This window comes from Benincasa hispida, chromosome 9 (genome assembly GCF_027475165.1).
Source record: "Benincasa hispida cultivar pf3 chromosome 9, pf3_genome.v1.1, whole genome shotgun sequence".
Classification (NCBI taxonomy): domain Eukaryota; kingdom Viridiplantae; phylum Streptophyta; class Magnoliopsida; order Cucurbitales; family Cucurbitaceae; genus Benincasa; species Benincasa hispida.
The window spans coordinates 86,665,163-86,737,251 of NC_143486.1; the positions used below are offsets into that span (position 1 = coordinate 86,665,163).

Genomic DNA, 72,089 nt, shown 5'->3' on the forward strand with positions numbered 1-72,089 from the left:
AGCAGAGAAGATAAGAAGAAATTTGTTGTCATGTGAAAATGTGAAGGAACTCTACTTAATTTATAGGCTGTGGAGGCCAACGACTGCACAAAACTGATGGGGAGAGGAACGCACGCTACCACAGAACGTGCACGAAAGCCACGCATAATAAGCACACGGGAAGGAGACTGAAGACAGAAGACAGTTTTTTTATTTTTAAATAATAAAAAAATAAAAATATTTTTTAAAAAATATTTCCCACACACACGCCTTGCTCGATCAAACATGGGTACCTTCTCTAAAACCCACCTTTGCCTATGTACTCATCCCTCTAAAACCTGAGTACACCCTGGGGCTCAAACCCATAACTAAAGGTGAGAAAGGATACTCCAATTCATAAATCTAGCAATGTTAGCTTTCTCAAAACCTTATGTTTCTTTCATTTAATTTTTTTCACTAACAAAAATCATTCTAAAACACGGTTTTAATAATTTAAAATTGATTTCGATAATGCAAAAAATATATTTAACAGTATAAAATTAAATATTAAATTAATTCAAGTAATTAAATACGTGTTTTAAGAAAATTAAAAATACGACAAAATAGATTTTAACAATTTCGAAAATCAATACCAAACATGCACTCAACATTATAGACGAGTCAAAATTTTATGCACTAAAACATTCATCTATATCTAACGAGCCATTTGTCACGAGATCAAGCTGACATGTTATGATTGTTCAATTGTTTTAGCAATTATATACATAACACCATTGTCACTCCTATCAATACAACACACTATATTATATTTTTCTTCCTACTCTTCCTTCAAAGGGATTATGCACTAATATTGCACGAAAAGCACATCCATATCCAATGAACTCTTTCATTTAGACTTCAACTAATTCTCACTTAAAAATGTTAATTAAAAAATGAGAAATAAGAATAATACGTCATGAAATTTAAAAGGAAATAGGAGGGTAAAGAGAGAGAATATTAGAAAAAAAAAAAAGAAAAAAAATATATTTGTGATGTATGAGGATATGATAAGTATTTATATATGATATTCAATTGGAAGTATATGTAAATATATATTTAAAAACAAAAGGAAGGGGAAAATAGTGAGAGGACAAAAGTGGGAATAAAAGTAGGGCATGGCTGCAGCATTTGGGTGGAAAATGCCACATACAAAAGATGAGAGAACAGCCAAAACTAGTATTTCCATGTCCACTTGTGTTGTTTTTACCAACATATCCTTTCATTTCTTCTTTTTTTTTTCTTCCTTTTCCCCCCTACTTTTTATTAATTTTTATTTCTTTTTTTGCAACATAACCCCAATCCCACGTAAGAATCCGAGGCATGCATTACACCTTTATAAAAGTTGCCAAAACATTAAAAATAAATTTTAAAATAACTTTTTTTCTTTTTTTAAAAAATATATTCTCTCTCTCTCTCTCTCGTTAACTTTTTCTCTCAAACAGTTAAAAAGGTAATTTATACCTAATAAATTAGTAATCTCACATCAAGAAAGTAGTAAAAAAAAAAAAATTATAAAAAGGAAAATCTTTTTAGGTTGACAGCTCTCCCTTTAACACCTTATTTGCTTTTCATGCAAAAGGGGAGAAAAAAAAAAAAAGGAATATCACGGATTTCTCAAAAAATAGAATAAATAAATAAACAACTTTCACTCAAATACCAATAAAACTTGCATATTAAGTTAATTCCCCTTCCTAGGGGCGAAATCATAAAATTACTAAAAACAAAGGTTACCCCACATATTCAATGTGGATGACGAATAAGAGAAATAAAATATAAAATACAAAATACAAGAGAATGACCCACGTCTTGAATGTAGATCCATCCTTATTAACTAGCATGACATTACATGAGTTGCATTATTAATTAAAAGCGTGCCCTTTTGAATAGGACTTGAAAAGGACGTACTACATATGTGTGTGTATTATGTATACATATTCTCGTAATAATAAGACATTGAAGAAGATTGCAAAGAAAGAAAAAAAAAAGTAAAAAAGAGCTACGTGTAACATATAATGTTGAAGGTGGCCCGATGCAAGGTCTAAAGTCTACACATAGGCTCGGACTCAAAGGCAATCAAAAGGAGACGTGGGAGAATATGCATTCCAAGAGGAAAAAAAGAATCAAAGCCTTGGCATTTAGGTCAACCGATCAAGTCGATAAATATATACCAATTATGAAATAACCGAATGCAATTCTAGTGTCATACACAACCTTGACATTTCTAAAGTTACACGTACCCATATACAATTATCATATTCATAGGAAAAACATTATAAATAGCTTTATTCGACTACCTCAATAGGGGATTAAATAATCTTTAAATGAGAGTCATGATCTTACTTCTTGTATGTTTACTTGAACTATACACTTTATGTACTAATTTAGGCATCAAAGTGTGGTACGCTCGATGTCATACTGGAGCAAGGATCTCTTATGTAGGTCAACTCGAAAAGCGAGACCAGACCATGATAAGCGAGCTAGAAACCAAGCCACGACGAATTCGTGATGACAACGAATACGTACGAGATCCGAACACCAGAGAAAAATGAGTGTAGGAATGAAAAAAGGGAAATTAAAAGAGATAGGTCAAGAGAAACTTTGATTTATAGGTTAGATTTGTATGGGGGAGGGGTGTACAAAGTCGGTACAACTACAATACATCGAACTATTTGAAAAGATTGTCTATTCCTGCTTGTGTTGTATATTAATATATGTGCGTAACTACTTTTATTTTTATTTTTATGAGTTGGTAGATGTGACTTTGGGTCATTACCCCTATTATACAATCTAAGATTTTTTATTATAAATATGTACGTAGATTTAGCTAGTTGAGTTATGTCTCATGATTAAAGGGTCAAAAATTCAAATTTTTATTTTTACGAGTTGTCGAACTAAAAAACATAATAAATTATTATTATTATTATTATTATTATTATTATTATTATTATTATTATTATTATTATTATTATTATCATTATCATCATCATCATTATTATCATTATAACTTTTTGAATAGTGCGTTAAGATTTTTTCTTCGACTATTCAATGTTAATGTCAATAAGACCAACAATTTAATTTGCAAAGTCTAAGTGTTAGGTCATTTCATCTTCTCTTTTTTAATTTTCAACATATCAACCTTTGACATGGCTTTAAAAAAAAAAAAATCTACATTTGACATTTTAGTAAAAGAATATATTTTGATTAATTGAGTTATACTTAAATGGGCTAAAACAACATTTTTAGTGGCTAAAAAGGTAATTCCAAATTTAGAAATTCCATTTAACTTTGGACATTAAAACATTTTGTTAGGGTCAAACTATATTTTTTTTCTTAGTATAATTACAGAATTGGGAATCAAACCTCAAACTTTTAGAGAGGAAAATCATGCTAATCTTCAGTTAAATTGAATTTGGTCAGTTAAATTATACTTATGTTGACAATTTCCGTAACACTTTCTACCGTAAAGATATTCTAAAAAGAATAATAAAAAAAAATAAAAAGTAGTTTGGAATTTCCATTTTGTAAGGAATATTAAATGCACGTGACCATATAAAAATGTTCATCATGAAGATTAGAGAATAATAAGATCACGTTTCCTTTTCCCAACATTGTATCTAAACTTTATGTCCCAAAAAAAAAAAAAAAAAACCCATTATATCTACACTTACCAAATTCGAATTCTTTTATTTATTTATTTATTTATTTATTTATTTATTATTATTTGTTTTCTAAATCGAATTCCGATCATAATTATTGATCTCATTTTTCATGTTATTTTAATTAAAAAATAAAAAGACAAAACTCATCCGATTCTTTCTGCCTAATCCTCTTTTCTCCCTAAAAATCTTATTCTTATTCTACGATTTGCTTAAGATTCTTTCAATTTTGCTCACTCTTATTCCAACCCCTTTTGTTAGTGTTTTAGATCAAAACTAACCTTATACTAAAATTTTAATTAAAATTAAAAAGAAGTACGGAATTCAAAGGCAACGAATAAAACAAAAATATTCCAATTGAAACTCTAATTACACTATTTATTTTTATTTTTTATATATATATTATTAATTAGTGGATGATATTTGAAGAAAATTTTGTTTGAAATTTGGTGTAATAAAGAAGGATATGGTTTGATCCAAGAGAGATATGGTCCATTTGATTGTGTAAAGTTTGGTCAGTTCCATTGGAATTTTACCATATGATGGGTTTCTTATCAATCAAATTAGCAATTGATTATTAGGATTGCATGGGACCCATGATTGATTTGTGATCTCAATTTGTTTTTCTAAGTAAAATGGATGGGAGTTGCCTTTGACTATTATTAATAGAAGTCATTATGAATAAAAGGAATAAATCAAATGATTAGTACCTCTCGAGATTCATTAGGTGTCATTCTATTACATGTTGTTTCGATATTTTGTCACATTAATATTTCTATTTCAATATTCTATTATTCAAATATATTTTTTTAATGATTCGGACAAAATCTAAGTTTAACATATTCAAAAAGAATAACCCTTCGTAAATACGAATATTTATAAGAATTGATTTTTCTTTTATATTTGTATTTAACTCTATAATTGTGTAGAAAAAAAACATATTATTTTGCGTTAGTTGGTTAGGTTTCTATTTCTTTGATTAGAAGTTAATAATTTAAAAATAAGCGATTCGGTTGAAATTAGGTATTTAAAAATCAAAGTAAAATCAATCAAATTTGACTAATTTGCCTCTCCATAAACAAAAACCACCTATTTTGCAGCAGATTTCAAACAATATCAATGCCCTGTTCCTTTTAAGATTCAAAATGGGAATTGAACAATAGGCTAAAATGATTACTTTGGAGGAGGCATTATATCAATCTTAGACTTTTTTTCCCTTTAATAATATTATAAGATTTTTGCATAATATTTTCAAAGGATGTTACATTTTAATTCTTTTTATTTTTGGACTATATGGGCCCAATCATTAGCTCAAATTTGGCCCAACATCCACTTGTCAACACACCACAAGTTTACCTTCATTTCACTTTTTAACTTTTAACAGATCAACGGAAACAAAGGTATCTTTTTACAGTTTCTTTTTAATCAATTTATTCAAAAGAAAAGAAAAAAAGTCTCAATTTTGTGTCGCGAAATGGGTGCTCCACGTGTCGATAAACAATAATTGTCAAAATGTTTACCTCGAATCTAAAAGCTTAAGTTGATAAATTGAAGTATATTTAGGAAGCGATTGGGACGTTGAGTTAGTTATTATGATGAATGAGTTATAATAGTTTGTATTTGAATGTAGACTATCTTAATGTGAGTTATAATAGTATCTGTTTGAAGTGTATACTATTTACTCGGAGCAGCAAATTGTAAACAATGTAATAGCTCACTCCACTTGCTTGAAGTTAGGGGTTCAAACAACCACTTAATTTTTTTATGTGCATTTTAAACACCCAAGCAAAACGACGCATTAGAAACTCAATCAGTCAATTGACATTTTCAACCAAGTACTGTGAATGATGATGAAGAGTAATCAATGATGAGGTAAGCGATCATTATTGATATAACAAAATACAAAAAGTAAAGATCAAGTTATATATATTTATATTTATAACTCATGAATTATGTCATAATGTCAAAAGTACACTTATTCTTTCAAAAGTTATGGTACACTACTATTCTTATTTTTCATAAACATTCCCAAGATTACTATTTGAGTATAAATTCTTTAGAAATTCAAATGAAATTAAAATCTGAAACAATGCATAGTGATTTATAATGAAGTTTTGAATTACCACATAATTTTAGATCACCATCACATTATTCTAAGTTCCAAATTCGGTGTGAAACCGGCATTTATTATTTGTTTTAATGAGTTTAGGCAAAAAGTAAAATGGTAAGAAAGAGAGATGGAGAAATGATAATTGAAAATGCAATTCACATGTTAAATAGAGAGAGAAAAAAAGAAAAGTGGAGTAATACTAGAAATGGTAGAGACATGTTGTGTGGAGCCTGAGGCATTGAAGAAGACAGCTAACCTTAAACCAGGTAAGTAAAAAAAACTATGATAGGTTGGAAGAACTTACACACACACTTGTTCTGTCTCAACTTAGAAGATTCTTTTTCCATCTTCAAACCCACTAACCAACACCTCTACAAACCCTTCTGTGAATATCACTTTTAATATTCATATTTTTAAATCTCGAAAATGTGACCAAACTCCTATATTTATCGATCGTATATATATAGACATTTAAGATTATCTCTATTGGTATGAAACATTTAAGTAAAATCAAAAGCAAAGTCATATGAACTTATTCTCCAAATGGACAATATTTAGACTTTGTGATCGTTAAATATCATGGTTTATTATTTTCTTTTTAAAGAATTTGTGATTCATGGGCTAAAAACGTATTTTCACTATTTGAAAAATCATATCAAACTGATTCTTATAATTGAATTAGTTTGGAATTAAAACAAATAGTACTATTCCAAATGTTTGAGTTTTCGTTGTTTGACCTTACTGTATTAGTAAACAACTTTAGCAACGATGTAACTGGTAAAAGAAACGATTGAGATCAATTGTAATGACGAATAGTAAGAGGAAGGAATTTTGATGAACTCTATTTTTCTCCCTAATTCTTTAGTCTCAAACAATGTTCAAAGTTGATAATTCAAAGTGGTTGTTTTTTATTATTTTTTGAGACAAGAGAACATAATAAGTTAAACAAACAACAGCCACAAACCACTGCTCTCGACATTCCTTATTGAGAATAAGGGGGAGAATACTATTTGAAACAATCTCTTTCCAAATTAAAGAACAATCTCTAGAGGAAGCCAAAACTGTAGTAGCATGAACAATTTTATTTTCCACTCAAAGCGAGGAGTTATGATCGGACCACTCCATCCAGATCGCCTCAAACCTTCCAAGAAAGCTTGAGTTTCAAGGTTTTGCTCACAAGGCCATGCAACTAATTATCGAGTAAGCCAGTTTAAGACAAGTTGGAGTTTAAATCGAAGTCAAAGAGAAGGTTACTTAAAGGTCGAGTGAAGAATCACTAGGCTCGTACAAAAACGACACATATTAGTTCTACCATAGCAACCACTTGACATGTCAAGGAGAGATCATTCCAACTATGTATACCAATAATCATTATGATTATTTGTAATAAATCTTTAGCTTAACGAGTAAAATATATATAAATAAATGTCTATCACTTCAAATTATGACACCCTCGCAATGTCAAGTAAACATAGAAAAAGAAAATGTTACATTCATAATTATAGTAAAAATGAAGCAACAAATCCCAAATTTCCTTTACTTTTATCCGAAACTACAGTAGTAAGTAATCATCGACACAGAAGGATTCATCAAGAAACAACTATTTATATAAAATCATTTTTCCAAAGAGTATCTATGGATAAGAAACATTATGGGCTAGAAATTTGGGCTCCACGTGGACAAATGTAACTTACAGTTCAGAAGGCCCATCTTATAAAGGCCCACATTAAAGGGCCCAAATTCCGATTTCCTTCAAATAATTGGCGGGCTGGGCTCTTCATTCTCGTGTTCTTTCTTCTCAAGGCAAAGCTCTCTTCTTAATTTACAGACGCCTTTAATGGCGATTTCTAGAGATTCAGAGCAATAGACAACACGGCGGACAGAACGAACCACCCCAAGAAGAAGTAACCCACCAATCTCGTCGGTCCTTCGTCTTCTGGTTCCTGCTAATCCAACATCAATGTTGTTTTTACAAATTCCCTACGGTGATATTGTGGAAAAAAATGGGGCAAATGGAGATTACCTTCGGCGGCGGCAATTGAGTTTGAATCTGAGTTATATCCGCCTCGAAAGGCCATGAATATTTGTCTGGCTCTCCGATTCTGGCCAAGCTCCAATCGTACATTCTTCTCTCTTCAACAGATGATAATATCATGTACGATTCCTGTAATTATTCTTCAAAATTACTTACAAATTACAATCCAATCTCGTAACATAATTTAGGGCTTTTTTGTTTTGGTTTCTACTGACTTTTAGGAGTTCGAGTTTTTGGTTGAGTTCTTCTTCCTCTAATCCCTGACTCTTTAGTTCTTCAACCTTGATGTTATACGCAATCGGAACCTGTAACGAATTAGGGCTGATGAAGATCAAGGATGACTGTCGCGGAATTAGGGTTTCTATTTTAGCAAATTGATTAAATTCAATTAAATTACCTGATCATATGGACATCCTCTTCGGAGTCCGAGTCTTCCGTAGTGATTCACATCTGTAATTGCTGCATTACCAGAACGAAGTTTCATAGAAATTTAAGCGAACTTGAAAAATCTGGAAAAATGGGCAGAGAGATTAGGGATGATAACATTACGAATTCCACGGAGGGCTCGTTCGACGTTGAGAGCCGAAATCAGAGACGGCGATTCATCGGAGGCTTTGAGTGAGCTTTCTGCCTCCGGTTCAGTCGTCGTCTCCGTTGTGGCGGTCTCCGCTGATGATTCGTTGTAGTTTCTGATGATGAACTTGAGCGGCTTTGGGTGGGAAGTGATGGGGTTGAAGGATATGGCGGTGGTTTTTGCAGTCGGAGATAGGAAGTTGCTCCGACGAATGTGGATGGTGGTGGTGGTGGTGGTAGACGGTACTGCAGCCGCCGCCATGGTGGTTTTTGTTACTCTTCCGGTGACGGTGTAGGTGGCCTTCTGAATCTTCAGCTTCCAGTGTCTTGGGTGTGGTAGATAAGAAGATGTTTTTCCACCAAACGAATGCTATCGCAGAATATTTGCATTGTTACGAGCTTATAAAATTATGGGGGCTATAGAATTTTCGTAATTTCTATTTAATATGTACCTAAAACATTAGGCTACATAAAAAATTTCCAAGACATGAAAAATATCAAATTTCAATGATTATGTGGTTAAGAAATAATTCAAAGGAAAGAGTGTTCGTCAAATTATAATTAAACACGAGTTTATTAAAAATTCTAAAAACAATATTTTTAGGGTTAACTTTTAAAATAATTAAACGCGAATTGTAAGTTTGTTTTTATCACTAAATTTATTGATGAGATTTAAAATAATTTGAGTGGATTTTGTCGTTGAATTCATAGATAAAAAGAAAATTGTATATGTGTATATGTAAAAAAAAATCTAATGTAACAAAAATTCATGACACATCTGTGAATTATAATCATACATGTTGTCACCTTCTTCCTTTCAATCTATACCTATATTTTTTTCATTTTATTTATGATTTTTTTTTCTAACTCTATTCTCCAAATTTTACTTATGTTTAAATTTGTTTATTTAACCAACACATTAATAGTCAAACAATTTTCTATATTCAAATTTAGTGGCAAAAGCTTTTGAAGGTTATTTTGAGGGGAAAAGAGAACCAAACTTGGAGAGTAAAAACAGATCTTGCATGGAGCGACATAAGAGGGTGATCTCTATACGCTTAGCACACACTCCACATGCTATGTTCGATGATGATGATTCCATACCTTGAATGTCATAATCTTTTAGAAGTGAGGTGCTCTCACTCAAACAAGGACTTCTAACAAGGGAATATATATATATATATATATATAATTTGAACATTAAAAGTAAGTGAGAATATTTTAACGGTCTAAACTATATACTATACCATTAATGATCTTGAATTTGTTCAATTTCTTTTTATTCAATTGTGTTAATTTATCTAAAGAGTTTAGATGAAACATCTTATCTTTTTATACCTAAATATATGTTTCTTTTTATATATATTTTATTTATTTGATAAAACAAGATTCAACAAATCTCCTGGATGCTAACACAGTTGAATATTACTCATTTTGGCATATATCTTTTATACTGAATATAAATGTTGATATGTATTAATTTAATATACCTAGTTTGTATATTAATAAAGGAATCAATAACATTGACATAATTAAAAAATCAAATTTAATAAATCACGTCAACAATTTTATATACAATTCATAGGTCAAAACACAAGCGGAAAACATTATCTTTCAGAATTATTCATACAAAACATACTAATATAATAATAGTATTCCTGCCTGTCACGCGGGTGACCCGGGTTCGATCCCCGGCAACGGCGTTTTTTATCTTTTCTTTCCTATTTTTATTAAGGAAACGACGTCGTTACAGAACTGGCTTCCGTTTTGTATTGAATTCGCAGGTTCGAAACCTGCATGGCCATTACTTTTTTCCCTTCGATTTATTTACAATTGCTTAATTTCTATTCTCTATTCTCTAATTTTTTTTTTTTTTTAAAAAAACCTTCAATCGGCGGTCTTAACTTTAAGCCGCCCTTCACCACCGGCGGCATCTTCTTCTTCTTCCCAAATCGACATTTCAGGTTTGCTCATGTTTTCCAGTTTTTCATCCATCGATTTCTTTGTGTGTTCCTTCTGCAATTATAAAATCAACTTAGTAGAATACAACAATGGCGATTCTCGTTGTTCCCTTTAAGGGTTAGGGACCGACTATTGTCATTTATTAATAATCTTCCCAACCCGACTTAAAAAATTCATTCAACCCATGCTTTGACTACTTCTTGCTCTTCCGTTTCAGTGCCTCTCTCGGGAAGAGGGAGCTGGAATCATGATCTTGTAGAACGCCATTTACGAGTCCAGTTACTGGCTATGGCTACAGAAATGGAGGCTTCTCTATCAGGGGACTCAGGTCCCAGCTCAGAAGCAGGTCCCTCCCATTCCCACCCGCCCGGACCTCACCGCTTTCCTCTTGCCGCTCAGCCGGAGATTATGCGAGCAGCAGAAAAGGACGATCAGTACGCCTCGTTTGTCTATGATGCTTGTCGCGACGCTTTCCGCCACCTCTTTGGTCTGTTACGCACACTCTAGCTCTCGCCAGTTCAACCTTTACCTCCGTTGTTTCCTTTCCAATTTGATTGTTAAGTTTTCTCGGTAATTGGATATCAAAATCGAAATTGAAACTTCTGCTTTCTATTTGTTGTTTAGCTTAGCCAATTATTAATTATGTGTTTTCGGATTCTCGGTTATCTTTTGTTTATTCTACTTTCTAATTGATAACCTTTTTTTTTTTTTTTTTGGGTTGTTGTTGTAGTAGAGATAAGTTAGGTGTAGTTTCTTTGGAATTAAGGACTGGCATTTAGTTTAATAGTGTGAAGTAATATATATTAATTTTTTATGCATAGTTAAGTTCTATGTTATAAATTAAGGACGAGTTTAGTTTGGTTTTAATTTGTTTTACCTTTGTTTTCTCTTCATTATAGGCGCTCGGCTTGCCGTGGCATATCAGAGTGAGGTAAGTTCTAGATTTGTTTCCTTTCAATTTCTGTAGTATTGTATTTTCGAAAGTTAGCTTTGAAGGGTAAGACTTACTACTATCAACAGTAGTTACAATTATAAGATATATTTGGTGGTGAGTGATGCTGAAACAATGGAAAAGGAACTGGTGTTAGTTGTAGAGCACATTCAGTTTCTATGTTTGAAGAATTATCGAGGTCCTTCAGACCTGGTTGTTTTCCTTATTTCATTTTACTGCAGAAGAGTTCAGGAAATTTTGGGAATTTTTCTTGCTCCTGCATTACGATAAAATAACTTTATCGGCAATTTTAAAAGGATGTTGAAATCCCTATTTCCTTTTTCCTTTGCAGACAAAGCTTCTAGGACAGATGTTGTATTATGTGTTAACAACTGGCTCGGGACAGCAAACACTTGGTGAAGAGTATTGTGATATCAATCAGGTGGATAAAGTTTTGACTCCTATAATTATGCATGGGTATTTGGTATAGCTTATCTCAAGCAAATTACAACTAGGATGTATATGTATATTTTAATAACATTTTTTCTGCATAGAGTTTCTGACTAAATTGTAGCTAACGATTTTATTTTATATCGATTTAAGTAAATTTACTACTTACCGGGTTTTTATATACATATATATTTGTTTTTTTGAATTATTTTTCTAGGTTTCTGGACCTTATGGACTTCCTCCAAATCCAGCAAGACGTGCTCTTTTCATTGTATACCAGACAGCAGTCCCGTATATTGCTGAAAGAATTAGGTTCATTACCTACCACAAATATCCCTGATTTTCCGTTGTAACTTGTAACTATGTTTGCCTTTAGTGATCTCTGATGCCGCAAGGTCCACTTGATGTACTTACAATAATTTTTTGCTTTTCAGCTCTAGAGTAGCTTCTCGTGGCATCATGCTTGCTGATTCACTGTCTGACGAGTTCTATGGAGAAAATGCATCAGGAGATGCATCTTCTCAGTCTTTAGTAACCATGGAATTTCAACCTTCTTCAACCCCAGGGTCTGCTTCTTACGTAATGAGATTGAGGGCAAAAATTAATCGATTATGGCTGCAGACAGTTCGATGCTGGCCTTCGGTACACTTTTCATCATATGTTGCTCATGGAGTCTGTAAATTTGAAGCTAGTATCTATTCGTTTCGATATTTTGGGGTTGTTGAAATTAATGTAGGATATGACAATTTAGTGTTTTTGTCAGTTTTGAGTTATATTCCGAAATATTTATTTGGATAGTATGTTAACTATATCATTGTTTATTTCTTGTTCTTTAGAATTAATTCTAGGAATGAAATCAAAGAATTTAAAGTTCATTGTTTAGATCTGGTTTATTTCCTTGACTTGACTTGCCTTTTCTTTTCTTTACTTGTTTGTCCCCTCACATCTTTTTATTTTAATTATAATAGTCTTATAATGCCTCACAGGTTTTGCCTCTAGTTCGTGAATTTTTGCAATTGGCTCTTCGTACAAACCTCATGTTTTTCTATTTTGAAGGTGATTCCTAGTTGTAGAGATTCAGATACTATTATTGATGTTCATGTAAACAGTTTTGAGGATTTTTTTGGGGCTAATATTGGAATTTTAATTTGCAGGATTGTATTATCATATATCCAAACGAGCTGCAGGCATTCGCTATGTGTTCATTGGAAAGCCATCTAATCAAAGACCCAGGTTTTGAACACAAACTGACTCATGCTTTCAAATTTATGTTTCTGAATTTCATTCGGAGTTTTCTTGAGTAGCAGTCTGTTATTATCTTGAGTTTGTTCACTAAAACTAGTTTTCTATCCCCAAAAAAAAGAGTTCATAGTAATTCTGAGATATTTGAGTCCAAATATTATGTTTAGATCTTAATTCTCTCTCATTTTTCTCCTTTCACCTTCTTTTAGCTGACAATGTTTGTTTGTTGCCCTTCCCTGCACTGGTGCTGATACGAAAACCTAGTGAATTGAAATTACAAACCCTTTTGCATGAAAGCCCCTAATTCTCAATCACTAAAACAACCTAATCGATTCGAATTCAATCCTAAGGATTGGGTTAGACATGGACCTCCCTAAGATCAAATATCGACAAAATACAAATTCCTTGGCCCAAGATTCGAACGCTCCACAAGATAGGATGATCAATCCCACTTGAATGTTCTTGACATGCAACTCAATGCATGAATTGCAAAATTGAAGCTCTTTTGGCTAAACTTGAAAGAAGCACAATGGCCAAAACTCAATTCATCATAAAACTCAAATGATTAGGACAACCTATAGGCAAGTCTTTAATAGACTCCCAAACAAACCCCTAATGGCCCATCATAGTTTGTTGAAATTAGGGTTTTTTACTCTAGGGGCATTTTTGTCTTTATACTTGTACCCTAGGGTTTCCCTTTTTTCTATTTAAACTGGTGGTCACTGTGTATTCTGTGTATCAGTCATATAATAAAATTCCTTCTTCCCGTGGTTTTTTCTCCCTGATTAGGGTTTTCCACGTAAACTTTGCGTGTGCTATTTTTCTTTCTCTACTTTGTATTTTTCATCATGGTATCAGAGCATGGAGACGAAACCCTGACCGCTATTGAGGAAAACCCAATAGGAGAATCCCAAACCAATAGCCCAAATATAACTAGTGTTATCCAAAACGCCATTGACAGATATTTTCAATCTATTCTTCCCCATCTTCAGCGTGACGATCATCCAACCCGCTCCGACCAGTCGATCTGAGCCGACCAGCCAGCAGACCTTCCAACTGCTTCGTTCGAAGTCGGGACGACCAACCGACTCGACCTACAGATCGGCGATCAGACCCAGCCGCCGAAGCCCATCGCGGCAGTCGCAGTCAGCGCGGCCCAACCCTCGCAACCCAACCGTAGCCAATCGACCCGCCCTTCAGCCGCAAAACAGTCGACCCGTCTGATCTTCCCCCCTCAGTCGCAGAACAGTCGCCTTCAGTCGAGCCCTCAAATCGACGGAAACTTTTTTGGGTTTTCTCAGCCACAACCAAACAAGGGAGCCACGATCGAAGGGATCAGCCGCTATGTGTTTTACCAGCCGATTCAGCCGAGAATAGATCAGATCAGTGGCTTTCGGGATTCTATACTTCAACCGGATATGAGCAATAGGTTGGGGTAGTCTTCGTCGGTCATGGGTGAGTTTGGAGGGGGAGAATCATCATCTTACTACCAAGACCAAGGGAGTATAATCCAAGGTCAGTTTACTCAGTTGCAGTTGCAGATTAAACAACAGAACGAGATGTTCCAGCAGCAGATAACTGCTATTGGGGAAGCCCTGGGATCGACATCCAATGTCCAACTAGATCTAAACCAAAATCAACCAATCTATCCTGGAAATTCGGTAACTTCGTTCCCTACTTCTCAAATTTATGTTATGGAGCTATAGACAACTCTTCTAGTAAAAAGTTGAATGGCGATATTTATTTCTCTTGGTCCCAATCCATTAAAATGACCCTTGAGGGTTGTCACAAATTTGGGTATCTGATAGGTGAAATACCAAAACGAAGGACGGGTGACCCCCAAGAACGAATTTGGAAAGGAGAGGATTCCTTGTTGAGATCGATTCTAATTGGAAGTATGGAACCTCAGGTTGGAAAACCTTTATTATATGTAGCCACAGCTTGTGATATTTGGGAGACAGTCCAAAAACTCTACTCCAGGAGACAGAATGCCTCTCGTTTATATACCCTACGTAAGCAAGTCCATGAGTGCAAACAAGGGACAATGGATGTTACAACTTACTTTAATAAACTCTCTCCTGTGGCAAGAGATGAATTTGTGCCGTGAAATGATTTGGAACTATTCATGTGAAGAATTTTACATTATCAGTCTGAGGAAACCGACCGCGTGTATGACTTTCTTGCCGGACTAAACTCTAAATTTGATGCTAGTCGTATATTGGGGACTGGGCCTATACCATCCTTAATGGAAGTCTGTTCTGAAGTTCGCCTAGAGGAAGATAGGTTGAGGGCCATGAACAATACACTTGTGACACCAACAAATTCCGCTGCTTTCAAAACATCAGGCCCTGTCCATGATAAACAGAACAGTAAGCCGACCCCAGTGTGTGAACATTGCAAGAAACCCTGACACACGAAAGATCAGTGCTGGAAGCTCCATGGTCGTCCGCCGAATGGTAAGAAACGACAGTCAAGTCGGGCACTAGTAGGTGAATCAGTAACTGGAGATACACAGCCTCAGAATCAGGAAACCACTCAGAGCACTTCCATTACAGTTGGAGTAAGTGCAATCGCCCAATCAGGTAATTTCCACTCCTTTCGCCTTGTGAGTATAACTGGTAATAAATAATGGATATTAAATTCAGGGGCCATAGACCACTTGACTGGTTCCTCCGATCAATTTCTCTCTTATCAACCTAGTGCTGGAAATGAAAGGATCAGGATTACCGATGGGTCCTTTGCCCCCGTTGCTGGAAAAGGACGGGTGTCGCCCTTTGTGGGCTTAATCCTCCCAGATGTGTTGCATGTGCCAAAAGTTTCTTACAATCTTTTATATATTAGTAAAAGTACGAGAGATTTGAAATGTCGTGTTATCTTCTCACCTGATGCTGATGTTTTTCAGGATTTGAACTCGGGGATGACGATTGGCACTGCCCGACATGACAGGGGACTCTATTTCCTCACTGAAGAAGCCTCATTTAGGATATGTTATAGGGCTAGTTTGTTTTCATCTCATTTTTCGGTTTTTGAAACTGACTATATGTTATGGCACTATCGCCTGGGTCATCTTAATTTTCAATATATGACTTATTTTTTTCCTCATTTTTTTCATAATATTAATATTTCTAAGTTAAAATGCGATGTATGTGTCCAAACCAAACAACCTCGTGTTTCTTTCAAGTCTCAGCCTTATAAGCCTTCTAAACCATTCACTTTATTCCATAGCGATGTCTGGGGTCTGTCACCTGTTACTACCATCACTAGGAAGCGTTGGTTTGTAACCTTCATTGACGATCATACTAGGCTAACCTGGGTTTTCCTTCTGACAGACAAATCTGAAGTTACATCGGTCTTTCAACAATTCTACAATTCTATAGAAACCTAGTTCAATGCCAAAATCGCTATTCTCCAGAGTGATAATGGTCGGGAATACCTTAATAATTCCTTAAGAGAGTTCCTAATCTCAAAAGGAATAGTCCATCAGAGTTCCTGTGCGTACAACCCTCAATAAAATGAAGTGGCCGAACGGAAAAACCGTCACCTAGTCGAAGTTGCTCGATCCCTTATGTTGTCAACTTCCCTTCTTATTTATGGGGTGATGCTATCTTGACAGCAGCCCATCTAATAAATTGAATGCCGTCCCAGGCTTTAAAATTCCAAACCCCCTTAGATTCCTTCAAAGAGTCCTACCCAAATACTCGACTTCTTTCTGATGTACCCCTCTGAGTTTTTGGTTGTGTTGTGTTTGTCTATACTCATGGCCCTAACCGAACCAAGTTTACCCCTAGGGCTCAGAAATGTGTCTTTGTGGGGTCCCACTTCATCAGTGTGGGTACAAGTGTTATCATCCCTCTTCAAGAAAATACTTTGTCTCCATGGATGTGACATTCTTTGAAGATCATTCATTCTTTCCCAATGACTCTTTAGGGGGAAAATACTAGTGAAGAAACCAATTGGGGTCCGAGTCTATCTGTCTTGCCTGAACCCATCCTTGATATCAGTACCAATGAATCCATTCTCCCGAAAGTCCCATGGATCACATACTATAGGAGGAATCTCAGGAAGGAAATAGCGCCGCCTGTTATTTCTCCGGCTCCAGTCCATGAGTCAGAACGGAGATCAGTTCCAGGTACTAATAGTCCTATCCTTGATCATGATAATAAATGTGATAAAATTGATGCTTGTGTTGAAAATGTTGAGAGCAACAACAGGGAAGACAATGACAGCAAAGATGTAATCGAGGTAGAAAATGATGATTGTTTGTTCCAGCAAAGAATGTTATTGAACCTGGAAAAGAAATGTCTCCCACTCCTGCTTTCAACACCGTTGAAAGTGGGAAAATGACAGAACATGAGACGTTTGAGCAGGAGGGTGAGTGCAGTATGAAGTCCGAAGAAAGTAAAGACAGAGATGCATCCCTTGACCTCCCGATTGTCCTAAGGAAAGGTACCAGATCATGTACAAAATATCCACTGCAGAGTTACTTGTCCTACAACAACCCGTCTCCTGAGTTCAAGGCTCTCACTACAAATCTAGACACAGTGGTGATACCAAACAGTATACACACAGTAGTAGAAAGCCCTGAATGGAAAGCCGCAGTCATGGAAGAAATGGGGGCTCTCGAGAAAAATCATACGTGGGCCCAAGTCACTCTTTCAAATGGTCATAAAGCAGTCAGATGTAAATGGGTGTTTACAATAAAGTATAGGCCCGATGGAACAGTTGATAGATACAAGGCCAGATTAGTTGCCAGGGGCTTTACTTAGACTTTCGGGGTTGATTATTCTGAGGCTTTTTCACCAGTCGCAAAGCTAAACATAGTATGGGTTCTGCTTTCAGTTGTGTTAATAAAGATTGGTCCATTCACCAGCTTGATGTGAAGAATGCCTTTCTCAACGGAGAGTTGGAGGAAGAAGTCTACTTGAGTCCTCTCCTAGGATTCGAGAAATAGTTTAACCACCGGGTTTGCAGACTAAGGAAGTCCTTGTATGGGTTAAAACAGTCCCCAAGGGCTTGGTTTGGTAGGTTTACTACGTTTGTAAAGTCACAAGGGTATAGTTAGGGTCATTTAGATCATACTCTCTTCATTAAAAGGTCAGTGTCCTGGAAGATTGCAATTTTGATTGTTTATGTTGCTGACATTGTCATTTCAGGAGATGATACCTCAGAGGTTGACTGATTAAAGGCGAAGATGGCTGAGGATTTGAAATCAAGGACCTTGGAAGACTAAGGTACTTCCTTGGAATGGAAGTAGCTCGATCGAAAGAAGGGATTTCAATTTTATACTCTGGACTTGTTTAAGGAAACAGGTATGACAGGTTGCAAACTAGTTGACACTCCTATAGAAGCGAATGCAAAGTTAAGTGATATGAGTGAAGATGTTCCAGTTAGCAAAGAAAGATATCAGCGGCTTATTGGAAAATTAATATATCTCTCCCATACTAGGCTCGACATTTTATATACTGTGAGTATGGTAAGTCAGTTTATGCAGTCTCCATACGAAGAACATACGAGGGCAGTGGAACGCATTTTTATATATCTGAAAACTTCTCCAGGGAAAGGCTTGATGTTCAGGAAAACTGAAAGGCGATGCATCGAGGCATACACAAATGTAGATTGGGCAGGGTCTGTAGTAGATAGAAAGTCGACATCAGGGTATTGTACCTTTGTGTGGGGTAACCTTGTTACATGGAGGAGCAAAAAAACAAGGTGTTGTTGCCAGAAGTAGTGCCGAGGCTGAGTATAGGGTCATGAGCCTGGGAATCTGTGAAGAAATTTGGCTTGAAAAAGTTTTAAGAGACCTTGACCAAGATCATACTGGTCCAGTGACACTTTATTGTGATAACAAAGCCGCAATAAGCATAGCAAATAACCCAGTTTAACATGATAGAACAAAGCATGTGGAGATTGATCGGCATTTCATCAAGGAAAGACTTGATAGTGGCAACATTTGTGTTCCTTATATTCCTTCCAACCAACAAATTGCAGATGTCCTAACAAAGGGACTGCCCAGACAGTTGTTTGACTCGTGTGTGAGCAAGTTGGGTCTTATTGACATTTACGCCCCAACTTGAGGGAGAGTGTTGAAATTAGGGTTTTTTACTCTAGAGGCATTTTTGTCTTTATACTTGTACCCTGGGGTTTCTCTTTTTCTATTTAAACTGGCAGTCAACTGTGTATTCTGTGTATCAGTCATATAATAAAAATTTCTTCTTCCCGTGGTTTTTTCTTCCTGATTAGGGTTTTCCACGTAAACCTTGCATGTGCTATTTTTCTTTCTCTACTCTGTATTTTTCCTCCTAATTCATAACAAAATTACAAAAATACCCCTACTTTATATGTCATAAAATGGATAAAATTGGAAAAATACTAAAATTACATCAAAATTATTAAATAAAACATAAATAACAATTTGATGCCCAGTACAGTTCATATCAGTTGCTTTGCTCTTCTTCATTAACTTTTCCATCTCTCCCCTTATTCATGACTTGTCATGTTTGTTACTTGTTTCAAAATGCAATTTGCGTTTAGCATCAAATATTTAAAATATGGATATGCATATGTCAGAAGCATTCACTTTCTCCCAATTGATTTTGACTTAGATACCAAATACTTGGAGTGTTTTTACTGATTCAACTTTGCATCATCGCTGCCGAAGGCTTAAGACGTAGTAGTTTATCATCTGTCTCCAGTTCAATCAACCCGACATCGTTTGGAGCAAATCCTAGTTCATCAGGTACCAGGCTCTTGACGTTATACAATTTATTATTGAAATATTCGTATGTTAATTTTCCATGGCACTATCTTGCTTATATTCTTTTGTCCCCTCTGTATGTGGGGATGGGTCACTGGAGAAATTCATGGTAGATGTCATATAATCTGGTTGGGGCTGAGCCTCGAGAGTAGTAGTATCTTATCAGGGTGGAGCTATAAAATTATATAAAGAGGGGCAAGAATGAAATTGGGAGATTAGAAGGAAAACTTTAAATTCTCGATCTTTTTAAAAAACATCACTAGCAGAGTGTAGCACCATATTGGCCATGGAGCCTCCACACTTCTGAATCGATCCATGGATCTCCAACCAACCATTGTCCATGCGTTACACCCAGCTATATAGATTAGTTCTAGACGAGAATCTGCCACTGCCAAAGATACTTGGATTGCAAGTTGGGGCTTTTGGAACCTCAATTTGGTGAGGCATTTGAAAGATGATGAGGCTTTGGAATGGGCTGAGATCAAAGCATGGTTTTGGGCCCAATCATTATCACTCAACTGGAAGATGCTTGGAAATGCCCTCTCAATCCTGATGGACACTTCTTCACCAAATCTCTCTTAGGCGTTATGGGTGATGGAACAAGTTTTTTGGAGTCTATTCTGGCTATAGGCATATGGAAAGACAAATTCCTCAAGAAGATCAAACATTCCTTTGGGAATTGGCTCACAAGGCCATAAACATTAAAGATGCCCTCCAAAAGCGTATGCCAAATATGGCCTTATCTCCTAGATAGTGTATAATGTGCAGGACTAATGATGAATCTCGTAACCACCTTTTTCTCCTTTGCACATTTGCCCGAAACTGATGGAGTAAACTTTGTGGAGCTTTCAAATGGACTTTGGTGCTTCCAAGAGATGTTACTACACACCTTAGCTCCATTCTCTTGGGTCACTCTTTCAAGAATGTCAAAGTTCTTTTGTGGCTCCATATAAGTTGTGCTTTCCTTAGCCACATTGTCCAATCAACCTATCTACTTTTTCTCTTTATCGAGCTCCCGGCAAAATAATTGATGGCATTGAAAGGAGGTTTAGAAATTTCTTGTGGTCCGGTCATAGAGAGAGCAAGCTTTCCCATTTTGAAGTGTAGCAAGCTTTCCCATATATTGAAGTGGAACAAATTGAAGAAACCCTTGGATGAAGGAGGGTTGGGGATCACAGACAATAAACAGCAAAACAAGGCTCTCATTGCAAAATGGATTTGGCATTTTCATTTAGAGAAAGAGGCTCTGTGGAGGATACTGATCAGAGCCAAGTATGGTTCGCAATATTATGACCTTATGGCAACTGAATATAAACACACTTTCGCTAGAAGTCCGTGGAAGTATGGTCTGCTACAAAAAGATCTTGTTTATGGGTATATTCACTGTGTCATCGGGAATGGATCATCTACAGGTTTTTGGCATGATTCTTGGATTGCAGACTACACTTTTTAACAGAAATTTCCCAAGCTCTTTCGGCTGGCGGGCTCGAAAAATGCTTCTATTGAGGAGGTTTGGAGTGCCGATCAATGCAATTAGTCCCTAAATTTTAGGAGACACCTCCAAGATGATGAGATCTTGGAATGGGCAGAATTTTCCCATCTCCTTCCTAATCTGAACCTCACTGACCGAAGGGACAAATGGAGAAGGAAGCTTGATTCTAATGGCTTCAATACAAAGTCTTTAAATACTTTCCTCTCCTCCAATAGACACACATTAGCGGCTGTTTTGTAACAAAAAACTTTGGAGTTGCCCCTGTCCAAAAAGAGTGAAATTCCTCATTTGGGAAATCTCAAATTCCTGTCTCAACACTATGGACAGGTTACAAACACTATGGACAGGTTATGAAAACGTTGGCCGTGGATCAACCAATCTCCCTTTTGGTGCAACCTTTGCCAATTCAACAATGAAACTATCCAACATGTCTTCTTTGATTGCCCCACATCTAGAGGGATTTGATCAGAATCTTTTTACGCCTTCAACTGGTCATTTGCTTGCCCAAATGATACTCAGAATTGGCTTCACTTATTGATTTGTTGGACACCTTTCAAAGCTGACAAAGAACATTTGTGGTATTGCATTATTTGTGATATAGGATGAAAGGACTTAAAGAATCTTCCAGGATAAGAACAAGACAACTAAGGACATTATTGATACTATCATTCATGATGCTTTTTTTTTTGTTTTTATATTGGCTATACATAGTCATAATTTTTCTTTTCTTACTTTTATTGGAAATACCTTTTGTATATCCTTCTATTGGGCTCCTTATGTACCTTTAGATATCTTTGGATATTTCATTCAATCAATGAAATTGTTTCTTATTAAAAAAAGGTTAAGCTGTGCTTTCCTTTAGGGTTTATGGAAGGAAAGAAACCAAAGAGTCTTCATGGACAAGAATCATCTGTTTGAGACATTTTTTACATTATCATTTATTATGCTATTTCCTGGTGTAAAAATTCTCATTTTTTTGCTTCATACTCATATGCTTCCTCTTAGGAGTGCAAACAAAATCCCACATTAGTTATGGAAGGGAATGATCATGGATATATAAGTAAGGACAATTATTTCTATTGATATCAGGCCTTTTGGGTAGTTCTAAAAGCAAGGCCATGAGGGTTTATGCCCAAAGTAGATAGTACCATTGTGGAGATATGTGGAGCTTCGTTTTTCTTATCAATTAGTTGATGGAAATAATACTATATCAATTCAAAATTAAGCTATCCAATTTAGACAATATATATTATCTAATGATCCCAAATCAGATTCGAATTCCAATATACAGCAAAATAAACAAACAATAGATAAAATAATTTAAGCTTCAAACAAGAAAACAATCCTAAATCGAGTTTAAGGGAAGAGAGATGACACCAATTTATACTAGTTCACCCAGTGGGTTACATCCAGTTCTCTGCTACCGTTGCAGGTTCCACAAAAGATGAATGAGAGAAGAACCCAAGAATTTACAATGCTCAAAGAATAATTTCTCTCCATTTTCTCTCTAATATAAATTACTCATGAACCACTCTTACAATAACATTCAAACTCTTCAATTGAAGAAAAAACAAACACACAAATATCACCTAAAAACACCTCAAAGGCTTGAGGTTTTCATCTTCTGCAACAAATAACACTCACGGCAGAGAAAACTTGCGCCTTCTGCTATTTTTCTTTTACTTACTGTGTTCTGCCAAAAGAAAAACCACCCACGAAAACAACCCACACAGCAGTTATTCATCTTTTACAGTTATTATGTATTGGGTCTTTGCCGATTTGGGCTCCAATTTTCTTAACTCTTCCCTTATAAACATCTGGAGATGCTTATTGTAATACCATGGATTGTACAACCATTTTTTGAATTTCATACATCAATGTTCATTCATTTCGTTTAGATTAGAATAACAAATGCATGAATATATTTGATCCAAGTTAAATTGTTCCTGTCTCCATTCCTATATTATTATTATTCGACTCGTTTTTCCCCCCAAACTTGTAATAATTTCATGGACATGGGTATTTAATTCTGTCTACTTATGATAGGTCGTGGTCTGCCTGTCTTAAATGAGGAAGGTAATTTAATATCGGTCGACGGTGACTCTGGAAACTGGGTCTCTGATCCTTCACACTCTGAGGTACTATGATTCAATTGCGCTGACATGGATATTCAATTTTTCTTCATTTTGCAGTACTTTGTACATAGAAAAACAGAGGGGATGAGAAATAAGTTACCGAAAAATAAAAGGTTAAATTAGAGTGAATCATTATGGGAAATAAATGCACGTCGAGATGCAAGGAGTACTGGAGTAGTGGAAGATAATGGGATTTATGGCAATAGTAAAAGTGTCTAATAGGTCTCCGAACATTTAAATTTATGTCTAATACCTTCTTAAACTTCAGAAAGTTTCTAATAAATCTAGAAACAATTGCTTTATTGTCTAAAAGTCACGAGTAATTTTGTGTCTAATAGATCATTGACATATTTATCATTTTAAAAATTTAAACTAATATGCTAAAGACCTATTAAACACAAAATGAAAAGTTGAAGGGTCTATTTGACATATTTAAAGTTCGGAAATTTTAGGAATATAATAGTTACATTTTAAAGTTGATCAAACCAACCTATTTCGTTTCAGATTAAAACTGAGTAGTTTGTATAGTTGAAACTCATACAAAAAGAAAAGAGAATATATTGAAAAGATATGCTGCTTTATTTTGCAGTCTAATACAGGCAGTGGAATAAGCAAATGCACCCTGTGTCTAAGTAATCGCCAACACCCAACTGCCACAACTTGTGGCCATGTATTCTGCTGGTACTTTCTCTTTCACCCTCACTAATTCCTTTTATTTATTTATTTATAAATAATAATAAAATATACAAAATTGATAATATGAACAGGAACTGCATCATGGAATGGTGCAATGAAAAACCTGAATGCCCACTCTGCAGAACTCCCATTAATCATTCAAGCTTAGTATGTCTATATCATTCAGATTTCTAATGGATGGATCGGATCTCAATTACCTTCCATTGTGATCGCATTAGAAAGCTAAGCTTCCCTTTAAATGATAACTTTATTCTTTATTCTCTTCTTCTAAATTACAAAATAAAAAAAAAAAATATATTTCACAAATGTAGTTTTTAGAGAGAGAATATTATAAATACCTAGATATTCCCCCGTTGTTTGTATCTTTTCCCATCTTAGGTCATGTTTACTCAACTTTAATAGAAAGTGGTGTAATCGTAATGAAATTTCATTGATGGATTAATCGTAATAAGTCTAAACCGCAAAACATAATTGGATTGTTTTTTATCTCGTTTATTTAGAATTATGAATTTGTTAAATTTATTTTTATTGTTATCGTTATTGTTACTATTATTGCTAGACATAATATGTCATATGTATAGTTATTGTTATTGTTATCGTTATTGTTACTACTAGGTCTAGTGCTAGGAGAAACGGTCATAGTAACAAAAACAATAAATATGACAAATTCATAATTTTAATATTGTAGTGGTAACGATATCTGTAACGGTAATATTAACACTAACGATAACAGTTGGTGGGTCCCACGTAAATTTCAAACGCAATTACATTTAATATCCTCAATTCCTCAATCTGATTGCGTTTTTAGATTATAAAATTCGAAGTGAATTTAACATTTCATTATTATTATGGATGATAGGTAAACAACAACAAACGTAAATAAATGGGACATACTTTTCATAAAGATAATTGGTTTACTACATTTACGGGTAGATAAACACTTAGGAAATGTAGGTGATATAATAAATGCGCATATTAAATATATACTAAATAAATAATAGTACGAAACATGTTTAGACTTACATTTCATTTAAGGCCAATGGACGGTATATATAAAATATGTAACACAAAAGAAATAATAGTGTGAAACACGTTTGGACTTGTATATTTCATTTCATTTAATGAGGCAGGAGCATGTCTTAAAATAATTGATAGAAATAATAAGCATACTTTTGCATTTCTGTTTTGTTGTATCGTGTATGCCAAAGATATTGTTTGCTACAGCCTTGGTGGGGATGTCATGTTTTCAACAAGAACATTAAATATCGATAGAATATAATTAAAAGAAATTTCCTGCTCCTAGGTTTAAAATTTTGGTACTTTAATTTGAGAATTTTTAACATTATTGTCTCATGAAATTTTGGTTGAAATATTTGGACTCGTAGATGCTTGAAAATGGACATACAAATAGGTTTGTCTTGCAAGAAAGCTTGCAAGGAAATTCAACAATATTTAAATAGCAACGTTTGTTTTTCTAAACTTTTGTATGAGAATATATTAGAATGATGCATTATTCCAATGTCACTTTCATATCGTCAAATCATTTATATATAAATTTAATGTAATTTAAATTATATAAGATTTAATATACTTAGGATGATCACCGTTGAAGAAAAAAATTTAATATAGATTTCAATTGAGGATAAATTAAATTATATATTAGAGGATTTAAATGGATTTTAGCCGTGAGAGCCTTTGTAAATGGATCAGCAACTTTATGCTCCGATGCGATCTTCGTGACTATCACATCACCGCGATGCACAATCTCCCTGATCAAATGATACTTCCGTTCGATATACTTGCCTCTTCAGTGACTCTCCTTAGAATTTTATTACTAAATGAATTTTGGTACTTCCGTTCGATAAATTGCATAATATTATTTATTACTAAATGAATATATGAGTTTATTTTAATTATAAAATGGAAACAAGAAAAAAGATGGTATCGTTCCAGCCTATCTTAAGCGAAATGTCTAAACGATCAATCTTAGAATTTCCAAATCTCCCTCCAACATCAATAAATGACTCTTTACTTGAGTGGCTATTTTAACCCTAACAAATTGTTAAAAATAACACGTTTAAGTTTTCATCTTATAAAATTAGTATGTTTTTTAAAAACTCGTAAAAATAGTTTTTCTCGATCCATTTTAGACAAAATAGACCACCACGAATTATTTAAAAAATCAATTTTTACTAACTTATCAATTGTTTTGAGCCTACATTTTGTCTGATTACGTTTGCTAATTTTTGTAACATTCCTAAAATCTTATATTATTATCAATTTTTTTTCTTCTAAATTTGGTTTTGTTTACTAAATATTATTTCAAATTATTACCTAATATTTTTCAAAATATTTAATATAATTATGTTTTTCTAATTATATGAATTTCTAAAATTTTAAATGAGTTTTTCAATTATCAAAATAGATTTTTCAAATTGATTCAACATTTTTAAATCTTAGAAAGATCAAATTTTTCAAAAAATTGGGTAAAATTTGGGATATATATAAAATCTCAGTGTTAATTCTGCCCGAGATTCTTTCGACAAAGCTCATATATATAAATTTCGGTGTTAATTATGTCTGAAATTTCATTGAGAAAGTTCAAATATATAAAATCTCGATGTTATTTTGTCCGAGATTAACATAAAAAAACACAGACTATCATAAAATCTCGTGGTTGATCTCACCTGAAATCGACCGAGAAAAATTATTTTTATGAATTTTAAAAAAGATACTAGTTTTGTAAGGTAAAAACTTAAACGTGCTATTTATGATCATTTTCTTTTAAACTTTTGAGTGAATTATATTATATATTTGATGATGATGGCAAGAATAAGTTGCTCCCCATCCTTCAATTTCTTCACCTATTTTCATCACTTTCTTCAAACCCTTTAAAATAATACTAATAATTTTTTTAGTTCAAATATTGCGTTGTAGAGATCAAATCATCGACTTTTGAGATGATAGTTTGTCTCTTATTCATTCTCTAAAATAACAATAATATGTTTTAGAAAAATATTTTCCCTTACCACAAACTATTTCTCAAATAATTAACAGAAAATATGTTCAGACTTTCTAATTATTATAAAGTTAAACAAAGTAACTTAATACCATGAGTTACCTTAAATGTGACAAATAACATTACCCTTTGTTGATAATTGAAATAGTAAATGCTCCAATGGCATTCTAGTTATTCTAAAGGAGATATTTCCCAGCAAAATTTGTGTTAACCAATTCCTTTCAATTAAAACAAATGAAAAAGATATTCCACATGATAAAATTATATATTTATTAATAACATGGCTAAATACTATTAATCACCAATTCTAAATATTATTACATGGCTAAATAAGATCAGTAGCTAAACCTACTACAACAGTTCTACAACTTATATCTTCCAATTCTAATGGACAGTGTTTCCCCATTAATAACCAGAAGTAGCTTGCCTAAACTGATACTAATATAGGATTCTTTTTAGTTAATATTACATAATGTCTCTAATTAAGTTAACAAAGCAGCTAACAAAAGCTAACCATCTCCTGTAGACTTCAGTGATGCCCCTCAACTTGGATGAGATGAACTGTTTGAGGCAGAAGATTGTAGTTGATCTTCAGTTCTTCAAAAATCCTCTTCAACTCCATCACGAGCTCGGTTCTTCGTCGGTTCTTCTCAGTCCAGTCTTGAAAATTCATGGTGTGGTTCGTATAAAGAGCGATCTTGATCTTATTCACGTTTTCGATCTCCTGCACCACCACACTATGATTTGGATACCAGTGTTGTGAATTCTTCTCCAAATACCTGAAGAAGCCATTGATAAGAATCACATATATTGCAAAACAATGATTTTTTGTTAGTTGCAAAATGATCTATATATTCGTAAAGAAGCATTCAAAATCTTCATTGTTTGTTTCACTTCCACCCACCTCTTTATTTTGTCCTTCATGACCCCAATCCTCTCCAATGGTGTTGTGAAACCGATTGAGAATTCGATGGTTTCACCCATGTCTGGACTTCTGTAGTAGTTAGTGATGGGTTTTGTTGCCAAAACTGAGTTGGGATAATACACCTTCTCATTGTTGAGTTTCAAGAAGACTGTTGTCAAGATGTTCATTTCTTCAACCAACAACTGCAGATTGCCACAAGTTAAACACAGAAAGATACATAAGACTTTACTGAGTGCAAGTTAAGAAGCTTACCTGGACGCCATCAACAACACAACGGTCCCCGACATCAAATGGATGCATAACAAACACAAAGATTAGAGCTTCAAATGCAGTCTTGCAAGTGTTTCCAAACATGAAAGCTGCCACTGCAAGCTGAGTTAGAAGGAAGACAAGTACTTTGGTAGTAGCAATTTCCATCAACAGAAGCCAAATAACAGCTGTTACGATTATAATAAGCGCCGTTACTAAATTATTCAATTGCTTCACTGCTGTTTTAGTGTCTTTCAAGGCATGTGCTAGAGTTTTCCTCCCTTGATAAACCTTCACCTACATAAAAAGAAGTTAGTACATGCCATAGAATATTATCCACACACTTCGGCTCTCGAAAAGCAATTCAGAAAACTATTGAAAACAAGGAAGAAAGGAACTAAATGATTGGCCATAAACACGAGGGGTTTTCACAGAAAAGGTCTTCAATTAAGTATTTTCAGCCATCTTAACCGTAAGCACACTGTGTGTTTATTGTATTCTAAAAAATTGTTTGCTTATTGGAGGATTACCAAATGAGAACGCTTCTCATTGTTGTTGAATATAAGAATGATTCCAGACTGGTGTAACCTACAACAAAATCCGAAACGAATCTTAATTTTAAAGGAATCACTCTGATTCTATCTCGTTTCTATTTAGATTCGGTCAATGGGGCCTAAGTAAGCAACGGTTTGAATGTGTATGATTGGCTTGATGACTCAATATGACTTTAGAACTCAAGAACAAAGTTGTACAACCTATAGAATAGATCTTGTTCAAGTAAGATTGTTGATGACTCAATATGACAAGATAAATAATAGACATAGGTCTCACCACCCAATTTGTTAAAGCTTTCTTGTCAATCCTCCTTGTATCATCTATCTCAAAGTGTGGTAACACAAGATCAACTTCTTCTTTGATCATGAATTTTAGAAGATCCTCTTCCTCTATGAACCTAACAAAAGGGAAAGTGTAAAATATTAACATGAGTATGAACAAAAGATCATAAGCAAAAAGGAAAGTTTCTGACTTGTTTCCAGGAAGAGCAACATTGTTGAAGATCTTGTAGGCGGCAGCTTTGGCAACTTCCATCTCGTCTGCAATCTCACCATCAGCGACATCTTGGTAGCTTTCATCGAGTATTTGTGAGACTGACATCTCCGAACTAGTAACTGCATCAACCAATACCTTCATTGTCCAAGCTGAAACCTTCTCCCGCTTCAGCTGGTGAATCTTTCCCAGGTCAATCACCTCTTTACGGTCTGATTTTTTACTCTTCAAACTCAATCTACCACTGCTGGATTTGGAAGTAGTTCCAGCCTCCCCTATAAATACACCCCTTGAGAGGGTTTGTAGAACATAATGAAGGAAAATGGATTCCTGAACTCTGTCGAAAAATCGATTCATATGGAACTTGGAGGCAAGTATTTTCAGCAACAATGTTTTAACCAACAACAGGACCGCCCCTATAAGAAGGCTTACAAGAGTCCATGTAACAGAATCCAAAATCTTTGCAGTGATCCTACTCGAAATTTTATGGTTTCTCTGATCGAATAATGATCCCCATGTAACGAGAACCAATGTCAACCAAAGGGTCACTTGAACACTCTTCTTCAACCCATGAACAAAATAAAGCACTTTTTTCTTAAGCAAAAAGTTCCTCTCAATCAAAAATACAATCACATTCATAACCCAACGAGTAAATATCACTCCACACAAAATCACAGTAGCAAGTAAAAGCCATTTCCAAACCCTTAAACCCCAAAGGAAGCGATTCTTCCAAGGGTTAACAGTCAAACTAGCCACCAAGCAACCAATAATGCAAAAAACTCCAATCCACTCAATCACTGTCTTCACCTTCACTTTCTTGTGCTTATTATTCAACTGCTCAATCTCGAAGATACCAGCATCATCTTCTTCCTCAGGTTGGGCCTTCGGCGTATTGACAGTAGAGCTTCTGGATGAAGTTGAACCGATTTGTTCTCTCAACGACACATGATTCTCCTCAAACACGTCTGAATCGATATAACCTGGCTGTTCCCCAAATCTGGACTTGGATTTCGAGAGGATTGGTCTTCTAAGAGATCTTCTGGGCGTGAGGGTTCCTTTTGAACTGGGGATTTTCGGTGGCTTATTCGCAGTGGGAGCGAGTTGTGAATCGTAGCTATAGCCAATGCTCGAATCAATCGGCTCTTTGGTCTGTGAATCGACTCTGTTTTGCTTCGGTACAGAATAGCCATTTTCAACGCTGCTAATATTAACCGCAACTTGCCCTCCATTTTCACTTTCCATCTGAGACAAACTTCCTCCAACAACTTTCAAAGCTCTATTGCTGTTCACATCCATCACAGTCGAAGGCTAGTTCCGAACAGATGAAATCAAAGAAAAGGGTCATTGAGAGCAAACCAAGACACAATCAAGTTCATCGAGCTTAATAAAGAAAACCCACATAAACCCACATTGTTAGAGGTAAATTTAAACAGAAAATAGAAACAGAGAGAGTTTCTTGAATGCAAAGTCACACCAACAAGCAGAAAAAATGTGCAAGAACAGAAACCCACTTCGTTTCAACTATAACAAAGAGAGGGAAAGTGGGAAAAAGAAAAAATAGCGGAATAACAACCAGAAATGTCAAAAAGTAAAGGGCAATGGGGAACAGAGTCACTGCAGTCAAAGCTTCAACGATGAACTAGGCTCAACAGTGGGGCACTCACGAACACAGAAATGGCCAAAATGGTTAACAACGAAAGCCCATCTGGACCAAAGATTTGTACACCAGATTTGTTTGTTGCTGCCATTATTCTTATTCAGCTTCCTTTCGTCAAAATCAATTGAGGACGACGTGCAACACTTGTTAAAAGGGTTTTAATTATTTTAATGAATTCGTTTCAGTTTTATTATCATTATATTTTTCGAATTTTTTTGCCTCACAGGAAGACAAGTGGTTTCAGGGGATCGTAGCAAAGTCATATATTATATTAGTATATATTTGGGTGGGGGAAAAAAAAAAAAGAAAACAAAGAAAGAAACTGAGCCGTGTAAACAGTACGTAACGGTGCCTATTTGTCTTCTTTTATAACATAACGGTGCCTATTTGTCTTACAGGAGTTTAAAACATAAAATATCTTAATGCTTGGTGTCCATGGAAAACTACATTGAAGGATATTCTGAAATCATGAAGAAAATATAATATAATAATATTAAATATATAAAATATAATATAATATAAGATAATTAAAACATAAAATAACTAAAATTATAAAATTAGATAAAACATAAATTAGTAGAATTTTGAAGTGAAATTCTCACAAATGTATGTGTGATTTTAAGATTCACTGATCATGAATAATTACAAGTGACAGGTAGGATGTGGATTTACATGGACACCAAGCATAAAAGGTGACACATGGCTTTTGAGACACTAAGCAATGAACATCTATTTATTATTATAATATTCATAATACCCCCTTAGATGCCCATTTATATATATATATATATATATGAAACATGCCTCGTTAAAACCTTATTAGGAAAAATCCAATGGGAAAAAACTCTAGTGAAGGAAAAAGATTACATATTTCATATAATACTCCTAAAAGAATACAATATATTTACTCCCCTAATGAAAACATCACTTAAGAGTTGCAACATTCAAATGTTGTGCACCAATTTTTCAAAAGTTGCAGTTGGTAATGCCTTTGTAAATAAGTCTCCCAGGTTATCCTTCGAACAAATTTGTTGTACAGTGATGTCATCATTTTCTTCAAGATCATGAGTGTAGAAAAATTTTAGTGAAATATGTTTTGTTCTATCTCCTTTAATATATCCTCCCTTGATTTAGGCTATACAAGTTGTGTTGTTTTCGTATAATATTGTTGGAAGCTTTTTATTAGAAGACAAGCTACACGTTTCACGAACGTGCTGAGTCATTGACTGTAGCCATACACATTCTCGATTAGCCTCATGAATTGCAAGAATTTCAGCATGATTTAAGGAAGTGACTGTTATAGCCTGTTTCACCGATCGCCATGATATAGTAGTTCCTCCATATGTGAACAGATAACCTGTTTAAGATCTAACTTTGTGTGCATCAGATAAATATCCAGAATCTGCATAACCAACTAGATAAAAAATTAATTTATTTGAATAAAACAAATCCATATCGATTGTTCCTTGGAGATAACGGAGTATATGCTTAATTATGTTCCAATGTCTTTTTATAGGGAAAAGAACTATATCTAGCCAATAAATTTACAGAAAATGTAATATCTGATCTTATATTATTAGCAAGATACATAAGTGCACCAATTGCATTAAGATATGGTACTTTAGGACCAAGAAGTTCTTCATTATCTTCTTGAGGTCGAAATATATCTTTCTTTATATCCAATGAACGAACTTCTATTGAAATATTTAATGGATGTGCTTTATCCATATAAAATCTTTTCAAAATTTTTCCGGCTGATGAATAAATATTCCATCTGCTAAATGCTCAATTTGCAAACCAAGGAGAAATTTTGTTTTTCCGAGATCTTTCATCTCAAATTCTTTCTTAAGATCTTCTCTTGCCTTTGAAAGCTCTTCAGGAGTTCCAATTATATTCAAGTCATCAACATATATAGTTATAATAGCAAATCCTGATTGTGATTTCTTTATAAAAACACACAGACATATTGGATTATTTTGATATCATTCTTTTAATAAATATCCACTCAGGCAATTGTACCACATCCATCCTGATTGTTTCAATCCATATAGTGATCTATGTAACTTTATTGAATATCATTCCCGAGAATTTGATGTATATGTTTCAGGTACCTTAAATCCTTCTGAGATTCTCATATAAATATCATTATCAAGAGATCCATATAAATATGTTGTGACTACATCCATAAGATGCATATCCAGACTTTTATACACAGTTGAGCCAATTTAATATCTTAATGTAATTGCATCCACCACTAGAGAATATGTCTCCTCATAATCAATACCAGGTTTTTGTGAAAAACTTTGTGCAACTAGTCTTGCTTTATATCTTGCGACCTCATTATTTTCATTTCTTTTCCTCACAAATACCCATTTGTATCCCACAAGTTTAACACCTTTTGGTATTCAGACTACTGGTTCAAAAACCCGACGTATAGAAAGTGAGTTTAATTTTGCCTCGATTGCTTCTTTCCACTGAAGCCAATCTTTTCTATGTCGACATTCTTCAACAGATTTCAGTTCAGGATCCTCATTTTCAGATATAATATCAAAAGCAACATTATACACAAAAATGTTGTCAATAATTACATTAATTCGATTCCATCTTTTTCTTGTCATGACATAGTTTATTGAAATCTCATTATTATCTTTAGGTATTTCACCTTTCTCACTAGTCATGTCGAGGATTTCTTTATGGGTATTTACATCCTCAGGCAAGTTTTTTTCACTATTAATTATTTTTCATTTTTGAGGTTTTTTATCTTTGGAACCTACTGGTCTACCATGCTTCTGGTGTGTTCTAGACTCATTAGTGACAATTTGTTGTATTGAGATATCAATTTTCGATGGAATATTTGCAGCAGGTATATGTGACCTAGTTACTTTCTTTGCATTTATAAATGCATATGGTAATTGATTTGCTATATTTTGCAAATGAATTATTTTATGAACTTCAATTTCACATTGATCTGTACGGGGATCTAAATGAGACAATAACGATGCATTCCATGTAATTTCTTTTTCCAACTTCTTAATTCCTCTCCCTAATGTTGAAAAATTTGTCTTATTAAAATGACAATCAACAAATCGTGCGGTAAATACATCACCCGCTAGGGGCTCAAGATATTTAATAATTGATGGGGAATCGTATCCAACATATATTCCTAATCTCCTTTTAAAGGATCTCATACCGAGAGTTCCATGAGCGTGTTTAGATCGCTCCGATCTCACCGTGATCGAAATACAAATGATATACATTCAACACATATAGTTATGCACATAAAGTTAATACTGTCGTGAGCGCAAGTTGGCCCACAAGTTGCCCCACATTCAGCCGCTTGAAAATTGACAGAGGCATCAAGTTAATGCTGGCTCCAAGATTGCATAGTGCTTGCCCAATGTACAATCCTCCAATGGAGCAAGGTATAGTGAAACTCCCAGGGTCGCAGATTTTTGGTGGGATTATAGATTTTGAGCTCTACGTCAAAGCCACCGTGGCGAACTTACCAATGCCTCTCTTCTTTGTCACCATATCCTTTAGAAACTTTGCAAATGTAGGCACCTCCTCCATTTCTTCAGTGAACGAAATATTAATATGCAACTGTTTTAACATATTCATGTAGTGTTGGTACTGTACCTCATCATTTTTCTTCTTTTTGAGTCTCTGCGGGAAAGGTGACAGTTGTATTCTTACGGTCCCTTGTTCTTTTGGCTCTGAGGTGGACGAAATCTCTGGCTCTATCGCCTCTTTTTCTCTTGCTTCTTCTCGAGTCACCGCAATCTCTGGTTCCAGCGCAATTGGAGTAGTCCAGCTAGGCTCCTTATTCTTCCCTGCTACAGTCTTTCCACTCCGCAATGTCACCACTTGACATTGCTCTTTACCCGTACCCCCTGGGTTGCGTGAGAGTTCTGTTGAACTCGGCAGGGCCCCTTGCGGTCTGTTCTTGAGTTCGCCCGCAATCTGACCTATATGTATTTCCAGGTTGCGGATGGATGTCGCTTGGTTATGAAGCACAGTTTTGTTCTTTTCAATATATTTCTTCAACAAACTTTCCAAAGAGGAAGATTGCGGCACCTGCGAACTGCTGGCTTGATTACTCGTTTGACTTTTGGTTCGCGGGAAAAATCCGGGTGGCCCTTCTTTTTGCGCCACTGATTGAAAATTTTGCTGCTGATTTTTCCACGCAAAGTTGGGGTGGTTTCTCCACCCAGGGTTGTACGTGTTAGAAAACGAGTTATTCTTTACAAAATAAATTGACTGTGGGTTTTATAGGCATTCCTCCATTGCATGTCCTTCACCGCAAGTAGCACACCTTGCGGTAGTCTGGTTGATTGCGTTCACTTGCCCACTATGCGTTGATGGACTATTGATTGCAATTCCCTGTATCAAGTTCATCATCGCAGTCATTTGACTTTGAAGGGATGCAATAGCACCATTGTTCGCATCACGATCCTTTATTCTCAATCTTTGATCGCTCTCTCTCCAGTCCTCGTGATTTTTAGAAATGCGATCAAGGATGTTCTTGGCCTCATCATACGTTTTATCTAATAGATCTCTAGCGGCTGCCGCATTGGCAGCGGTCTGCGAAGCAAAGTTTAATCTTTGATAAAAAATCTCCATCTATAAGCAGTTTGGTAATCGGTTGTGCGGGCAATCTTTTACCAGCCTCTTAAACCTCACCCAAGCATCGCTGAGCGATTCGTCCATGTCCTGTTCAAAATTGGTTATTAACTTTCTTCTCCTGGCATTCTCCGTTGGTGGGAAATATTTCTTCATAAACTTCTCTACTACTTGCTCCCATGATGTAATCTCCCTCAGTTCGAAAGAGTACGCCCATTTTCGTGCTTGGTCACACAACGAAAATGGAAATAAAGTGATTCGAACTTCCTTGGTGGAGATATTAGGGAACAAAAAAGTGTTGCAGATCTCTATGAAGCTCCGGAGGTGGGCGTGCGGGTCCTCTCCAAGCCTTCCTCCAAACTGTCCAGTAGTCTGGATCATCTACAACATCACCAGTTTCATTTCAAATCTCGATCCATCAAGAGCGGGCCTCATGATTCCTGGGGAGAAATCGTAGAGGTTGGGCAACACATAGTCCCGAATAGGCCTATTGCGGTCGTTCGCCAATAGAATGGGATTCGCCATGACATTATTTTCATTTAGTGCTCCATTTCCAGGTTGTTTCGCCATATTATCTTTCTCTTATTGTTGTTGTTGGCGGTTATCTCTCAATCTTTGTCGGAACGATCTTTCAATCTCTGGGTCGTAATACGCCAGAGATTGAAAGCTGCAAAGAAATTAGAAAAATTGCCGTTAGCACACTGTATTGTCGAAGTCCCCGGCAACGGCGCCAAAAACTTGATGCGTTATTTTATGCGGTGAAATAATGAAAGGAATTGCAGTGATGAAAATATGTTGTGCAATAAGTTTTCTTAGCAGAACCCAAGTATAAATCTTACTGAGTTTCCTGGTAAGCCCAGGGTCGAACTCATGGACTAAGAAAAACAATATGCGACAATAATTTTTAGATGACTTTGCGGTAACCAATAAATCAAAGAGTTGTTGGGTTGTTGTTTACAGTATAAAATGTATGCGGTGGAGTTAAGAAAAGAATTAATATTACGGAAGATGCGATGAATATGCGGGGAAACAGGTTGAGAAGGGGTTCAGCTAACACTTCCTAGGATGCGTTCATGTTATGCGATCATGCTACACACATACAATAGCAAATCATCTCTCAACGCAAATGCTACGGCTTCTAGTTCTAGAACGCATGCAATATATGTGATGATGTCTATAGGACCTACACATAAGCCTTTATTCTTGTCTATGCGATGATAATTGACACACACATATACAAGGCGATCGCATATTACCATAACCTATCTCTAAGGTGCATGCGATGCATGTAGGCAAATAGAGCTTATCTTTAAGTCCCTATCTCTTGCTTATGCAGATCTAATCTTGCTCTCTCGAGTCTAGATTCTAACCTAGCTCTTTAAAGTCTTAGGTTCTTTCTTTAGACTCTCTCTCGAGTATCTCTAAATGGGTATTGGGCGCAACATAAGACAAGATGATCGCATGCAATGAAGATCCTAAGTCATGTTAGCTAAGTTCTTCTCAATCCATTCGATAGATTTAGCTACTCATGCGTGCTTTAAAGCGAGTGAACAGATGTAGATAAGCAAGTTCCATTTTATAGATATATAGTCGAAATACAAAATGACAATACGAAATAAGAATAAAGAGCCTAGTAGCAATTTTTTGCGTCCCAAGGCTTTTACACTGTTCTTCTCTACTCTGCTCAAAAGATAAACTTGCTCTCGCAAGAGTCAGTCCCCTCTCTATTTTTCCACGCCTCCTGGGTTCACTCTCGAGCTGACCAGGATGATCTTTCGGCATCTCTTCCCTTCTCTCGCTCCGTCTTCTAGGTATAAGAAAACTATAAATAAGGCTACTTCTATCTAAGGAAAAATTATCTAATTGAATGAACTCCTTCACTGAAGATAGCCTTTGGTATTTATAGAGCTTCGGGGTAAAAGACTTCTTCTCTCTTATGATTGCACTGATGGGATGACATTAATTATTTGTCTGATGCGCCGAATATTTGTCACCGAAAAGTTGAGTGTACTTGCTACAGTAGTTCATTAACGGCTTGTCAACTTAATTCGAAATTGACCGTCATCAGCTTTCTGTCCCATCATGATTTATTACGCTTTTCACCTAGATGCGCTGGCTCTACGCGGCAACCTTCTTGAGCAGATAATCGTGAGCACAAATGATCGCATAGCCTTCCGTTAACGCAATCTCTTACTGCGCTCGGCCGTTGATTTCTTTGGATCACATTTTTTGCCTTGTGTCAACGTATTTTCTGTAGAAAAATGCATAAGTTAACTGTTTTCATGCGATGGACGCATGCGATCGCAATATTGTGAACTTAATGCTTTTGGACGCAATATTGTATATTTTTATCATCACAATCCTGCATTGTTTTATAACTTAGCATTGTAATAACGTGCATTTCTGCCTGTTATTAGTAGACGATCATTTAGATAGAGAAACAATTATCGTATAGGCTCTCGGGCGATCGTTTCACGAAATCTTTTTGGGCGGTCGAAAATTATGAATGCACCATCAAAATGAAAACTTTTTTAATTTTAACCCATCGGTTACCATAACCAACGATGCCCACTACCCAGGTCCGAACGTGGAAAAAATTGGTTAATTATCATATAATTAATCAATTAATTAATTAATAAATATAATCATATTATATTTATATCCTATAGTTTGATATCACATATCTACTATAGTATTTTCTCCTCTACTTGATATAAATCATATTTATATTTAATTTCCTCCAAAATAATGTATCTCATACATTTAGCCAATTATATCACATATAATTAACCAATCCAATTATATCATATATAATTGAACTTCTTCTTGTCAATTTGAACATTTCAAATTAACCCAAACACTGGTTCTCGACTTTATCCAAGCTACCCAGGGGACCTAATGGACCTGTGGCTCGAAGCTCTAACGGTACGTGAATAGCTGACTAAACTCTTTAGCCACGAGATCCACCATTCGTTAACTGCTAGTGATTCCACTAAGGACCAACAACTGAACTCTTCTTACCACAGATATATTTCTGTGTCCATCGGATATAACCAATCATGAGTACGATGACCCTTCACAGATGCTCGTAAGTACAGTTGGACCAATTTACTGTTTTGCCCCTATAGTTACATCTCACTCCTTAAGTACCACTGATTCCTCTAATGAACAATACAACATAGTCCAACTATGTGTGAACACCTCTCAGGCCAAGAGAAGGTGTGTGGCACCACATCGTTCAAGCCCCGGAATCAGCCCTTAAGGGAGCCATCTATCTACTTACCCCTGCCTCGGGGAAGGAGTGAATTCCATCTTGTGTAGTTGAGTTCCCAGTTCCCAAATCAGACGAATCCCCAAAATGGTAGGTTTGAATCGGAGACCTGGCCACTCACACCCATACAAATCAAAGGACCGCCTTCAATGGCAATAGTTCCCAACTCACTCAGGATTGAGGTCATGTTACCTATGGTCATCCAAGTGAAGTGAAGTCTCTATCATGAACGATGTTATATAATGAAACGTTAACACTTCGTGGTCAGGTCTTATACAAACTCTTTGTATAGGATGCCCCCGCTCGCATGTCCCTAACACGAATGATCAGGATCAAACCATCTGTGACAAGTCACAATACTTGTGACCATTCCACAAAGCGGGCCGTGTCCGTAGCGTTGCCAGGATAAGGTTTCTCTCATTTATCCATATACTATAGACCATTTTGGTTATCACTCAAGATATGATCCACTTGTATGTCACCACATACATGCTTGAGTCACATACAGATGACCAGGGATTTTATGTTTATTGGTTTGTGGTAAAGTAAATAAAATATTTAACCGAGCAAAATACAAGATGTGAAGTAAATATCATATATTAACAACACAAGTGTTCGTACAAACTGTTTACAAACTACAGGACACGAGACTTTAGGGCATCAACCCAAATACCTTTGAGGACTAATCTTAGTGCGTTGTGGTGGAGCAATTGGAACATATACTGCACATCTAAAATTTCTCATATGGGAAATATTTGGCTCATGACCATAAGCTAATTGTAATGACAAGTACTTATGATAAACTACTGGCCTAATGCGTATAAGTGACACTGTATGAAAAATAACATGTCCTTATACAGATAAAGGAAGCTTAGCTCTCATAAGTAATGGTCTTGCAATTAATTGTAAATATTTTATAAATGATTCTGCTAAACCATTTTGTGTATGAACATGAGCTACAGGATGTTCAACACTTATCCCAATTGACATATAATAATTATCAAAAGTCTCAGATGTAAATTCACCAGCATTATCAAGATGAATGGTCTTAATTGTATAATCAGGAAATTGTGCTCTTAACTTAATTATTTGAGCAAGTAATCTTAAAAATGAAAGATTTCGACTTGATAATAAGAACATGTGTAACCATCTACTGGATGTATCTATTAATACCATAAAATATCTAAATGGTCCACTTGATGGGTTAATAGGTTCACACATATATCACCATGAATTCGTTCTAAAAATGTAGGTGATTCAGTCCCCACTTTAGCTGATGATGATCTAATTATTAATTTTCCTTGAGAGCAAGCATCACATGATAATTCATTAGATTGAAGAATCTTCTGGCTCTTCAATGGATGTCCATTTGAGTTATCAATAATTCTCCTAATCATTATAGATCTTGGATGACCCAATCGGTCATGTCAAATTGTAAATATGTCTGGATTCATGGACTTCAGGTTTATTGTTTCATATATTTCAATTAGCCGTATATGAGTATAATATAATTTGGAAGATAAAGTAGGCAACTCTTTCAATATACGTTTTTCATTTGAGACAGTGGATATGATATATATAGATATTCCACATTATTCTTACTCCTAGTTTCAATATGATAATCATTGCAACGTATATTTTTAAAACTTAGAAGATTTTTTTTTAATTGACTAGAGAACAATGCATTGTCAATTGTAAATTTTGTTCATCTAGGTAAAATAATATTTGCTTTTCCAAAACCTTCGATCAAGTTTGCAGAACCTGATATTATATTTACTTTTGCTTTCAGCATTATCAATTTGGAAAAGTATTTTTTATTTGTAAGTATTGTGTGTGTAGTTGCACTGTCTATCAAACATAGATCTTCTTTGCTTATTTTTGAATCACCCAACATATGAAAATGATCCATGTTTCTTTAGCGGGAAAAACGATAGGAGTTTGTGCTAATAACGTGTTGTGAAATTGAGGAGCACAATAGGAACACGAATATGGAGAAAATATAAAATAATAATATTAAATATATGAAATATAATATAAAATAAAATAACTAAAAACATAAAATAAATAAAATTATAAAATTGGATAATATGTAAATTAGTGGAAATTTGAAGTGGAATTCTCACCCATGTATGTGTGATTTTAAGATCCACCAAATGCCACTATTTATAGGCAAAGTGACAAGTAGAATGTGGATTTACATAGATACCAAGCATGAATAATTACAAGGCATATGGACAACATGAAGGATGACAAAGGACTTTGGGACACTAAGCAATGGGCATATATTTATTATTATAATATTCATTATAAAGGAAAATATATTAGAAAAATTAGGAATTATACCTTAAGGTTTTTGTCAAAACAACAACAACAACAACAACAACAACAACAACAACAACAATAATAATAATAATAAAATTATGAGTTTAGTGACTCGATTTGAGTTTTGACTTTTGAGGGACTAAATTTGTAATTTAACCTATATTTTTCTAATTTTATATGTGTGAATGGGGAATTGAACTTTTACTCGAGAAATATAGGAGAAAATCTTATAAAAATATGGAGATTCTATAGGAGTTTGAATATTAATAATCTTATAATAATAATAATAATAAAATTATGAGTTTAGTGACTCGATTTGAGTTTTGACTTTTGAGGGACTAAATTTGTAATTTAACCTATATTTTTCTAATTTTATATGTGTGAATGGGGAATTGAACTTTTACTCGAGAAATATAGGAGAAAATCTTATAAAAATATGGAGATTCTATAGGAGTTTGAACATCCTATCTCATGGGAGATGGTTTATGGCTTGATCTTAAAAATAAGTCAAATAAACATTAAAATCAAATGAAAATGGCTGATATTTGATTTGAATGTTTATTATTGAAATTTTTTTTTTGAAAAATTTTTGTCAACAAGCGATGCAGGTAATTAAAATGTCCAATCATTTGTTCATTTTCATTTAATTAGATGGAGAGACTCTTAAACTCATTCTTAAAAATCCGAGAACTGAAAGATTTTATTTTCAAAATATGAAGACCAAACACATCTAATGCAGAAAATTTGAAAATTAAAAGGGTAATTTTGGGAAATTATTTTAAATGACAAAACTGTTGAAAATATTTACAAATAATAGCAAAATATCACTGTTATCTGTGATATACCGCGATAGACTACTATCTCTGTCTATTTGTTTCATGATTTTTCCTTGATTTAATTGTCCTAATATAGAAAAAACATTTCTTTGATTTAATTTAGAAGCATATAAAAGAAACCATGTATTGTAAAATTAATTCTTATAAAAAAAGAAGCATATAACTTTTTCCTTTTTTTCTTTTTTGAAATGTATAGAGAGAACTGAACTTCAAACTTCAAGCTTACAATACAAATTTTATGACATTTAAGTTATGTTTATTTTAGCAAAGAAGTATATATAATATAATGGTAAAATTTTTTGTAGGAAGATGATACATACATGATTGAGATGAAATTGAAAGTAGTCAAGTTGAGGGGTATTCCTCCAAGAGGACAAAAGGCCTCCCTCTAGATCAACCACGAATTCGATTCATCCTTTATTTCTTCATTTCTTGCATATTTTTTCTTCTTCATCTAAGTCATCCCCAGTTAGGGGTGTTCAAAAAATTCGATGGTCCGAAAAAATCGATCAACTCAACTCAATCCGTACGGTTTGGGTTGAATTATCAATTCATTTGAATTGGGTTGGGTTCAAATAAATAAAAATTCTATGGATTGAGTTGGTTCATGGGTTCACCTAATATAGCCCAAATCAGCCCGAACCAACTCGAACTTATTATTAAGTTTAATATATATATTTTTTGTTACTTATAATACAATTATATATACATATATTGATTTCGATTTTATTTAATTTTATTATTTTTTGAATAAATCTCCAACAACTCTTAAAAATAGTTTTTTTAGCACTTTGAAAATAAAATTTTCATTATATAAATTAAAATTGAGTTTTTAATTTAATTCCATATATGAAAATAATTAAATAATATTTTTACGTATTTACATTTTACTTTTTTTAGAGCAAAATTTTGAATAAACGAACCAATTGGATTGGTTCGGGTTCATTTCTTAACAAGAGTTATTTGGGTTGAAGTATTGGGGTTGATGCCTTAAATCTTGTAGGCTCCTATAGTTTGTAAATGTAATGTACAAACTCGTTGTTTATTTAATAAAATATATGATTTTTTATTCCGAATTTTGTTGCATTAATCACAAACCAATAAACTAAGTTCCAAGGTTATCTCGTAGCTTAAACATCTATGTAGAGACCTACAGATGAATTATGTTTTAAGTGATAACCTAAATGGTTTAAAGTGGATGGATAAGGTCGAATATCTTATCCTGGTGAAACTATGAGTATGACCTACTTTGTAGATGTTACAATTATTGTAAAGTACTACAAATGATCTGATCCTGATCATTCATGTGAAGATATGTGAGTGGGGATATTCTATACAAATGAGTTTGTATAAGATCGGACCATGTAATGTTTAGTCTTATTATATAACGCCGTTCATAATAGAGACTTACATTTCATCAGGATGATCATAGGTAACATGACCTGAATCTTGAGTGAGTGGTGAACTATTGCCAATGAGGGTGGTTCTTTGATTTGTATAGGTGAGAGTGCCCAAATCATCGATTTAATAAGTCTACCATTTTGGGGATTTTTCTGATTGGGGAGCTGGGAACATAGCTACACAAGAAGGAATTCACTCCTTCCCCGAAGTCGGGGCAAGTAGATAAATTACTCTCTTAAAGGCTGATTCCAGGGCTTGAACAATATGGCGTCACACCCTCTCTTGGCCCGAGAGGGATTTAGTCATAGTTGGACTATGATTTTTTGTTCATTAGAGGGATCAATAGTACTTAAGGGGTTAGATGTAACTATAGGGTCAAAACGATAATTTTGACCTAGCTGTACTTACGAGCAATTTGAGAATGGTCATCGTACTGTTGATTGGTTATATCCAATGAACACATAAATATATCTGTACTGCAAAGAATACAGCTGTCGGTCTTTAGTGGAGTGTCTGACAGTTAACGGATGATGAATAATTTAATTAAAGAATTTAATTAATTATTCACGTACCGTTGTAGCTTCAAGCTACAGGTCCATGAGGTCCCTTCGGTAACTTAACGAAATTTAATGAGGATCAATTTTTGGATTAGTTTGAATTGTTTAAATTAATTGAGAGAATTAATTATATGTGATATAATTAAGTTTATTTAATTATATATGATATAATTACTATAATATATTTGATACATTATAAAGTATGCTTGAGAGGAATTAAATATTTGAATATGATTCAAATATTAAGTATGTGAATTAGATTCATATAATTGAAACTCAATGTAAATATGATTTATATTAAATGCCATAAGTGAGAGAAAAGAAACTATAGGTTATATTGTATATGATACAATATTGAAACTATAGTTTATATGCTATATTTGATATAAAATATAGTTTAATATATATCATATGATAAAGTAGTTGTCATATGAATATATATTAAATAAATTATTATTTAATTTATTTTTAAAATTAATTATGGGGAGGGAGTTGTAACTCCCTCACCCATTTTTTTCTCTATCACTTACATGACAGAAGGAGGTTGTATTAAAAAATAGGATTTTCTTTTTCCTTCTTCTTGCAAGATAGAAAGTGTGAGTGGTTTTACAGAAGAAGGGTTCTCTATAATTCTTCATCTTCTCCTTCCCTCAATCCCAAAATTAGCCAGAGCCTACCACTCCTGGATCCCTCATCCCAGAGGATACCGAGGTTGCATTCGTGGTAGTGCCTAGGGGTAGCCATTCAAACTGCAAAAATCGAACCGTTTTTAAAAACTGAATCGAACCGAACAAAAAACTCAGTGAAATCGAAAATGCGGTTCGGACCAGTTTGAAGAAATTTTGAAACCAAATTAATTCGATTTGGTTCGGTTTAATTTTCGAAAATCGAATTTGAAACCGAACCGAACAGTTTTTAACTAATATATATATATAAAAGAGTAAGACCGAATTTAAAATCAAACCGTTTTTAATTTAAATGAACAAACCGAACCGAATCGAACTGTCTTTTAATTAAAAAAAATATAACATAGATTTTTCAAAAATACCAAAATCAAATTTGAAACCGAACTGAACCGCATATATGTGGTTTGGTTTTGGTTTGGTTTGAACTGATAAATCAATTTGATTCAGTTTCACATATTAGAAAATTTGGTTCAATTTGATTTGACCACCAAACCGAATCGAACCGAACTGTTTCCACCCCTGTAGTGCCGGTTGGAGATCGAAAGATATCTTGGAAGAAAGTCTTCAAAGGTAAGGGTTTCTGAAACCCTAAATTATTTTCCTTCCTTTTCTTTTTGTGGCATGTTGTATTAATTTTGTAAATACATGATCTTGTTCTTGTTTTTTTTTTTTTTTTTTTTGTAAAATCATTTTTGTTCAAAACAAATAGAATTTGGGACGACCCCGCTTCCGCTCAAGGTTCCTCTCACTTTGGATCATTCAATTGATATCAAAGCACGGTCTTGATCCCAAAATTTCATTTTTTTAATTAGATTTTATAGTGATGGTGGGATTTTTTTTTTTTTTTTTTAATTTTGCATTCTTTGTAATATTGATGTGATGAATGGCTTTCTATGTATGTGGTTTGTTGATGGATGTTTTCGGGATAAGGCATAGATTTATGACTTTTATGTTTGTAAGGGCCCATGTTTTTGGGGCATAATTGCTATATAGTCTATAATTTTTTAGTCTTGAGTCGTTTGTGATGCTTCTTGGTGGTTTTCTAGCGATTCGGAGTTGTTTTTGGACGTCACGAGGGAGAACGTTTTTGTACAATAGTAGACTGCACAGTAGTGTCGTGACGCTATGCCCTAGTGTCGTGATGCTGCGTGGCAGAGATTTTTCTCCCGTTCGCTTGTGGTTCGCCTGGTTCGAGTAGTTCGAGGGTGGTTTGGTTGCTGGTTAGACCAGTTTTTGGCTTGGTTCGAGCGGTTCAAGGCCCAGTTCACTTGTTTCGAACCGGATGACTTTTTATTAATGTAATAATTAGCTATTTAATTGCTTTATTAGTGTCCTATCCCGAACCATTAACTTTATTTTAAATATACATGTGATGTATGTTTTATTATTATATATGTCATATTGTATGTCATATAGAATTAAATCCCACCATAGGTTATGAATTTATTTTCATACAACATTTTATATTATAAGTGTTATAATATTTGAATGAGCATGATTTAATTATATAGCATGCTCATGCATAATATAATATAATTGTTATATTATATACATGCATGCATTAGTAACATTTACATGCATCATGTATATTATAAGGGTTATAATATAAAGTATGAACGAATGTTTTTTTATAGTATGTTATTAATGTCTTTTATTTCTTTATAATATATAATTCTTATATATATTAGTAATGAAATTGAGATTGCATGAAGCATGACACTACCTTAGGTTAATTTATAAATGTTATGATTAACTAAAGTATGTCAAGGTTGCAATGATTGATTTTTAATTGTTTCATTTATTTATAATCATTATAACTAAATGAAATTAGAATTAAAATCAATAATAAAGAGTTGCATGCGAACCTTAGGTTATAATCATTTTTTTAAAAAAAATATTTTAAAACATGATTGAGATAGACCTAAAATCACATTTCTAATAAGATTAGAAATCTAGCTTTAATCTTTTGATTGGTTTAATAGGACTAAATTGATTCTTAATAAAAGATTAAAAGTGTAATAAAATGTATCTATAAGGGACCTTTTTTCTAAGGTGGGTTTTGTCTAGGCTGGGTACTTAAGATGACAGAAACGTCGCACCCCTACCTAGGAACCTACCTGAAAAGGTGAATTAAATAGATTTGTTACATGCATGCAAGTTTGATTAAAGTTTATTAAACCGTTTAATAAGACTTCAATCAAAATTGTTTAATCATCAAAGTCAAATGTTGTTTTTTGAGCAAATTAAACGTTCACTTAGTTAAAAATCAATAGTCGGGTTTTTCTTAAGTTAAATAACCCTAAGTAAAACACTTAGTGGGAGGAAAATGGAGTATATGATACTTCATTTTATCCTCTACACGTTTCTCCCTGTAAGTTCACACCGTGAGATCTACACTTAGGCTCGGGGCACCATGGGTGTCCCCCCTACGGTGGCATTTGTGTAGATCAATATCAAGGTGAATGGAGAGAGTGTTTATAGTAAGTAGGAGTGGGACGTGTGACAACACATCCTACGATCTCTCTGATTTGGTTGAAGTAAAGTTTCATGCATCACCTCGTGACATCGTGGGTGTCCCCCTAAAGGATGGCAGTTTTGCATGACGCTTTATTCAATCTCCAGAAATGGATAGAGTTACTTTAGTTTCATGTCTTAATCGATTTTTCCATACAGTTGGCTCATTGGGGTGGAACTCGAGGACCTAAAATGAAGGGTTACACTTACAAGAATAGTTAAGTTAATTTAACAAATTTTGGACAGAACAATGATGCTAATAGTGACAATAACCAGTAGTTGTTTTGTCTATTAGTTGGGAATGTTTCATTTCGGTGAAGGGACACTTGATCACCCTACGGTGACTTTTGTCCTGCCTCACTAAAACATCATTGCAAAATTAGATATCACTTAGGGTACATTAGAATTTTGCTAAAAATTGATTGGTTGTTTTCGTGATTAATGTAAGTTATCTAATTAATAATTTGTACATTTTTAGCAATTTATATTATGGCTACCGCTACATTAAACTTGCTCGCCGCTGACAAATTAACAGGTGAAAATTATACATCTTGGAAAAATATGATCAACACAATTTTGATCATTGATGATCTTCGATTTGTCCTGATGGAGGATTGTCCTCCCATTCCTACTCCAAATACTCCTCGAAACGTTTGAGAAGCATATGAGCACTGGACAAGGGAAAACGAAAAGGCTCGAGCGTATATCTTGGCTAGTCTTACTGAAGTCTTGGCCAAGAAGCATGAGCCCATGCTCACAGCCTGTGAGATCATGGAGTCCTCGAGTGGAATGTTCAGACAGCCATCCGCACAGCTCAGGCATGACGCTCTAAAACACATCTTCAATGCCCATATGCCAGAAGGGGCATCTGTATAAGAACATGTTCTCAACATGATGGTCCACTTCAACGTGGCAGAGATGAATGGATCTTCCATCGATGAAGGCAGTCAGGTTAGTTTCATATTGAAATCTTTATCTGAAAGTTTCCTTCACTTCCATAGCAATGCTATTATAAATAGGATTGACTACAACCTGACCACCTCGTTCAATGAACTACAGACTTTCCAAACCTTGCATAAAAACAAGGATAAGAAAGGTGAGGCAAATGTTGTTTCATCTTTCAAGAAGTTCCAAAGAGGTTTGACCTCTGGAACTAAGTCTGTAACTTCTTCCCTCGACACTAAAAAGTGGAAGAAGAAGAAAGGTGGAAGGAAAAAACTAACTGCATAGTTGCTGCACGGGGAGGCAGAAGACTACCCAAGACTGGAAAGAGATTCTGTTTCCATTGCAACCAGGATGGTCATTGGAAAAGGAACTGTCCCAAATACTTAGCAGAAAAGAAGAAGGCCAAGCAAGGTAATTTTGATTTACTTGTTTTGGAAACTTGCTTAGTGGAGAATGATGATTCTGCCTGGATTATAGACTCTGGCGCCACTAATCATGTTTGTTCTTCATTTCAAGGAATTAGTTCCTTGCGACAACTAGATGCTGGTGAGATAACGATGCGGAATGGAACTGGGCACATCATCTCGATTGTGGTAGTGGGAGGTCTCCAGTTGACTTTACAGAATAAATCTCTTTTATTAGAAAATGTATATATAGTTCCTGGCTTGAAGAGGAACAATTTCTGTAAAGTGCCTTTTAGAACGATCTTATTGTACAAATTTTTAGTTAATAAAGTATTTATTTCTAAAAATGGTGTCAATATTTGTTCAACTGAACTGGAAAATGCTAAGACCCTTAGCAACTAAGAAACTCCATAACACTGAGATGTTTAAGACTGCAGTAACTCAACATAAAAGACTTAAAATTTCTTCTAAAGAAAATGCCCATCCTTGGCACCTAAGGTTAGGACACATAAATCTCAATAGGATTGAGAGATTGGTAAAGAACAGACTTTTAAGCGAGTTAGAAGAAGATTCTTTACCTGTATGTGAGTCATGCCTTGAAGGCAAAATGACTAAAAGACCTTTTACTGGAAAAGGTCAGGGCCAAAGAACCTCTCGAGCTCGTACATTCAGACCTTTGTGGTTCGATGAATGTCAGAGCTAGAGGAGGCTTTGAATATTTCATCATCTTTACTGATGGTTATTCCAAATATGGGCACGTTTATTTAATGCAACATAAGTCTGAGTCATTTAAAAATTTCAAAGAATTCAAGGTTGAATTTGAAAATGCATTAAACAGAACGATTAAAACATTTCGATTTAATCGAGGTGGAGAGTTTATGGATCTAACATTCCAGAACAATTTGATAGAACATGAAGTAGTATCCCAACTCTCATCACCTAGTACACCTCAGCAGAATGGTGTATCAGAAAGGAGAAATCGAATCCTGTTGTACATGATTCGGTCTATGATGAGTTACGCTTCTTTACCTGACTCGTTTTGGGGTTATGCAATAGAGACCACCACGTATATCCTGAACTACGTTCCATTCAAAAGTATTACCAGAACACCTTTGAATTATGGAATGGACGTAAAGTTAGTTTATATCATTTCAGAATCTGGGGTTGCCCAGCACACGTGCTTGAGGCTAATCCTAAGAAATTGGAACCACGTTTAAGATTATGCCTATTTTTAGGCCCCAAAGGGACGGGAGGTAGTTTCTTCCATGATCCTAAAGAAAACAAAGTGTTTGTATCGACAACCACTACTTTTCTGGAAGAAGACCACATAAGAGCACAAGCCTTGTAGTAACATCATGTTGAATGAAATTTCCAAAGAAACTACTGAATCTTCAACAAGAGTTGTTGAATAACCTATTACCTCAACAAGAGTTGTTGAAGTAGGAACATCTAGTAGGTCAAATATACCTTAAGTGTTGAGGGAACCTCCATGTAGTGGGAGGACTGCGAACCCCTCTATTCGTTATATGGGTTTAACAGAAATCCTGGCTATGGTAGCTGATGGAGAAGTTGAGGATTCATTGTCTTACAAGAAGGAAATGAAGGATATTGACAAAGATGAATGGATCAAAGTGATGGATCTCGAAATGGAGTTTATGTACTTCAATTCAGTATGAGATCTTGTAGATCAACCTGAAGGGGTAAAACCTATAGGTTATAAATGTTGGGAATAGTGTCCTAAATCTCCTTGTAATCTTGTAATTTGTAAACTCTGTATAAACATATTGCTATTAATAAAATAAGTATTATTTTATAAGCATATAATCAATCCAATAAACTAAGATCCGAGGTTATTTCATATAATTTAAAAAAGTATGTAGAGACATACAAGTGGATCTTGTTTCAATAATAACCTAAACGGTTTGTAGTAAATGGATAAGGTTGGATAAGGTTGGGTACCTTATCCTAGTGACACTATGGATACGACCCGTTTTGTAGGTGTTACAAGTGTTGTAAATTGCTACAAATGATCTGATCCTAATCATTCATGTGGAGACATGCGAGTGGGGGTATCCTATACAAATAGTTTATATAAGACCGGACCACAAAATGATTAGTCTCTTTATATAACGCCGTTAATAATAGAGACTTAAATTTCACTAGAATGATCATAGGTGACATGACTTGAATCCTGAGTGAGTTGTGAACTTCTGCTCATGAAGGCGGTCCTTTAATTCGTATAGGTGAGATTGGCTAGATTGTAAACTTAACAAGCCTACCATTTTGGGGATTCATCTGATTGGGGAGCTGAGAACTCAGCTACACAAGACGGAATTCACTTCTTCCCCGATGTGGGGGCAAGTAGATAAATTGCTCCCTTAATTGCTGATTTCGGGTCTTGAATATAGTGGCCACACCCTCTCCTGGCCTGAGAGAACTTGTTCATAGTGGGACTATGACTTATTGTTCATTAAAGAAATCAGTAGTACTCAAGGAGTTAGATGTAACTACACGGGAAAAATAGTATTTTGGCCTAACTATACTTACGAGCAATTTGTGAAGGGTTATCGCACTGTTGATTGGTTATATCCAATGGACACAAAAATTTATCTATAATACAAAGAGTGTAGTTATCGGTCTTTAGTGGAGTGATCGAAAGTTAACGGATATTGGGTAATTTAACTAAAGAGTTTAATTAATTATCCGAGTACCGTTAGAGTTTCAATTTACAGGTCCATAAGGTCTCTACTGTAACTTAACAGGGATTTAATCTTTGGATTAATTTGAAGTGTTCAAATTAATTATATATGATATAGTTAATTATAATGTATTTGATACATTATATATGAGAGAAATTTGAATATGATTCAAATACCAATTATATGAATGAGATTCATGTAATTAAATATAAATATGATCTATATTGAGAGGAATTAAATATTTGGATATGATCCAAATATCATTTATATGGATGGGATTCATATGAGTGGATTTAATATAAATGTGCTTTATATTAAATGCCATGTATAGTTAAGAGAGAATAAAATCTAGAGTTTATGTTATATTTGATGCAATATACGCAATATACAATTATAGGCTATATGTTATATTTGATATAACATATAGTGTGTATATATAATAAAGTAGTTATTATATGTATATATATATATATATATATATATATATATTCTATTTTATTAATTTATTTGAAATTGATAAAAATGGAAGGAGTTATAACTCCCTCCCCACATTCTCTCAATAACTAACGTGGTTTTCGAGTTGGTTGAAAGAGGATAATCTTCTTCCAAGTTTTCACATAGAGAAGAGTTCACTGAACAATCTTCCCTCTCCTCCTCTCCTTATCTTTCCCTCTTCCAAGGATTCATAAGCAAAGCCCACAACTCCTGCTTGAATTCTTTAATCTCAAAAGAGAATACAAAGGGTTCTCGACTGGTAGTGTCCATGTGTGAAGAAGGAGATTGTTGATTAGAAAAGGAGAGAGGAAAACTATGCTAGTCTTATGTTATGCGTTGATCTCCATGCGTCGATGATCATGCGTTGGACTAGAAAATGTACAATATGCGTTTAAGCATGTATGCGATGATCATGCGTTCTTGTCACAAGTTTACTTGCGTTCTTGTATAAGTTTTCTCGGGGTGATCCGAGGTCGAACACAGGGACTTGTAACTCAATAATGTTTGTGAAATAATGCATTGAGGCGATGCCTAAAAGTAAAAAGATAGAAGTTAAAGGATTATGCGCTACTCCTACTCCTAATTAAACAGATTGAGCAAAGGAAGTTTAACTATGAGAATTGGTAGAGATGCAACAATTATTAACGCATAATAAGGTTGCTTCATTATGTTTGGTAGCTCAAGTAACCCCAGCTTACCATACTAACGCATCGTACACCTCTCGGTGGCCAACCGCATGCCTATATTATTGAGGTTGATGCTGCTGGGCGTTCGTATATCTCTATAATGCATGGTTGCATCGAGCATAAGATTGTCCCTATCTCTAGGAACAAAGCTTACCTTGCTTTAGTGTGCTTCACTATTTACCCTCTCGGGTAGTTAATTGCAGCTAATTAGCTCATAGACAAGCGTTACAATCGCCTCACACCAAGCTAAGGGGATTAACTCACTATACTCGTGCAACGCACACCTCTCGGTGGGTTGTTACATGCGTCCTATCTCTAGGCCGCATGACTGAGCATGCGACTGCCTATGATAACTAAACGATGAATGTAAACGATGATAAAGAAGAAGAAGATGAAGAAGATAGTGCTGAAGGAACTAAGAGATGCATTGATTACAAAATATATTAATGTCTTAAGCCAAAATGTAATACAATACAAAGATAAGAGGAGAGAGGTGGAGGGCTGGATGTAAGCAATCTCTTGCTTTTCATCCTACATGCGTCAAGGCTGTTGATGGTACCATGGATGGATGGTGGAGAACTCTCTCTCGAGCTCTATCTCCGGCTAAACTCCGATTGTCATTCGGAAGGGGCTGTGGAGGTGAAGAATCCTCAAAGAGTGTCTTGTTCATGCTCTCATATGTGATCACAAGAATTTTCCTTAAGGCAGAAACTCGGATGGATTGAAGTGAAGGTCCAAGGCACTATTTATAGAGCTCAAATGCCAACATGAATGATGATTGCGTTTTGACTCACTGTTATCTTTGTGGCAGTATGGGAAATGTCAATATCACCTTATCTTGTTGATACTCCCCAGATATGCGTTCAAGCTTGTTTCTCCTAAAGTGTCAACGTATTCCACTCACTTGGCGATCAATCTTCCATTACGATAATCACTCTGTGGACACAACATTCCATGCGGCGAACTAGTCTTTATGCACCTTTGCATGCGGTTACTGTTGCGCGGTTTGAGGTCGATGCATGCGGTCAATTCCTGTAATGGCTGCAAAAATAGATGCTTTGATGCATAATAATGCATAATATAAGGTTAGTGAGGATTTCTAGTGTTGGTCGATATAAGCTCACTTTTCCATATGAATTCGCGATGTTATTGACACATGTTCTGCTTATTAGCCCTCATGATTCTAAATAAAAGGCTACAATAACTTGTATTTCTATAAGCTATCAGAGATCTGTGAGGAAGGAGTTCTGTTCGTGGCTCGTACAAGGGATTACTTGAAGAAAGGTTTTTCAAAGGTGAGGGTTCTTGAAACCTATTTTTCATCTAAAAGCATGATGTAATTTATTTTAAATGCATATCTGTTTGTATGTTTACTGTAAATTTTATATTCAATAATCAATGGAATTTGGTCGATCTGCTTCCGCTCAAGATTCTCCTCATGTCGAGTTTCCTTCAATTGGTATCAGAGCCAGGTTTCTGATTCCAAATTCTATTCTTGTATTGAATCGTTTACAGTAATGGTGGGTTTTAGAATCTGCATTGGGTTTATGAGATAAATGTTTGTGGATGTATTGTTGATGGATGTTTCGGGATAGAACTCTCGTTTTAAGGCTTTATTTATAATTATTATTTTTTTACAAAGTTGGTTTGTAAAAGGCCATTACATTTTTAGGCATTAAACATTGCAATCGAGTCTGTAAATTTGTTAGTTTTGAGTCGCTCGTGAAGCTTCAAAGAAGGGTTGCAGATCGAAGTTTAGATGGAGAAGATGAAACAAAGGTTACTGCATCGTGTAGCTAGAGCTAAACGATCGGATAGCTTTTGTTATGTGATCGTGTAGAGTTTGCTACACAATTGTGTAGCATTTGCTAAACGTTCGCATAGCTAATACTACACGATCGTGTAGGCTTTGCTACACGGTCATGTTGTGTTGGCTGCATGATCACGTAGGTGCTCGCTTGGTGGATGATCTCGCGGTATTGGATACTCGATGCATCCTTGCGTGCTACACGATTGTGTAGACTATCATGCTCATCACATAGTCATTAGTTACACGATCGCATAGTATATGATACTCGACGCATGGATTTTTACTACACGATTGCGTAGACTTTCATGCTCATCGCATAGTCATAAGCTACGTGATCGTATATACTCGATGCCTCGCTACTTGACGATTAGGTGTTTGCTACACGATCAGCTACAAGGGTTCTTTTTGGAACGGTTCAAGGTGAGCGGTTCACGACCCGATTCATTTGTTTCGAACCGATGGACTCATATTTATAATAGTTAGCCTTAGTTTTTCTTGTTTGGAGAGTTTCTATCCCAGTTCATCAACTTTAGTATTAATATACATATGATGTATGTTTATATTATATACCATAATGTATGTCATATCATTTTAAAACCCACCTTAGGTTATGCATTTATTTTCATGCATCAATTTATATTATAAGTGTTGTAATATACTAGTATGCATGATTTAAATTACATAAAGCATGCTCATGCATCATATAATATAAGAGTTATAGTATATGTATACAAGCATTATAGCATATCCATGCATCATTTATATTATAAATGTTATAATATAAGGTTGAATGGTTGTATGGAGTGTATGTTATAGCATGGTTCATTACTTAGTTATATAAATGTTATATATTAGTAATGAACCATGCTATAACATACACTCCATACAACCATTCAACCTTATATTATAAATGCATGATGCATGACATTACTTTAGGTAATCTTATAAATGTTATAATTTTATAAAGTATGTCAATGCTTGCAATATTGGTTTTAATTTGTTTCATTTACTTTATAAAAGTTATAAATAAATGAAATTAGAAATTAAAATCAATAACCAAGAGTTGCATGCAAACTTAAGAAAAATCATTTTTTAAAATATGATTGAGATAGATTTATGTTCACAAATTTCTAATGAGATTAGAAATTAGATTCATTTTTTAGATCGGTTTAATAGGATTAAATTGATTTCAATAAAAAATTAAATTTGTAACAAATATATCTATAGGGACCTTTTGTCTAAGGCAGGTTCTGGCTAGGTTGGGGTATCTAAGCTGACGAAAACGAAATACCCCTACCTAGGAACCTACCTTGAAAGGTGAATTAGATATATTTGCTACAAGCATGTAATTATTGATTAACATTTGTTAAAATGTTTAACGAATATTAATAAAAATTGTTTACCTTTCCAAAGTAAGTGTTACTTTTGGGCATACTTAAATAATCACTTAGTAAAAATAATTAGCCGTTTTTTTCCTAAGTAAATTAAACTCTAGGTTGTTAAAATACTCAGTGTGATGAAAAGATGTATATGATATGTCATTTTTTCACTCACGTTTCTCTCTTAATATTCACACCGTGAGACTCATACTTGGCCTTGAGGCGCCCTGGGAGCGTCCCCCTTCGGATGGTGTTTGCATGGGTCAATATCAAGGTGAATGAAGAAAGTATTTATAGTAAGTGGGAGAAGGATGTGTGTTAACATGTCCTACGGTCTCTTTCATTGGTTTGCATCGTGAGACCTTCTTGCACGGCCTCGAGGCGCCCTGAGAGCGTCCCTTTTCGGATGGTTTGTACAGTTGGTCAATATCAAGGCGAACTCCAGAAATGGATAGGGTCGCTTTAGTTTTTGCCTCAATCGGTTTTTCCTTTCGGTTGGCTCATTGGGACGAAACTCTAGGATCTAAAATGAAGGATTACACTTGTAGAAAATTATTAAGCAAGTTAATGATTTCTTAACCAAATAAATGATGACTGATCATTATAGGAATAAAAGTTATTCTGGTGTAATGATTCGTTGGGAGTGTCTCAATTCAGTGAAGGGAGAAACTGAGTACCCTTCGATGATTTTTGTCCTAAATCACTGAAGCATCATTGCAAAATTAGATATTAAACGAGGTTCATTTAGATTTTGCTAAAATTGATTGGATTTTTGTTTAAAGAGTTATGCTAAAATCTAATGTAGATCAATATGTTTGTTTTTTCAGCAAAATGTCAAATAATGATTTTTCGTTAGTTGCCTTTTCAAGTTTGACCGGTTTTAATTACATGACATGGAAAGAATCCATTAAAACATTTTTTGTGGTAAACGACCTCGAAGTTGTCATGAATGAGGATTGTCTGCAAGTCCCGACCCTTGATGCACTACGAAATGTTTGTAATGCATATAAGGTGTGGATGAAGGCTAATTCAAGGGTCCGCGTTCACATTTTGGCAAACATACCTGATGTGTTGGCCAAAAGATTTGAGAACATGGTAATTTCACATGAGATCATGGAATTAATGCGAGAATTGTTTGAACGAAAGTTCTCACTATTCAAACAAAACAAGATTGATGACAATGAAACCAGTAATGTCAGTTCCCAAGATAACCTCTAGTCCACGTTGAATGTCAAAGGACTAATAGAGAAAGCAATTGTTGCTAACTCTGATGAAATTCATCGACGAGGGTTGTCCTCTAAAATGAAAATTGGAGTTTATAATTTGGGTTCTGGTACTGATCCCATTACTCTCTAGAAAAGGAAGAACTTCAAAGACAATAAATATGATTTATTTGTTTTGGAGATGTGCTTAGTAGAGAATGATGATTTTGCCTGGATAATAGATTCAGGAGCTACTAACCACGTGTGTTCTTCTCATCAAGGATTTAGCTCCTGTAAACAGTTGGAAGCTAGAGCGATGACTCTTAGAGTTGGTACTAGTAAGGCTGTTTCGACTGTTGCTATAGGTAGGCTTAAGTTATTTTTGGACAAGAAACGATATATATTATTAGATAACGTATATGTAGTTCCTCATATCAAGAGGAATCTAATTTCTGTTTCCTGTCTGATTGAACAAAATTATTCCATATCCTTCTCTGAGAATAAAGTGTTTATTTTTAAGAATGGAATGGAGTTAGGTTTTGGTTCAATGAAAAATAGCTTGTATGTACTAAGGCCGTTAGATATAAAAGCTGTGCTCAATACTGAAATGTTCAAAACAGCAACAACTGTAAAAAAACTGAGAACTTCTCCTAAAGAAAATGCCCATATTTGGAATCTAAGGTTAGGTCACATCAATCTCAATAGGATTGAGATGTTGGTGAAAAGTGGACTTCTAAATGGTTTAGAAGAAAACTATTAACCAGTATGTGAGTCATGCCTTGAAGGCAAAATGACCAAATGAACTTTTATTGGAAAAGGTTATAGAGCCAAGGAAACCTTGGAGCTTATACATTTTGACTTTTGTGGTCCGATGAATATAAGAGCACGAGGTGGGTATGAATATTTCATCTCTTTCATAGATGATTATTCTAGATTTGGGTATCTATACCTAATGCAACATAAGTCTGAAGCTTTTGAAAAATTCAAGGAGTATAAGACTGAAGTTGAAAACTTGCTAGGTAAAAAGATAAAAACACTACGATCTGATCGTGGTGAAGAGTATATGAACTTAAGACTCCAAAACTATATGATAGAACATGGAATCACGTCCCAACTCTCAGACCCAGGTATACCTCGGCAGAATGGTGTATCAGAAAGGAGAAACAGAACCCTGTTGGACATGGTTCGGTCTATGATGAGTTATGCTCATCTTTCAGACTAATTTTGAGGATATGCAGTAGAGACCGCAGTTTATATTTTGAACAACGTTCCCTTAAAGAGTGTTTCTAAAATACCTTTTGAGTTATGGAGAGGTCGTAAAGGTAGTTTACGCCACTTCAGGATTTGGGGATGTCCAGCTCATGTACTTATGGTAACCCCCAAAAAGTTGGAACCTCGTTCAAAAGTGTGCCTATTTGTAGGTTACCCCAAGGAAACGAGAGGTGGATACTTCTATGATCCAAGTGAGAATAAAGTGTTTATATTGAAAAATGCTACATTCTTGAAAGAAGATCACATGAGGGATCATAAACCACGAAGTAAACTTGTTTTAAGTGAGATTTCTGATGAGACTGCTGAGACTTCAATAAGAGTTGTTGAACAGGCTGATAGATTAACAAAGGTTGTTGATACCAGTTCATCTAGTCATCCATCTCAAGAGTTGAGATTGTCTCGACGTAGTGGGAAGGTTATGAACCCACCTGTACGCTACATGGGTTTAATAGAAGCCCAAAACATCATATCTGATGATGGTGTTGAGGATCCGTTGTCTTGTAAGCAAGCAATGGAAGATGTTGACAAGGATGAATGGATTAAAGCCATGAATAAAAAAATGGAGTCCATGTACTTCAATTCTGTCTGGGAGCTTATAGATCAACCTGATGAGGTAAAACCTATAGGTTGTAAATGGATCTACAAAAGGAAAAAATGTGTAGATGGAAAGGCACATACCTTTAAAGCTAGACTTGTGGCAAATGATTTTACCCATGTTGAGGGAGTGGACTATGAAGAAACTTTCTCACCTGTTGTCATGTTAAAGTCTATTAGGATTCTCTTGTCCATAGCCACATATTATGACTATGAGATATGGAAAATGGACGTCAAGATTGCTTTTTTGAATGGTATCTTGAAGAGACCATCTACATGAATCAACAAGAAGGATTCATTAAACAAGATTAAGAGCAAAAGGTTTGCAAGCTTAATCGGTCCATTTATGGACTGAAACAATCATCTCGATCTTGGGATATAAGATTTAATACTGCGATCAAATCTGATGGCTTTAATCAGAATGTTGATGAGTCTTGTGTTTACAAGAAAATCATCAACAGCTCAGTAGCTTTCCTCGTGTTGTATGTGGATGATGTCCTACTCATTGAGAATGATGTAGGTTTTCTGACTGATGTTAAGAAATGGCTAGCCACCCAATTCCAAATGAAAGATTTGGGAGAGACACAATTTGTTCTAGGAATCTAGATTATAAGGGATCGTAAGAACAAAAGGTTGGCCTTGTTTCAGACATCATATATTAAAAAGATGCTTGTCAAATATTCGATGCACAATTCCAAGAAGGGTTTATTCCCTTTCAGGCATGGAATTGTATTGTCTAAGGAAAAATGTCCTAAGACTCCTTAAGAGGTTGAGGAAATGAGATGGATTCCCTATGCATCGGCTATTGGTAACCTTATGTATACAATGTTATGTACCAGACCTGATATTTGCTATGTTGTAGGGATTGTCAGTCAATACCAGTCCAATCCAAGATTAGATCACTGCACGGTGGTCAAAATGATCCTCAATTATCTTTGGAGAACAAGGGACTATATGCTTGTGTATGAAAATAAGGATTTAATTCTTACAGAATACACATACTCTGACTTTCAAACTAATTGAGATTCTTGGAAATCCACATCAGGGTCAATGTTCACTCTGAATGGAGGAGCTATAGTATGGCGAAGCATCAAGCAAGGATGCATCACAGACTCCACTATGGAAGTCGAATATGTAGTTGCTTGTGAAACTGCTAAAGAGGTTGTTTGGCTTAAGAAGTTCCTTACTATTTGGAAGTTATTCCAAATATGTCTTTGTCTATCACATTTTATTGTGATAATAGTGGTGCTATGGCAAATTCTAAGGAACCTAGGAGTTAACGAAGAGGCAAGAACATAGATCAGAAATATAATTTGATTCGGGAGATTGTGCATCGCAGTGATGTGATTTTCACGAAGATCGCGTCGGAGCACAACGTTGCTGATTCATTTACAAAGGCTCTCACGGCTGAAGTGTTCGAGGGTCATCTAGAAAGTCTGGGTCTACGGGATATGCGGCACATTGTCTAGGGCAAGTGGGAGATGTTACTGAGGATAATGTATGCCCTAGTTTATTATATTTTTGTACTTTATTTGTATTGTACATTAGCCTACCTAAGCTTTAGGACAAGTGGGAGATTGTTGGAAATAGTTTCCTAAATCTCCTTGTAATCTCGTAGTTTGTAAACTCTGTATAAACATATTGTTACTAATAACATAAGCGTTATTTTATAAGCATATACTTAATACAATAAAATAAGATCCGAGGTTATTTCATGTAATTTAAAAAAGTATGTAGAGACATACAAGTGGATCTTGTTTGAATAATAACCTAAATAGTTTGTAGTATATGGATAAAGTTGGGTACCTTATCCTGGTGACACGACGGATACAACCCACTTTGTAGGTGTTACAAGTGTTGTAAAGTGCTACAAATGACCTGATCCTGATCATTCATGTGGAGACATGCGAGTGGGGGTATCCTATACAAAGAGTTTGTATAAGACCGGACCAAGAAATAATTAATCTCTTTATATAATGTTGTTAATAATAGAGACTTACATTTCACTAAGATAACCATAGTGAAGGAACTCTTATCCAAGAGTACCTCTGAGCGGAAGTGGATCTTTCTAAAGACATTGTGACTGAATTACCACATTCACATTCAAACATACAGATATGCATCATACTGTTAATTACCGACATGCTTTAAGATTAAATAACAAGATAACAAGATAACTTATCAGTCGAAGAACCTTTCTTCATAGTAAAAATTCGCTTTCTCCAAGGGAACAGGCTCCTTTCGTTCTTGTTGGAACGTCAATCTATTGTTCAGCAACACCACCGGTCGTCTACCACAAACGGCCTCCACACGAATAGAAGGAAATAGGGACGACACCACCACTTGGAACCCTCGGTATTATCAGTTTGAGAATCCAAAGAGTAGGTTCTGTTGGGATTTGGTAGAGGGGAGGAGGAATGAAGATCGTATACAATGATCAAACAAGTGGGAGAAGACTTAGTCTATTGTATAGACAAAATACTTGATTGTTTAGGTGACATACACGATCGTGTAGGAAATAGACAGCGATCATCTATACGTTCATTTAGTAAAAGCTCGAGCGCTATACGATCGTTTAGTAAAACGTAGGTGATTATTTAGAAGATGGCGCGCACGTGTAAGCGATCGGGTAGTAAGTTCAAGCTATCGTACAGTCTCTCAATTTACTAAGCGATGAGCAGCATACACTTTGTGAGCCAATTACTGTGATCCTTTGCAAAATGAAAACAATTTTCATTTTATTCTTCAGTTACAAAAACTGAATCAAACTTCCCACTAACACACGGTTACGGAGAAAATGGCGTGCACAATTATCCCATAATTGTCAAATTAAAAAAATAAATATAATCATGTTATATTCATTAACCTATAGTTTAATATCACATATAAACCATAGTGTTTTCTCCTTCACTAGATATAAATCATATTTATATCAATTTTCCTCCAATTAATGTATCTCATACATAAAGTCAATCATATCATATATAATTAACCAGTTCAATTATATCATCTCTTGTCAATTTGAAGATTTCAAACTAACCCAAAAATTGATTCCCAACTTGAATCCATTGAGCTACTAAGGGGACTTTATGGACCTATGGCTTGAAGCTCCAACAGTATGTGAATAGCTGACTAAACTCTTTAGCCACGAGATCCACTATCTGTTAACTGCTAGGCATTCTACTAAAGACCGACAGCTGAACTCTGCTTACCACATATATATTTTTGTGTCCATCGGACATAACCAATCAACAGTACGATAACCCTTCATAGATGCTCGTAAGTACAGCTGGGCCAATTTACCATTTTGCCCCTGTAGTTACATTTAACTCCTTAAGTACCACTGATCCCCCTAATGAACTATACAATATAGTCCTACTATGTGTGGACACCTCTTGGGCCATGAGAAGGTGTGTGGCGCCACATCACTCAAGCCCCAGGATCAGCCCTCAAGGGAGCAATCTATGTACTTACCCCTGCTTCGGGGAAGAGGTGAATTCCATCTTATGTAACTGAGTTCCCAGCTCCCAAATTAGACGAATCCCCAAAGTGATAGGTTTGAGTCGGGGAACTGGCCACTCGCACCCATGCAAATCAAAGACCACCCTTAAAGGCAGGAGTTTCCAACTCACTTGAGGTCATGTTACCTATGGTCATCCTAGTAAAGTGAAGTCTCTGTCATGAACGGCGTTATATTTTGAGACGTTAATACTTCGTGGTCAGGTCTTATACAAACTCTTTGTATAGAACGCCTCCGCTCGCACGTCTCCACATGAATGATCAGGATCAAATCATTTGTAGCAAGTCACAACACTTGTAACTTGTTCTACAAAGCGGGCCACATCCGTAGTGTTATTAGGATAAGGTTTCCCTCCTATATTCATATATTACAGACCATTTTGGTTATCACTTAAGAAATGATCTACTTGTATGTCACCACATACATGCTTAAGTTACATAATGACAACTAAGGATTTTAGTCTATTGGTTTGTGGTAAAGCAAATAAAACATCAAATGTTCAAAGATAAGTAGTGAAGAAAATATCAAATATTATACATCACAAGTGTTCGTACAAAACTGTGTTTACAAACTGCAGGACATGAGAGTTTAGGGCATCATCCCCAACATGTTGGTGACATGACCTGAATCCTGAATGAATTGTGAACTTCTGTTCATGAAGGCGGTCCTTTGATTGGTATGGATGAGAGTGGCCAGATTTTCAACTCAACAAGCCTACCATTTTGGGGATTCATCTAACTGAGGAGCTGGCAACTCATCTACACAAGGCAAAATTCACTCCTTCCCCGTTGTAGGAGCAAGTAGATAAATTGCTCCCTTAAGGGCTGATTCAAGGTCTTGAACATAGTGGTAACACTCTCTCTTGGCTCGAGAGGACTTGGTCATAGTGGGACTATGACTTATTGTTCATTAGAGGAATCCATGGTACTTAAGGAGTTAGATGTAACTACAAGGGCAAAATGGTATTTTGGCCTAGTTGTACTTACGAGCAATTTGTGAAGGACCATCACACTGTTGATTGGTTATATCCAATGGACACAGAAATTTATCTATAGTACGAAGAGTGCAGCTGTCGATCTTTAGTGGAGTGATCGATAGTTAACGGATGTTGGGTAATTTAATTAAAGAGTTTAATTAATTATTCGAGTACTGTTGGAGCCTCAATCTACAGGTTCAAATTAATTGAGGAAATTAATTATATATGATATAATTAATTATAATGTATTTGATACATTATATATGAGAGGAATTTGAATATGATTCAAAGACCAATTATATGAATGAGATTCATGTAATTAAATATAAATATGATTTATATTGAGAGGAATTAAATATTTGGATATGATCCAAATATCATTTATATGGATGAGATTCATATAATTGGATTTAATATAAATGTTATTTATATTAAATACCATGTATAGTTGAGAGAGAATAAAATCTATAATTTATGTTGTATTTGATGCAATATACAACTATAGGCTATATGTTATTTTTGATATAACATATAGTGTGTATATATAATAAAGTATATATATATATATTCTATTTTATTAATTTATTTGAAATTGATAAAAAGGGAAGGAGTTATAAATCCCTCCCTACATTTTCAAAATAACTAATGTGGTTTTCAAGTTGGTTGAAAGAGAATTATCTTCTTCCAAGATTTCACATAGAGAAAAGTTCTCTAAAGGAGAAAGGTTCTCTAGACAATCTTCCCTTTCCTCTTCTCCTTATCTTTTCCTCTTCCAAGGATTAAAGCAAAGCCCATAACTCCTGCTTGAATCCTTTAATCCCAAAAGAGAATACAGAGGGTTCTCGGCTGGTAGTGTCCGTGTGTGAAGAAGGAGATCTGCGAGGAAGAAGTTCTGTTTGTGGCTCGTACGGGGGATTACTTGAAGAAAGGTTCTTCAAAAGTGAGGTTTCTTGAAACCTATTTTTCATCTAAAAGCATGTTGTAATTTATTTTGAATGCATATCTATTTGTATGTTTACTGTAAATTTTATATTCAATAATCAATGGAATTTGGTCGATCCACTTCCATTTAAGGTTTTCCTCATGTCGAGTTTCCTTCAGCAAATGAATCTACAAGAGAAAACGGGGTGCTGATGAGAAGGTGCAAAACCTTCAAGGCTAGATTGGTGGCAAAGGGTTATACCCAGGTTTAGGAAGTTTACTATGAGGAAACTTTCTCACCTGTTGCCATGCTGAAGTTTATCTGAATACTCCTATCCATTGCCTCATACTATAACTATGAGATTTTACAAATGGATGTAAAGACTGCTTTTCTGAGTGGCAATCTTGAGGAGACCATCTATATGGAGCACCCGAGGGATTCATAACCCAAGGTCAAGAGAAAAAGGTTTGCAGGTTTAATCGATCCATTTATGGACTAAAACAAGCTTCTCGATCTTGGAAAATAAGGTTTGATAATGCGATCAAATCTTATGAATTTGATCAAAATGTTGATGAGCTTTGTGTATACAAGAAAATCATCAACAGTTCAATAGTTTTCTTAGTATTATATATAGACGATATCCTACTCATTAGGAATGATGTAGGTCTATTGATTGAAGTTAAGAACTGGCTAGTGACCCAATTCCAAATGAAAGATTTGGGAAAGGCTCAGTTTCTTCTAGGAATTAAGATCTTTAGAGATAAAAAGAACAAAATGCTAGTTTTGTCTCAAGAATCGTATATTGACAAGATGTTTATCAAGTATTCGATGCTAAACTCCAAGAGAGGCTTGCTACCTTTCAGCCATGGAGTTACATTTTCTAAAGAACAGTGTCCTAAGACATCTCAAGAGGTTAAGGATATGAGAAGGATCCTCTATGCATCGACTGTTGGCAGCCTGATGTATGCGATGTTATGTACTAGACCTGACATCTGCTATGCAGTGTGGATAGTTAGTAGATATCATTCTAATCCAGGACTTGATCACTGAACCGCTGTTAAAAACATCCTCAAGTATCTATAGAGAACGAGGGACTACATGCTTGTGTATGGTTCTAAGGATTTGATCCTTACTGGATAAACAAACTCTGATTTTTAGACTGATAAAGATTCTAGGAAATCCACATCAGGATCAGTATTCACTCTTAACGGAGGAGTAGTAGTCTAGAGAAGCACCAAGCAAGGGTGACTCCATCATGGAGGCTGAGTATGTAGTGGCTTGTGAAGCTGTTAAGGAAGCTGTTTGGCTTAGAAAATTATTGACTGATCTAGAAGTCGTTTCAGACATGTCAAAGCCCATCACATTTTACTGTGATAATAGTGGTGTTGTGGCTAATTTATGAGAGCCTAGGAGTCACAAGTGCGGAAAGCATATAGAGCGGAAGTATCATCACATCTGAGAGATTGTGCATCGAGGGGACATGATCGTCACGCAGATAGCTTTGGAGCATAACGTTGTTGATCTATTTACAAAAGCCTTCACGGCTAAGGTGTTTGAGGGTCACTTACAGAGTATGGGTATATGGGAAAGTCTACGTTTAGACTAGGGCAAGTGGATCTCGCTTCCGCTCAAGGTTCCCTTCACTGTGGATCCTTTAATAAGAAATTTACAATCTGAACAATTGGGTTGAGTCTAAAAGTTCCTTCAACCCAACCCAACCCAATCCAACCCACGAACACCCATATCCCTAATGATAGAAGACAAACAAAAGTTCACAAATAGAATCTCAACAGTCACATCCCTTCCCAGATTACCCTCTTAATTCAAGAAGAGATGTGAAGATAGTAATTGTCAACCTTCTTATGACAATTACTGTCCAACATACTCCCGAAAACTTGTAGTTTTAGTACTTGTTAAACCTGATTAGAAGTTTATAATTCTCTAGAGCTTAACATATAAATTTAGCAACAACTTAAACAATAATTTACTGCTAACTAAAAAGATCAACATTAACATATGTAACAATTTTAGGAACCAAACTTAAATACAACACTAACTCCACTCTTTCCCTCCTAACAAAGACATAAAACTAATAAGAGAACATTATGAGCCATCTAAACTGCAATCTTCCTGAGGCTCTGAAAAGTGACTGACTGGCAGAATTGCTAGGCCTCAAGACGTCGATCGCTACTTAGGAAGGAAAACATTTAAAAAAGTGAGCTAGAAAGTTCAGTGAGTGACTATCTTAAGCAAAACATACTTTAAATCATAGTTAACATGAACATGCTTATCAAGAAATATCTATAAAATCATAGTCAGGGTTTTTAAAAGGGAACTGAAATCATAAAAATACATCATGTAAAACCCCTAAAATAATTTATTAGCATCTTTCTGAAACTCCACTACTCCACTGCTTGAACATGTGGGAGACCCATTTTGCTCAACCCCAACTAACATTAGTTGAGAGAGAGCCCTTTTGCTCGATCTCATCAACATCGATAATATAGTCATACGTGCATGTAGAGCTGGATTGGGTCTTGACAACCTTACCATACATTCGGTGTTAAGGATCTCTAACATCATTGTAATTTGGGTATCTTACCATACTATCAGTACCAACATTGGAGTAGGGCTTGTACAAGGCACACACATTTAAACATCTAAGAACATATAAAGAATATGCATATTTAAAATAATCATACTTCATGGTTTCATGTTAACACATAGTGCCATGTAAAACATGGAATATACTTGATTAATTTCATCATGCAATAAAACATGGCATAGGCTTACTGGAAAACACATACTAAACCCTTAAATAACTTCATCATTTAAAAACATGGATGTCTGATCAACATTCATTTTAAGGCATGTGTTAGAGAAAATCATGATATAATAACTTCATATGAAATCCCTATGTGTTGAGAATCATTCATAAAACTTTCGTTAGAAAACATTTATTAAAACTTGTTACTCACTATCTTAAGCGACTTATCCAAGAGGTTGTACGCCTCTCCTATTTGCGTTTGCCCTGAAAAGGAAAGGTCCCTTGGTTAGTATACTTAACTCTCTTTTGAGCTTAACGCATAGCTTATCTTTACTGCATACTAATAATCATCACAATCATAATTAAGTTTGACGTATCAACTATCCTTAGCAATCCTACCTTTTAACTTGGCAAATAATTGGGAATCCTTTCTCAAGGTGTTTGGTAAGCGTTGAAATAAATCTCAGTCTATGCAATGTAAATCCACTATGCAATGTACTCAGATTGCCTTCGTTGTGGATTGGCTATGTTGTATGTGTTAACGCATAACATCACCGATTTAGCTACTTACTTATTCTTCGTATGCAACTGGCTGCTTATTCATCCACAACACTATTCCATATTCAAACTTCCAGATTCCATAACTTTTATTCCAGCATTCATTTAACTAAACTTCTTTCAAAGAAAATGCTCATAAACATCTTACTTTTGCTTACCTTAGAATTTAAGCATTATTTCCTCTAGAATCGATTAGATATCCCTCAGATTCTCTTTTAGTTCGCCGAGAGTTCTTCAACTTTCAAAATCTTCAGATGACAACACTTCCTCACTTAGGTGTTAGAAAATTTTTGGCAAAATATTCTCCTTCTTGGTTAAACCTTTTTATACTTGGGTGTACATAAAAAGTTGGCTTAATTACTTGCCATTTGGCAAACTTATCCCTTTATTGCGTCTGCAAGGCTGACAGCTGGCTTATTTATTCGTTAATTAAGCTAAATTCCTCAGCTTAAATTTGATCGCATGGCCTTGCGGTCACCCAAGCCTTTTTTGTTCAATGCAAAACCTTCTGTAGCATCACTTGCTAGCTTAGCCCTCATCAATGGCATACAAAGTTAGTCGCATGGTGCCTCATAGTTCCAACATGTAACCCTTTATTTTTCCTAAGTGTTAACTTGTTTCTACTTCATCGCGAATGCAGCATTCCATACTTTAACATATTTTCTTGCCTTCTCTGGCTTACCATTGTTACTCTCACTTCTCTATGCATTGACCAAGCTACAACCTGAACGCATACAGTCATAACACTTAGAAAATTTTTCTTCTCTTACATTTCAGACGCATAATTCACTATACTTAACTTACTCTTCCTATTGACGTTAATACTGATAGAGTTAAAAAACATACAACAGAAGAAAAATAGATCATTAAGCATTCTAATTCATAAATTTTGGCTTTAAATTAAGCATGCTCATAAACTAAAAAGAGGGTTTCATTACTAACCATTGAAGATACATTTTCATCTTGAATTCCAGCTGCAATCTCTTATCCCTAAAAGCAGGTAGGAGTGAATTCCATCTTGCACCCTATGTCCCCAATTATCTACCCGGTCTTACCCCTGAAATGAAAGGCTTATTGAGTCAGCGTTGTTGATCCAACCCTTACCCATGCAAATCTAAGGATAATTCCGAATAAACAGGAGTTCATAGTTAGCTCAGGATTCAAGTTAAGTTACCTAGGTCATCATTGTGAAATAGTCAGTCTTTAAACAATAAACATCGTTATAAAGTAAGAGTGACTTATTTCGTGGTTTGATCTCGTGCAAACTCATTGCACAGGACGCCCCCACTCCTCTAAAGGAACTCTTATCAAAGAGAACCTATGAGCGGAAGTAAGATCGTTCGAAATCCATTGTGACAGAATTACAAGCCTTCACAAACATACAAACTAGTTATGCATCCTAGAACAAATCACGACATGCTTTAGTAAATAAATACAAAAAGGAATGAGAGACATACCTTTGAAGAACTCTTCTTCTGAATTTCTCTCGCTCGTGAAGACTCAAAATAACAACCTCTCACTGTCGCTACAATCGTTCAGCAAATCTCTCGCTGTCGCTTAGATCACGAACAATCTTCTTTACGAACAAACACCCTCTTAGACACCACCACTCAGCAACCTTGGTATTCTCGGAGTGAGAATCCAGGAGATGTGGGCTTTGTTGGATTTGGTAGAGGGTTGGAGGAAAGCAACGATCAAACTATACAATCAAGCAAGTTAGAAAGTGAACTGTCTATTGTATAGACTTTGTGTGCTTGATCGTTTAATAAAACTCAGCAGGTACACGATCGTTTGGAAAAACAAGTTTGATCGTTTACATGATCATTTAGTGAATCTCGTTTGGCACGCGATCATTTAGTAAAACTTTACACGATCGTTTAGTCAAATGTGCTAATACACGATCGTTTAAAAGATCACTTGAAGGCTATTGTGTAGTCTCTCATGAGCTAAACAATTAGTGATGTACTTAATGAAGTGATCTCTTACAAAATGAAAACATTTTTCATTTTATCCTTCAGTTATGAAAACTAAATATAACCTCCCACTTTCACATACGGTTAAAGGAGAAACAACCCAAAATTATCATATAATTGTTTTAATTATAAATAAATATAATAACTAACTTATCTTATTATATTTATAACCTATAGTTTTAATATCACATCATATGTAACATTTAAACCATAGTCCTTTTCTCCTTTACTTAATATAAATCATATTTATATCAAATTCCTCCAATTAATGTATCTCATATATCATATCAATTATATCACATATAATTGAACCAGTTTAATCATATCATATATAATCAAACTCTCTCTTGTCAATTTGAACACTTTAAACTGACTCAAAACCTTATTCTTAACTTGAATCCATTGAGCTACCTGAAGGAAATCGGAATCGAGATTTCCATGAGCAGCGGAACAAGACTACTCCAAATTACAATCATGAATCAATAATACATTTACAGTCGACTTCAATACAAGCAGTTATACAATTTACAGAGAAATTACAGCATGAAACAACAAATGTACAAAGGGAGAAACTGTACTAACAACGGCAGAAGTGTCTCCATGCTCCGATGTGCACTCTGATCGAACAACAGCAACCACGAGCGCTCGATCTACACGGCCGCAACACTGCACGAACACTTCGCGCTCGTTCTCAATGATCTCCTCAGTCACGAACTACTTCGCAACAGCGAACGGCCTCCGCAGCACCACGAATGGCCGCCAGAAAACCTCGTCGGTGTCGGGTTGATTCTGACACCACCAACAAGGCGACCTTGGTATTCTCGGTGTGAGAATCCAAAGGGTGGGCTCTGTTCAGACTTGATGTGAGGCAGACGAACGGAGGAAAGAACGATCGCGTACACAACTAGGCAAGTGGGAGAAGTCGGAGACCTATCGTATAGGTCGATGCCCAATCCTTTAGATAAAACTATACGATCGTCTAGCAAAAGCTATGTGATCGTTTAGCTCTATCGTTTAGCTCGGTCGATTCTACACGATCGTTTACTTGGGCCAGCGATCGTCTAGCAAAGCTATGCGATCGTTTAGTAAACACTGCATGATCGTTTAGCTAGCACCTACACGATCGTTTAGCTTGTCCAGCCGTCGTTTAGTAAATCTGTATTTACTTGACGACTTCCATGAGTTTCTTTTCGCCGAAGAGAAAACTCAAATTCTTTTCAAACATTTTGTAAAAACCTCTCTTTTTCAAAATAGGAAATCGATTTCCTTTTAAACTCATGGTTACCATGATCAATAACCACCCATTACTTTAGTTATTTAAAAGAAAAAGTATTAATTATCTTAATTAATATTATTATAAATATAAATGATAACCAACTTATCATACTATATTTATAACTTATAGTTTTAATATTTCATCTCATGAAACATATAAACCGTAGTTCTTTTTCTATTCCATGGTACTTAATGTAAATCTCATTTACATCAATCCTCCACTAGATGTATCTTATACATCATACTGATTATATCATATATAATCAAGATACCTCTTGTCAATTTGAACATTTCAAATCAACACCAAGAACTGATCCTTCAACATGAATATAAGCTACCAAGGGGACCTCATGGACCTGTAGATCTGAAGCTCCAACGGCACGTGAATAACTGACTAAACTCTTTAGTCATGGGATCCACCATCCGTTAACTGTCAGGCACTCCACTAAAGATCGACAACTAAACTTTCCTCACTATAGATATATTTTGTGTCCATCTTAACCAATGAACAGTGCGATAACCCTTCACAGATCGCTCGTAAATACAGCTGGGCCAATAACCGTTATGCCCCTGTAGTTACATCTGTCTCCTTAAGTACCACTGATCCCTCTAATGAACATAAATCATAGTCCTACTATGATTGAGTCTTCTCTTCCAAAGAGAAGCTGTGGCCACTATGTTCAAGCTCTGGAATCAACCCTTAAGGGAGCAATCCTTTACTTATCCTTGCTTCGGGAAAGGAATGAATTCCATATTGTGAATTGAGTTCCAGCTCCCAGATCAGACAAGTCCCCAAAAAGGTAGGCATGTTGAGTTGGCAATCTGACCACTCTCACCCATACTAATCAAAGGACCGCCCTCAAAGGCAGGAGTTGACAAAACACTCAGGATTGAGGTCTTATCACCTATGGTAGTTTAGGTGAGATGCAAGTCTCTAGTATCAACGACATTATATACAGAGTCTAGTCATCTCATGGTCCAGGTCTTATACAAACTCTTGGTATAGGACACCCTCGTTCCACGTCTCCACATGAATGGTCAGGATCTACCATCTGTAGTAGTTTACAACACTTGCAAACCTCTACAAAAGAGGCCGTATCCGTAGTGTCACAAGGATCAGGTATCCCACCTTAACCCTTATACTACAGATCGATTTAGGTTATCACTTAAGGCATGATCCACTTGTATATCACATATACATGCTTAAGTTTACATAAGATAAACAAAGAGCTTTGTTTATTGGATATGAGTAAATGCCAGAATTAAATAACACTTATTTTATTCATTGAACAATGTTCATCTTTACAAAACAACGAGACTCTGGGAGAATTAAGACACCAATCCTAACACTACTAAGGGGACCTTATGGACCTGTAGCTTGAAGCTCCAACGGTACGTGAATAGTTGACTAAACTCTTTAATCACGAGATCCACCATTCGTTAACTGTCGAGCA

At 35.2% G+C, this 72,089-nt stretch overlaps 3 protein-coding genes across 5 annotated transcripts; 1 reads left to right on the forward strand and 2 right to left on the reverse strand.

Moving 5' to 3' along the window:
* Nucleotides 1-7,295: 7,295 nt before the first annotated feature.
* Nucleotides 7,296-8,961, reverse strand: NDHU (Chaperone DnaJ-domain superfamily protein). Its single transcript, XM_039042777.2, has 5 exons — nucleotides 8,369-8,961; nucleotides 8,217-8,278; nucleotides 8,035-8,124; nucleotides 7,808-7,948; nucleotides 7,296-7,727 (listed from the first exon to the last, which is right to left on the reverse strand). Exons 1-5 carry the CDS (start codon nucleotides 8,652-8,654, stop codon nucleotides 7,632-7,634), a joined length of 675 nt encoding a protein of 224 aa, XP_038898705.1. The 5' UTR covers nucleotides 8,655-8,961; the 3' UTR covers nucleotides 7,296-7,631.
* A 1,188-nt stretch (nucleotides 8,962-10,149) lies between these two features.
* On the forward strand, nucleotides 10,150-24,520 carry PEX10 (peroxin 10). Its single transcript, XM_039043028.2, has 12 exons — nucleotides 10,150-10,356; nucleotides 10,572-10,841; nucleotides 11,254-11,285; nucleotides 11,638-11,727; nucleotides 11,953-12,047; nucleotides 12,170-12,377; nucleotides 12,722-12,791; nucleotides 12,890-12,968; nucleotides 19,580-19,713; nucleotides 23,270-23,361; nucleotides 23,948-24,039; nucleotides 24,126-24,520. Exons 2-12 carry the CDS (start codon nucleotides 10,643-10,645, stop codon nucleotides 24,226-24,228), a joined length of 1,194 nt encoding a protein of 397 aa, XP_038898956.1. The 5' UTR covers nucleotides 10,150-10,356; nucleotides 10,572-10,642; the 3' UTR covers nucleotides 24,229-24,520.
* A 2,806-nt stretch (nucleotides 24,521-27,326) lies between these two features.
* On the reverse strand, nucleotides 27,327-31,213 carry LOC120086970 (mechanosensitive ion channel protein 10-like). 3 transcript variants are annotated; one of them, XM_039043800.2, is made up of 6 exons: nucleotides 30,868-31,213; nucleotides 29,275-30,602; nucleotides 29,079-29,199; nucleotides 28,251-28,544; nucleotides 27,978-28,180; nucleotides 27,327-27,852 (listed from the first exon to the last, which is right to left on the reverse strand). In XM_039043800.2, the coding sequence occupies exons 2-6, from the start codon at nucleotides 30,588-30,590 to the stop codon at nucleotides 27,603-27,605; spliced, it is 2,184 nt and encodes a 727-aa protein (XP_038899728.1). In that variant the 5' UTR covers nucleotides 30,591-30,602; nucleotides 30,868-31,213; the 3' UTR covers nucleotides 27,327-27,602. The 3 variants fall into 3 exon arrangements, with proteins under 3 accessions (XP_038899728.1, XP_038899729.1, XP_038899727.1); XM_039043801.2 differs by having other exon boundaries at nucleotides 28,251-28,538; nucleotides 30,868-31,007; XM_039043799.2 differs by lacking the exon at nucleotides 30,868-31,213 and having other exon boundaries at nucleotides 29,275-30,852.
* Nucleotides 31,214-72,089: the final 40,876 nt, after the last annotated feature.

Coding starts and splice junctions, on each gene's coding strand:
- NDHU (XM_039042777.2), bottom strand. CDS start 8,654: ATGGCGGCGGCTGCAGTACCGTCTACCACCACCACCACCACCATCCAC. Junction 8,279..8,368: donor ACGAGCCCTCCGTGGAATTC/GTAATGTTATCA, acceptor CTGGTAATGCAG/CAATTACAGATGTGAATCAC. Junction 7,949..8,034: donor AAAAACTCGAACTCCTAAAA/GTCAGTAGAAAC, acceptor GAATAATTACAG/GAATCGTACATGATATTATC.
- PEX10 (XM_039043028.2), top strand. CDS start 10,643: ATGGCTACAGAAATGGAGGCTTCTCTATCAGGGGACTCAGGTCCCAGC. Junction 12,378..12,721: donor CAGTTCGATGCTGGCCTTCG/GTACACTTTTCA, acceptor AATGCCTCACAG/GTTTTGCCTCTAGTTCGTGA. Junction 23,362..23,947: donor CTGATCCTTCACACTCTGAG/GTACTATGATTC, acceptor TTTATTTTGCAG/TCTAATACAGGCAGTGGAAT.
- LOC120086970 (XM_039043800.2), bottom strand. CDS start 30,590: ATGGATGTGAACAGCAATAGAGCTTTGAAAGTTGTTGGAGGAAGTTTG. Junction 29,200..29,274: donor GTTGCTCTTCCTGGAAACAA/GTCAGAAACTTT, acceptor CCCTTTTGTTAG/GTTCATAGAGGAAGAGGATC. Junction 28,181..28,250: donor GTGTTGTTGATGGCGTCCAG/GTAAGCTTCTTA, acceptor GGCAATCTGCAG/TTGTTGGTTGAAGAAATGAA.